The 72,089-nt window shown below is 40.2% G+C and overlaps 2 protein-coding genes across 2 annotated transcripts; both read right to left on the bottom strand.

The window, feature by feature from the left end:
- Positions 1–15,875: 15,875 nt before the first annotated feature.
- On the bottom strand, positions 15,876–16,523 carry LOC145996289 (uncharacterized). Its single transcript, XM_083132719.1, has one exon. The coding sequence runs from the start codon at positions 16,521–16,523 to the stop codon at positions 15,876–15,878; it is 648 nt and encodes a 215-aa protein (XP_082988845.1).
- A 28,862-nt stretch (positions 16,524–45,385) lies between these two features.
- LOC145996288 (protein GVQW3-like) lies at positions 45,386–45,874 on the bottom strand. The gene has a single exon (XM_083132718.1). It carries the CDS (start codon positions 45,872–45,874, stop codon positions 45,386–45,388), a length of 489 nt encoding a protein of 162 aa, XP_082988844.1.
- Between the last annotated feature and the right edge of the window lie 26,215 nt (positions 45,875–72,089).

Below are 72,089 nucleotides of genomic sequence, written 5' to 3'. Positions count from 1 at the left end.
AGAATCGCTCCTCCCTTGTGATGTAGACACAGCACACAGATAGTGGCTGTGGTAAATGGATCCGCACGGCGACAGCTTGGAGGGGGGTGGTGAGATAGATTGGTGTTGAGTGGATGGTATCTCGAACACCGATTGCAACACCACCGTGTGCACGATGACCCTCAGGAAGCTTGTCGGTGCGGTAAAGCGTGTATACGTTTAGAATCACTGATTCATTTGGACGAAAATGAGTCTCTTGGAGACATACGATGGCAGTGTCAAATTCAGATATTAAGATTTGCAGTTCCTCAAGATGAGTACGGAAACCGTTAAGGTTCCATTGGAGACAATAAGCCATAGCTGGAGGTATTATAATTACCTTTTGAGGCGTACTCTATTTCTAGGCCCTGTCACCTTGATAAATTCTTCATCCGCGGCTTCGTCCTGTATCATGTCCTCGGGTAAGGACACAGAGGGCGAAGGTGATGAAGAAGGGGGAGTGGGGGCGGGTGCTTTTAACGCCCACCTGGCAGCTTTCAGCTGCGCCTTAAGTTTCAGGGTGGTGGCTGCCACCCTGACTGGAGAGCTACTGGACGTCAGAAAGTATTCCTTCGTATGTACCTGCTTGAACTTTTTCTCTGTGGAGCGAGGAGTGGTTGCTGGTTTCCTCGAAGCAGGACGAGCTACTACGGTTAGTGTTGTTGTTTGCGTGGACACGTCGCTGGTTTGTACACCTACAATGCGGCGGGTAAGAGCAGCTGCTGCAACTGTAGCGAATGGCACAGGTAAAGTGGTGCGTATGCTTTCACGGAGACATTGTTTTGCTTCACCAGCAGAGATTTTCTCTGTGACGACCAACTCTCTGATTTTCTTCTCTTGTTGGAAAGAGGGGTAGTCACGATGCCAGACTGGGTGCTCGCCTTGGCAGTTAATGCATTTGGGACCTGAAGAACAAGGTTTGGTCCCATGATCAGGCAGACTACACTTACCACAAAGGGCGGTAGTGGCCTTGCAGGAAGGCTGAGTGTGCCCGAAGTGCTGGCATTTGAAACATCGCATCGGGTTAGGTATGTTCGGATGGACTTTGAGTCTCAAATATCCAGCCCGTACCCTATCTGGGAGAGTGGTCGTTTGGAATGTCAGTATAAGTGAAGCAGTTGGCACAAGTTCTCCGGACTTTCGCGTCTTTATTCGCTGCACTGCGGTGACATGTTGGTCTGAGTGCTTCAAGAATCTCATCCTCCTCAGCATTTAGCAGATCCCAGTGTCGAATCACACCTTTACTACTGTTAAGTTGACGACGAGGTTCAACATTAACATGTAAGTCGCCCAAAGATCGTAGCTTTAAAAGGTTGTTGGTCTGGCGATCTGTACTGGTCTTAATAAGTAGACTCCCGTTTCTCAGCTTTTTTATTTCTGGTACGTCTGAACCAGCGGCGTAGTCTAGCTGTTTCTTGATCAGAAATGGTGACAGGTCCTTTAATGTAGCAGCTCCATATTTCTTGGTTGTTGCAGATTCATCGTTACTGTCGGTCTTCTGCACAATACTAATCACAAGATAACGTGACACGTTACTTCTCTTTTCCACTAATTGAAGCGGGCTCGAAGGCCGCGCTCGTTTTGGGGGTTTCCCCCCGTTTGAGTTGTTTTTTGTACCCATATACAAAAATTATTTTAAGTGGAGGGTCTATAAATTGTCGCCTCGACATGCCTTCTATGCCGAGGAAGGCCTACCCCCAAAAATGGAGGCTACTCGAGGACCAAACCGAAATCCCCGAGGCCACGTTCGCGACTGCACCTACCCCTGCAGCCAACACTGTCCCATCAGCACGTGCAACCTACACCTTGGGATAGTTTTTTTTTTTTTTATCGAGGTTGTCTCCTCTAGCAGGACCCTTAGTTATAGGGAGGTCAAAGATATGGAGATGAATGACGTGATGGAATGGTTGAAAACGTGATATATGGAGGTGAAGAATGAGTGAAATGATGAGATGAAAATGACCTCCCTACCTTAGTTTCTTAGAGGGAAGTCAAAGATATGGAGATGAATTACGTGATGGAATGGTGAAAAACGTGAGATATGGATGTGAAGAATGGGTGAAATGGTGAGATGAAAATGGCCTCCCTACTAAGCCCCCTCGCCCCGTCAAGGCAGTCCTACATGGAGGGGGGCGTCTGCTGTAAAATGTGCGCAACGTTTGCACTAACGAACACTCATTTTGATTTTATCATTTGGACGTGCTGCTCAATCGTGTAACTTGCCATGGTGATTTGGCATCAGTGCCTGAAAAAGAAACAACAGATTAGACAGACGCCACCAAAACAACATGGCCGCCACAGGCTGCCAACATCGACCCGTCCTTATTGGAAGACCCTTTACAATTTAAAATAGTAGTTTTAAAAGCACAATGGAAGCATAATTTTTGGTATATTTGGCATTTTGTCGAACATTCTGAAGGAACATTGAAACAAATAAGGGCGCTATGCAACCCTGTAATTTGTAGAATGTTTAGGTGCAGCATGAATATTTTAGGCTGCATTGATGCATACGGTTTTTGTCGGATATCGTAGTCCGATTAATGTTGAACTTGGACAAAATGTCTCACTGCAACATTCATCAAAAATTACATGCATGGCAGTCTTGTGGAATCGATTTTTGTTGGTCTTGTTTGTGCAAAATTTGCATGCATAAACTGAGCCTCCTTATTAGTCTGCTCCATCACTGCAAATATGCTGCTGGAATTGTATTACTCTTCTGGCTCATTTAACCGTATTGAATGCACCAATGCATACGAAGTTAACGTGCGTATACAATGACATTGCACTTAGATATCAAGAAGAAACCAGCAAATCAGGACATATATGTTGAAGAATAATATCACGAAAAAGAAACAGAAACCTGTATTGGTAAATGTTATACAAATTTGACAAGTGCATACTCCCAACCTCAACACTCCCATTGCAATTCACGACCCCCTCTGTCCTGTCTGTTTAAACTTGAGAGATGGTTATTAATCTGTCACTGAGTTAAGTGAATGTCCAATGTTATGAAATAAAATACGAATAATAAATATTTTAATATAATTACTCGAATCATTTCCCTGCCAGCCCTGCTAAATTTTCACTTTTCATCTACTGATTTATACGAGGGGCATCCAGAAAGTAAGTTCCAATTAGTAGGGACCTTGATTTTTCTCAAACGCGATAACAGTGAAAAATGTCAACTGCTGCGAAGTAGTGTTTATGAATGTGCAGTGATGTCTGGACACATTTGGCACCCGATCAAAAAAGCGAAATATACACCCTGGACTGCGTTTTGCAGACAAACGAGGCCCTGGCGACTGGCACTCTGGCCAGTATAATTTTGTGTGTGTTGTCCTGTTTTTTGTCCTTGTGTGTGCTGAGTGCCCCTTTAAAGTCTCAGCTTTTAACGAAAGTCAGAACATTTTAAGCTTTTAAGATTTTACTGATGCAACGTTAGAGTTGTTCTTTATAAAGATAAGGGGCTGGACCCCGTATAATGTGACGGGTGCAAAATAGCCTAAGTGCTGATGCACCCAAAATTTTAAAATCAAATCAAATCAAAATAGCGAAATAACACAAATTTGACACAAAATGTGAATTATTGGCATTTCTCACAAATTTAAAAAATGTGCTTTATCAACGAAAAATACCTCAAAATAAAACATTCTTTGTCTTATTTTAGGCCTAAAAAATAAAATATGCCATATTTGTGCACGTGGAACATGCAATTTTTCCAAGAGAAAAGTATAATGCATGTTATACATGGAATAATTCCAAACAGTCACATTAAATCACATATTTCCCATGATTTTTTCAATTTGCATCACAGAGCAAAGTGGCGGGGTTCCAATAGATCGAGTGTGTATCGAGTATCACGGTGCTGCATCATCAGTATTTGTCGCGAGAAGTGGTGCATTTTTAGCGGAGATAGATTGCTCACCTACCGCCACAGGGAATTCGTAACATCAACATTTTTTGAGCTAGAAATAATGGAAAATACATTCCTCAAAAATTGGTTCCAACATATTAAACTATCACGAAAATACGTAGACAATGTGACCTACAATTTAAAATAATAGTTTTAAAATCACAATGGAAGTATATGTTTTGGTATATTTGGCAGAAAAATGTTCTAAAATAAAACGCGAATTTTGAGAAACTTATGAATGAAAAAGCAAATTTTTGGTGCCAAAATACAGGGTGTCCGAGATGAAACCCCTAATTTGAACTGTCGTATTCGATGCATAAAGATGGTTGATACAACAATGGATACACATAGTTATGAAGTTTTGTTTGTGCAATTACACCATTACTACATGAGCCCCATGAATGGCACGGAGGATGTCTTATCGATACTCGATTTCACACCAGGTAGCCTGTAGCATCTGTGGCGTATCTGTCTCAATAGCAGCTCTAATCCTCTCACGAAGCTGTTCCACAGTTGTCACTTTGATAGAGTACACCTTATCCCTTAACATACCCCCACAGGAAGAAATCCAGGGGAGTAATGTTAAGCGACCGGGGTACCCAGCTAATTGGACCACCTCTCCCAATCCATCTTTGTGGGAATTCTTCAGTCAATGTGTTCCGAACTTCCAAATGCTAGTGTGGAGATGCTCCATCCTGCTGGAAGAGCAGGTGTGGGTGTCAATGTCTTACCTGAGGGAGCACAAAATAACTAACATATCAAGATATGTGTAACCGGTGATAGTTGCCTCTGCAAAGAAAAAGAGGTCCAGTGACTTCATCCTTGAGTAAGCCACACCAAACGTTGACCTTCGGGCTGTCTCGTTGATACTCTATGGCCTCTCGAGGATGTTCACTACCCCAAATTCACACGTTGTGTCTGTTGACCTTACCACTGAGGTGAAATGTTGACTCATCAGAAAACATAACCTTGGCCAAAAAGTTGTTGTCTTCGGCAAACGTTGCTGTTTGGGTTTATCGTCGGGTTTCACCTCATGTAACAATTGCAATTTATATGCATAAAGCTTTAGGCACTTGAGTAGCACATCGTGGACAGTTGATTTCGGGACATCAAGCTCACGTGACGCCAGGCGAACAGATTTTTGGGGACTTCTTGCAAATGTATCTGAAATGCGCCAAACATTCTCCTCTGATGTTCTTGAAGAGCCACCACTATGCCTGTTAGCAAAAGATCCTGTCTCTAGAAATGCTGCTTTCCACGCCTTGATTCTCTTGTCATCTGGAGGGTATCTGTGATACTCTGCACGGAAACGTCGTTGAACTACAATAATGGACCCTAATTCTGCACACCACCACACAGTTTGTGCTTTTTTAGCATTCGTTGTCATTTTCCTTTTTTTTCTTGTTTTTTTTGTTTTAAGCACCTGCAATTAAAATGATCTTGCTATTACATGATTAAAATTTCCACAGCTAATCTAGGGGTGTAAGGGGTGACCTTCCACATAGTACACCCAAATGTCAACCTCACTTCCACGTTAGTACACCCTGGACTGAAGACTGACGAGGCTCTGGCGACTGGCTCCATGGCCAGTATAATTTTGTTTGTATTGTCCTGTGCTTTTGTGCTGAGTGCCCCTTTACAGCCTCAGCTTTTAACAAAAGTCAGAAGATTTTAATATTTTATGATTTTAGTTCTGCAACGTTAGAACTGTTATTTGTAACGATTAGGGGCTGGACCCCGTATAATGTGACGGGTGCAAAATAGCCTTAGTACTGACGCACCCAAAATTTTAAATTCATTTCAAATTCACAGCTAATCTACCATATACCACCTAACAAAATTGTCTTGGTTGTTTATTATGTTCAGTATAAGTGTTTCAAATTAGGGCGTTTCGTCTCGGACACGCTGTATATCGGTATCTACAGGGGTGTCCCACGAACGGCGCAACTGGGAATTGAGAGTGGCGTTACTTTGTAACCGAAACCTGTACATACATAAGTCATATACCAAATGTTAGCCTTGTCCAAGTAGATATTTTTAAACATAGAAACAACAAACGGGGTGCAGTGTTGTTCATGCAGTGTTGCCAAATGTAAGTGAAAGTGTAAATTTATTTTTCCACAAAGCATAGAAAATTGCATGTCAAACATTCGTACGGAAATTTGAACATCAATTTCCACCTTGGGTAGGTGGATTATTTCGCCATCTATAGTTCAGAGAAGAAAACCGATCGTTTTCATCCTGAAATGCCTCGTAAAGGCGTACCGGTCCAAATGGGTGTTTTAAAAAAATTCTGAGGTGCAGTGGCAACACTGTTGATGTTTGAAGGCAAAAAGTGATGGTCTATGACATGGAAATTCTGGAAACAGGAAAAAAAAGAAAATGAAAATTATGGTGAAAAAAGTGTTACTTACCTACTCCTGGCAACTATGCAATGCGCGTAACAGGCAGTGTAGCTTTACAAAAGATGTTGAAAATGACAACCATTTTCCCTGAGGCATTAGTCAAGACGTTTTATCATGTTGGAGGTAACTTTATGCAAGGTTGTTTGGTTTATATTGTTAATGGAACTTTATGCAAGGTTGATTGGTTTATATTGTTAATGGCTGTGCAAATGTTTATTTTTAGATCATCAAGTGTTCTTGGGTTATTAATGTAAACTGTTTGTTTCAAATAACACCACAGAAAAAATCTGGAGACCGATGGACCGATTATTTTTCTCCGCGAAATCGCGCACCGCACACCGATCTTTTGTGGATGAAGTGATTGTTCATGTAACAAATGGGGATTGATACTTGACCAGTGTCGAGAATTTTGAGTGTTGACATATCCATTTAAGTGGAACCATGCTTCATCCGTGAAAAAACCTTATCCAAAATATTCACACCATTGTCTCTAAACTGGATCCGCGCTTAGAAGGAACTGTACGGTAAACAAATGCACGTGCATGAATACAGTGTTGCCAACCAATAACTGCAGAATATAGCGAAAAGCGAATTCTCACAGTGTGTAGGGTTCTACATTATATTGTAGAAATGCTTTTTATGGATAATCACCATAATTACAATGTGGACATGTCATACCCTATTTGTTGCTAGTTTTCATAGAATAAAGAATACAAATTTTCCTCCTCACTTCCCTCAGAATAGAAGCCATTCTTTGAATGGCCAGTTCTTTCCGAGTGTAATCTTTGTATATCCGTAGGTTTATTAAATATATATATGTAGTATAAACATATTCACATAACTAGAGTAGCTTTGCATACGTTTTTAGAGTGTTCCAGCCTCCCCGATGGCGCAGTGGTAGCGTCATCGCCTTGTAATCAAGGGTTCCCGGGTTCGATACCCGGTTGAGGCACATAGTGGTTCGGATCCCACTTTAAACTGTAAGTCCAGTCCCGATTAGCCTTACTGTAGACTTAAAACACCAAATCAAATAAAAAAAAATCATTTTTAGAGTTTTCCAAATTTCACGCAAATTGGACAAAAATTGCAAGAGAATTTGAAAAAAAATCCAATATCGTGGATCCGCGATTTTATTTTTTATGCTATCAAAAAATGAAGTAGACCCTGTCTTGCAATGGACGTAGAGAATAGATGTGCAGAATTTCGTCTAATTTACTCAAAAATCGTAAGAGGTTTGACGAATCGAAAATTACCAACGAAATGGAACTTCAGCCACTTTATTTCTTCCATTTTTCAAAATTTTGAAAATCTATCATCATATTTACAAACAGCGACGTAGAGAACGTTCGAATAGGAACATCTGCAACAATACCACAAGGATTAATACTGCTGTTAAAGAAAATAAATAAACAAACGAAAAATAGGTCACATCCGTGTCTATTTTTGAATGAAGTCATATAAGTATTATTGCGCAAATATCTGAAAGCCATTATTGTCACCAATGCAGGACCAAAAAGTTCAAAACAGCTAATTTTAGCAAAAGAATAGGCGGATTGGCAACACTTCTCGTTGAGTCTGCTTGAACAACAGACCCTGCATTCCGCAACAAAATATAGTCCACTTTCTAACTTGCAAGAATAGAACATTCCTTCAACACAATTGTAATTATCGTACTCTAGAATTATCATTACCAATATTTAGTATGTAAATGAACTCCAGGTTGGCATAAATACACAAGAGGTGACAATTTTTACTCTGGGTACAACACGCATGCGTAAAGGCTGGGCAGGCGGGAGGGAATTTCAATTTGTGCGAGATGGATGTTCGCGTTGGCTACGTTAAACACTGCAGTGGGAAACCGTTGAAAAGCGGCGAGAAACAAATTGTATTGAATGTGTTCGCAAAGTTTTGCGAGAAATATCCAACTATGGTTATCCAGGACGTGATGAAATTGACATCTGAGTTTACTGGTGTGTCTGTTAAGAGTGTAAAATCTGGGCACAGTGAGGTTCTAAATAAGGGCATTTTAACAACACCAGGGAAAAAGCGTCAACGTCAAAAGCCTGTGTTACAAGTTCAGTGCGATGAGTTTGCGAGGATCCGTCGTAAGGAGAGGAACGAAGCGCCAACAATAAATAAAGTGTTGGTGAGTGTGAATAGTGATCCGGATCTGCCGAACCTTAAGAAAACAAGTTTCCACACACTTCTGAAAGAAATCAGCTTCGAGTTTGTGCAACGCAACAGAAAAAAATATTATTGTTGACCGAGAAGACATATTGTTGTGGCGCCGGAACTACCTGAGGAAAATACGCGAATACAGGCGGGAGGGGCGAAAGTTGTATTTCCTTGATGAAACGTGGGTGAATGAAGGTCATATTGTTTCTAAGGTGTGGGTAGATTCTGCCGTAAAATCTAAAAAACAGGCTTTCCTCTCAGGATTAACCACAGGGCTAAGAAACCTGACCGGCAAAGGCAGACGCCTTATTGTATTGCATATTGGAGAAAGAAAAGGAACGCTTCTGGGAATCAGATTACATGTGCGACACGATTGTTGACCGACTTGTTATCAATCCAGCTGATAGCAGTAGCGGCGGCACCAGCAGTGAAGGGGAGGAATCTATGGAAGGAATCGACTTTCTATCTGACTCTGCTTAGGCAAGTAAAACACTTTTATATCTTCAAATTAAATTCTTAAGTACAGAAGTTCAGCTTATCTTGTGAATAGTTATAGTTTTCCTTTTTATTTAATTTCTCGTAGCTTGTAACATTGCTTTCGCGCCAACTTTCTCTCACACGTGGTGGAAGCAGCAGAAGCTTTACGATCATCCAATCGCTGAAGCCTGGCGGAGTAATACCTTTGCCCTTCTGTTTACAGTGCAGTCCCTTCTAAGCGCGGAAAAGGTATAATAAAATTTCTAAACCACTGGCAGTATCTTACACGTGCACCTTTGTCTGCTTCCTTCAGTTCTTGCACAGCCTGTACCTTATATGCACGTAGGTGCAATTGTTTTAACGCTCGTTGAGTTGTTGTTTTTGATACACCTGACTGTGCAGCAAGTTTACGAACAGATTTCCTGGGAGATTGTAATATTCTCTGCTCCACATCCTGCAGCACACCTTGTGTCAAAACTGGTGGTTGTCTGTGGTAGGGTTTGTCATTAACTGATCCTGTTTCACGAAATCTGGAAACAAGTCGATATATCGTCGAATTTTCTGGAACACTGTTATTCGGATATTTCTTGCGAAACACAGTTTTTACACTAGCGTAGGATTTTGAACAAAAATAATGTTCCACAATGTACACCCTCTCTTCCAAAGAGTACTTCATTTCACAGAACAATTCTAATCTTCCCCTACGAACAAAGCAAAATGCACGGCTCAAACATTTCTGAGTACATAACTAACTGATTCTTTTGTTCTCGTTCGGTGGGCGCTCTTATCGCATTGCATGGTTGCCAGGAGTAGGTAAGTAACACTTTTTTCACCATAATTTTTATTTTCTTTTTTTCCTGTTTCCAGTATTCCATGTCATAGACCATCACTAAACACACCTTTTGTTGCCTTCAAACATCAACAGTGTTGCCACTGTACCTCATAATTTTTTTAAAACCCCCTTTTGGACCGGTACGCCTTTACGAGGCATTTCAGGATTGGCTATACGCGAAAACGATCGGTTTTCTTCTCTGAACTATAGATGGCGAAATAGTCCACCTACCCAAAGGTGGAAATTGACGTCTAAATTTCCGTACGAATGTTTGACATGCAATTTTCCATGCTTTGTGGAAACATAAATTTACACTTTCACTTACATTTGGCAACACTGCATGAACAACACTGCACCCTGTTTGTTGTTTCTATGTTTAAAAATATCTACTTGGACAGGGCTAACATTTGGTGTATGACTTATGTATGTACAGGTTTCGGTTACAAAGTAACGCCACTCTTAATTCCCAGTTGCGCCGTTCGTGGGACACCCTGTATTACATGAGATTGATGTAAAATTTTTGGGTGTGTTGCTATATTGCACCCTTCAGTATATACGGGGAAAAATCCCCTTACCTTAAAATTAAAAAGGGGATATGGAAAATGACTTCCAAGGTATCAAACTCTCATGAACATGCGTAGGCCATGTGACCTACAATTGAAGACAGTAGTTTAAAAATACCATGAAGGTATAATTTTAGGTATTTTCCAAAAAAATGTGCTAAAACGAAAATGTGAATTTTGGGAAGAATAACATCAATAGTGGGGTGTAAGGGGTGATTTTCCACGTACACCCAACTGTCAACCTCATTTCCACGTTAGTACATCCTGGACTGCGTTTTGCAGATGAACGAGGCTCTGACGACTGGCACTCTGGCCAGTGTAATTTTGTGTGTGTTGTCGTGTTTTTGTCTTTGGGTGTGCTGAGTGCCCCTTTACAGCCTCAGCTTTTAACGGAACTCAGAACATTTTAAGCTTTTAAGATTTTACTTACGCAACGTTCGAGTTGTTCTTTGTAAAGATAAGGAGCTGGACCCCGTATAATATGACAGGTGCAAAATAGCCTTCGTGCTGACGCACCCAAAATTTTAAAATCAAATCAAAATCAACATCAATAGTAAAACAATACAAAAGAATAACACCAAAGATAACGAAAAATCAAAGTCCCTACCTGTTAGTCATAACTAAAGAAGAATATGAGGAGTCATTTATTGCATTAGTGACTCCTAACCTAATTTTCTGCTATCGCCACTGTTGTTCTGGGAGTTGTCGTAGCATGGCATTAAATTTTGTATGCCATGGCTTGTGTGTCTCACAGCAAAGACTGGAACTATTTGCAGTACAGTGTAACTGTCAAAACCTTGTCCTTCAAGAAACCTCTTCAGCTGAACAAAAAGATGTAAGTTGGTACATGCAAAGCCGGGACTGTGGTCCAAGATCTCTCATGATGTGATGCAAAGGAGCCCACATGTTCTCAGCTGTATGGGGTCGTGCACATTGGATTGGCCTTCCATGAATTGTCTGCACCATCGCCTAACCATACTATCGCTCACGACGTCCGGCCTGTACATCTCACACAATTACTGGTGGCTATATTCCGGATTCTGAGCGTGCAACAATCTGATTACCACATGTACCTGACAGTCGGCGGGAGACTGTATGGGAGTTGTCATGGTTGCGCTGTGACTCCACCAGATTGCAGCCACTTTTTCCTGCCTACATATGTGCATCGCATACAGACGCCATTTGAACTTTTTCTGGATGCCCCTCTTGTATAAACTTTTGGAAGCTGTTTTGAATAGTGTGTTCCTGTTTTAATATTTGATTAGCTAAATCAGGCACCTGTACAATGAAGTAGATTCTCCTTCTATAAATTGCTTGCATTAAATTTTTAATACCTCCCTATATAACCTTTTCGCCAGCAATAATTGTATAACTGCGTGTAGGCAGTTTCACAGTATTTCACTTGGATATACTGTGAATGTTTGTACTGAAGGAGACATCCTATTGATAATGAAAGAAATATGACACTTTGTTTTGTACGAATCAATTGTTTCACTTATGTGCAAGAGTTAAGTTGTTTGCTTCATAGATAAAAGAGAAGTACGTACGTTGATGCATCAAAAAATAGAGGGTTCCAAACCTCAGTGGAAATATCAACATATAATAACGAGAAAGGATAAGGCATATGCAGGAATCCAGCCTAACAAATTCACTGTTGGGCCTCCCCAATGGCGCAGTGGTAGCATCGTTGCCTTGTAATCAAGGGGTCCCGGGTTCAATACCCGGTGGAGACACAAGTGGTTTGGATCCCACTTTAAACTGTAGGTCCAGTCCCGATTAGCCTTACTGTGCATAAAGTGGACTTAAAACAACATATCAACGAATCAATCAAATTCACTATTCGCTCCTTCTTGTCAATGGCTGAGATGAATGTCTCAGGATCCTCACTTGCATTAGCCTGTGCTAACTGCTCAGGTGATAAGTATCTGATGTCGTCGGGTAATTCCCCATGTAGTGTCCTGGTCCGGGTTTCTTGCTCTGGAACAGCTCTCCATGATTGCTATCGCTGTTATCCGTGGTGCTATACATTGTTCGTATGCACTGTGCGTCGTAGCTGATACACGACCGAAGTCACCTGTAGGTGTTGGGTAATCTGGTAGTACTAGTATGGTTCTAGCACCCGTGTGGTCCTTAACATTTCCAATTGATCGGAGGAATCTAGAAATGCGGCTGGCACTCGGTTTTGTTTATTCCCCAGGGCTTTCACTAGTTGTTGCACGTCATCATTTTTAATGCCGCGGTGCCTATCAATAGTGGCAATTCGGGGTGTAAGGGGTGACCTTCCACGTAGTACACCCAAATGTCAACCTCACTTCCACATTAGTACACCCTGGACTGAATAACGAGGCTCTGGCGACTGCCCCCGTGGTCAGTATAATTTTGTTTGTATTGTCCTGTTTTTTTGTCTTGTGTGTGCTGAGTGCCCCTTTGCAGCCTCAGCTTTTAACGACAGTCAGAACATTTTAATATTTTATGATTTTAGTTCTGCAACGATAGAGTTACTATTTGTAACGATAAGGGGCTGGACCCCGTATAATGTAACGGGTGCAAAATAGCCTTAGTGCTGACGCACCCACAATTTTAAATTCAAATTCAAATAGTGGCAATTCTGCCCCATAAGTGCACCATGATGTAGTGCAAGAAAAGTTCTGCTGTAACAGACTTCTTGAACTGCGAACTGCAGTCCGCAATTCTGTAATACTCCTCATGGGCTATGTCAACTAGTGCTTTGTAATTAATTCTATGCTCCTTTGTTTCGGGCCACGGGATTAAATCCCAAGTCGGAAAATCCCCAACTGCGGTCATGAAGGCAGGGTCAGTCTTCAACTCTGCTGGCTCTCCATTAAGTCGAGGAATCTCACAGACAACAATTTGATGCGCGATGAAACCCCAACGACTGGCGGTCTCTTGCCTGTCCTTCTACTGTTTGTCCTTTGGTGTGGTCTACCTCTACGTAGCCCCCCTCTCTCTTTTGAAATGCTCGAAATTGAGCTCTCAACGGCTGGTACACCTGCTTCACTCGGTGGTGAATTAGCTGGTGTAGTCATTTCGATCCTAGCGACTCACATTCTCTCATGGGGTGTAAGGGGTGCTCCTTGCACGTAGTGCACCCAATAGTCAACCTCACTTCCACATAGTACACCCTGGACTGCAGACTAACGAGGCTCTGGCGACTGGCCCCATGGCCAGTATAATTTTGTTTGTGTTGTCCTGTGTTTTGTCCTTATTTGTGCTGAGTGCTCCTTTACAGCCTCAGCTTTTAGCGAAAGTCAGAAGATTTTAATATTTTATGATTTTAGTTCTGCAACGTTAGAGTTGTTCTGTGTAACAATAAGGGGCTGGACCCCGTATAATGTGACGGGTGCAAAATAGCCTTAGTGCTGACGCACCCAAAATTTTAAATTCAAATTCAAACAAAACTTCTTTTTTCATCAATCACACTTCACTCTAATCTCATTTAATCGTAATTTGAAAAATAATCAATTATTTTATTTAAAACTGGCAGCATTTCAAAAAATCCTGTAATCCCTTCCTAGCTTGTGAATTGTAATAATTTTCAAAATTCACAATTTGCAATTTCAATGCAAATCATAGGGAAATGAAGTACATTTCTTGGAAGCTAATATGGGTACTTAATATACTACATACCTGGATCTGTATGACTTTCTTATTTCCATTTGCAAGAACATGGATTTGGTTTATAATTGTCAGGGAGAAATGTAAATTTTGTCCTGGAAAAGTCTGGGAATTTTACTTCTCGTTGTTTGTAGCCACCCTGTATTTAGTTTTTTGACTGAATCGTCCTTTGTTATTCATTCAGAACATTGCTTTCACCTGAAGAACATTTCAAATGTTATGTGACATTAGAAACATAGGCGTAGGGATGTGACGACCCCCATCACCACAGTTAATCAACCAAATCGAATTTTGCAAAGTTGACGCAACATTGTCATCAAGATCCACTGCACACTCAAATACATCCCAATCGGCATGACTAAGATGCCAGTGAGGGAGTTGCTCAGGTGAGCACTGAAGATGTTCGAAGTATCGTAAAAGAGGGAAGATCAGAATGAACGCAAATTTGCTGATGCAGATAGATGGTGACGTTCTCGGACACCTTCTGCCAACTAATGATTTGCAGAATATTTTTGTTTGTTGTCTTCTTGACACTTGGCAGGAAGAGTGGGATGAAGTAATGGGGAACAAGCTATTAAGCTCACCTTATGTGCATGACATTCCTTGTTCCCTTCCTCTCGTTGAGAAGAGATTCTCTCACTCAACTGTGTTGGATACAACTGTGTAATGTATGGTCACTTGCTTCAAGGACTGGACCCTGAAATGTGTCGTGCTTGTGACGTTATTTCAAGTATTCGGTATATTCTTGTTGAATGTACCAAATATGCTTTCCTTCAGCAGACTATTAATCTATAGAACTGTTTGTCACCCATGTTGAGGGATGACGGCTGATTTTTAACATATGTTTTTAGCTTTTTGCGAAGATCTGTATTCTTGCACTCTCTGTGAGAAAGCTTTCTGTTGATTCTTACTTTTAATGTGTTGTGTTTGTCTTGTGCAGGTCCATTACAACCTTGCACTTTTAATTTGTCCCAATGGGCTTTTTACACAATTTGTTTCAACATATTCAGTAAGGATTTTAGATAAGGGGATATTTCCCTGTGTATATTGAACGGTGCATAATGGCCTAACTTTCCGACACACCCAGAAATTTTAATTCAGTCAGTCAATTAAAAAGTTGCTTGTCCACCATCACTTCATCCTTACTGGCTTCTAACTTTTCGATCAATTTTCATTCTTCAAAAATAAACTTAGGAGATAGAGAGGGAGAAAGAAGGATAGAAAGATAGAAATAGATATTCTACCCCCCCATGGCTTACTTACAAATGTAATTAATCCATCTGGTGATACACCAGTCATGGATTTGATTGTGAAATTAGACTTATACTGTGAGTATAATTTTATTCGACACTGGAGACACTTTCATCTCCACTCTACAAGTTCTGTACAGTCAAGCACAAACTTTACTTTTGGAAATTCGTTGAAGCACAATGTCCTTAACATCTACTGAAGGCCACGGTATTGCTGTTTCGAGGCACTCTGAGAAAGCAATAATGTATCAACAAATATTATTTTAGGGGTGTAAGGGGTGACCTTCCATGTAGTACACCCAATTGTCAACCTCACTTCCACATGGGAGAGGCAACGCTTTTTCGGAAAATCTCTGAGGTGTTCTTATGCGCAATTTGAAAGCGAGTCGCACAGAAACCAAATCAGCTGGTGAGGGAGTTGCAACACGTGACTGTTGGTGCTAGTTTACAATTCTCCAGCAGCATTGCAAGTGAACAAAAATACAGTGGGTAACAATGACTCAATGCAGAATTGTACAATACAAGCTCACTAGGAAAAACAATACAATAAGCTTACCTTATGTGTTGTAAATACTGCAAATAATATCAAATGAAGAAACCAATGATTTATTCCAGGTCTTCGATGCCGTCCAGTTCGGAATCTGTATCGGACATTTTGCAAGAATCTTCTGCACTCGAGAATGAATCGTCCGCACTGCTGCTATTGTCGCCAACACTGAAAGTAAGATGCTCTATTTCTGGTTCCAGTAAACCCTCCGTCCGAATGTATTGTTCCTTAGTTTTCCTAATATTGCTGCAACATGACTTCCATTCTTCCTCACCAATCACCGAAAACACTTCCTTAGACAGTTCCCACACATCATTTAATTTGCAAGTCACATTGCGATTTGCAACACATTGTTTAGAAATGTCCCACATTTTCTCTATAGCATTTAAATCGGGATGATATGCAGGTAAGCGAAGGACAGTGTAGTCATGTTCATTCATCAGTTCATCTAAAATGTAGGATTTCATCTTCGGTTTGTGCAGTTTTATAAGGCTGTAAAGTTCAGGCTTGAACATATTGTCCGTAAATGGTATATTGTTTTTTAATAGCCACTCTTGCATTTCCTTTTTCTTGGTGTTAGACGAAGGGCATCTTTCTTTCTGAATATTGTGGTAGGATGCGTTGTCGATTACGAAAGACTGAATTTGAGGGTAAATGAATGGAATGACCATTTCTCTTATCCACCGCATGTAATTGCTGGAATTCATCTCAGAGTGCTAGTCTCCAGTTTTCTGATTTGATTTAAATATCAGAAGGGTATTAGGGATGAACCCCTTGTCGCTGCCTGCATGGAGATTAATGAGACATTGGATATTGGAGATTTCAGGCCCCACGAGACGATCGTTGCACCATGTTTTAGTGGTTGTGTGGGAACTGTGGATGTATGTTTCATTGGTATATACAATAGGATGGCCTTCCCAACGATATCTACTGATGGCCCGTAAATAAGCAATCCTTGCATTCCGAATGTCATTCCTCTCAATAAGCACACATCTATTAGTTTCCACTTTCTTCCATTTACAGTCTGCGCAGAAAGTATTGACGCCACACCAGTGAAAGCAAGAACCACAACAGATGTATACACCAAACAAACAACAAAATCAATGTTGTACTACTCACCTTGTAGTCAGTATTTTGTCGACCCTCCTTTAAGCTTCCAGCATTCTGTCAGTCGTTTTGGAACCCTCAAAGCCAGGTTTTGGAGGAGATTAACTGGCAGATTGACCCAAATGTCCCTTATGGCAGCTTCTAGCTTAAGGAGTGTAGATGTGTCCCTGTTCCTTAAACGTCGCTTCATGATAGACCACAGGTTTTCAATCGGGTTGAGGTCGGGACTTTGTCCTAACCAATCATCAAAATAAGGGACACAAGCATCTTTGAGCCATGAAACCACACTTTTGGCTGTGTGACAAGGAGCCCCATCCTGCATAAAAAAAGATGCTCCACTTTTTTCAAAGGACACTTCCAAAACATCATTTAAGAGCTCAAAATAGGAGTACTGATTCATGGTCTGGTTTTTAGGAAGAATAACTAACTCTCCTACACCACCATAACTAAAGGAACCCCAGACCATAATACTGGGAGGGTGTTTTATAGTTGGATGTGTGTACTGAGGAAGGGTGGGATCATCACCGAGAGAACGGTACACTCGCTTGGAACCACTACCAGTAACAAAGAAAGTGTCTTCATCACTCCACAACACTTCTTTCCAGTCATGAACAGTCCAGGTACTGTATTTCTTACAGAAATCACGTCTTTTCTGACGATGCTTCTCTGTAAGGCGAGGTTTCGGGCGAGATCTGTAACTGCATAGCCCTAAGTCATCATGGATCTTCTCCTGAATTGTCCGGAGGGACACATTATCAAGCAACAGAGGATTTTTTCTTTGAGTTCCCTAGCTGTTAAGAAAGGTTGGTTCCTTAGCTGCCTTTTTCATGATGTGCAGTGTTTTTCCAGACACTTTCCTAGGCCGACCAGACTTAGGTTTTGGGCAAGGCATTTTGACCCCACCTTCGTCCTTGAAGCGTTTCACCAAACGTTGCACTGTTCTCAGGTTCACGCCTGTTTGTGTCGCGATTTCTGTGCTTTTTATGCCTGCAAGGCAATCACCTGCTCAGTATCACCAGGCTTCAATATGTTGTAAGGCATCGTTTCACACACAAAATCAATTCAGAACACCAACACAACAGCCCAAAATTCACAGGAAATACCACACGCACGTGCGCACGTACAACAATGTCTCCCACTCGAAACTGAGCGAGTTGAAACTTGCAGCTACGAACAAAGGAAGATCGCAGGTGGTAGTTTACTTTTTTCATGGTGTCGTTTAGGAGATAGGTGGTCCTATGTGAAAACGCGAAAATAATTGACGTCAATGCTGTTGGCGTCAATACTTTCCGCGCAGACTGTAAACCCAAGTTTTTTGAAGATCTTCAATAAACTGGTTGCCTGCCCTTTATATCCGATGGTTTTTCCTTAATTTTGCAAGCACAGATTTTACTGTTGGGACTTGCCTGTCTACAGTGTAAAATTCATTAATTGTTCTCCGAACAACGCACATGTCTAAATCATCTCTATTTGTACACGGCCGCGGCTGATTTTTATTTCTACGGAACGTGCTGTATGATGACGATGATCTAGCACGAACTGCCGAACTTTCCTTCTTAATTGATTTTACCGTACTTAAAGATACACCTGTCGCAGCACAAACACAGTATTGCAAGATGTTTGCCACAACTTTACGCGTTTGTCCCCTGAGCGTTCTACGGTAAACTTTGGAATGAACAGGAGGCATATTTTATGTGAGGAACACACTACGAAATTGCACTTCTATACACCCAGCAGCAAGCTCAAGCCTAGCACCAGATCCTCGCACCTTGGTATCACTTTCACGAATGTTTTCTGAGCATGTCGTTCTGCGCAACCTGCTACGCTGTCACAAGGAAGAAGACCATTTTTGGGTCGCTGACTAGCGAAGCGACAGAACTCAGAGCTGTTCCGAAAATGTGTTGCCTCTATACCCTGCACTGCATTTTGCAGAAGAACGAGGCTCTGGTGACTGGCCCTATGGCCAGTGTGTGTGTGCATGTTGTCCTGTGTCTTGTCCTTATGTGTGCCGAGTGCCTCTTTAGAGCCTCAGCTTTTAACCGAAGTCAGAATATTTTAATATTATAGTTACAACACGACATTACAGTTGTGTTTATTTTAGTTCTGTTAACCTAAGTCTGAATGTTTTAGTCTTCCAACGTTACAGTTATGTTATTAGTTACATTTTAGTTCAGGTAAGGCGCTGGACCCCGTTTAAAGTGACAGGTGCTGACACACCCAAAATTTTAAATTAAAAAAAAATCTTTTAGCATTTGAACTGATCACAATACCAAACAAAACACTAACTACAGAAAATGTACAGTTTTGTTTCAGTTTAATCACAATCACACTTTCTTTTATACTCAATTTATGAATTCTCCTATCTTTACAAATTGCATCTACCATAGATAATAGCTTATATAACAAGTTGGAGTTCCAGTCACAGTGTTGAGTTTTCTGTCGCTATTGATTACCGTAACGTGTAGTTTCATCACTCTTCATTTGGACACACTTATTTTCTTTCTCAACTGTCACGCTGGTGTTAGGTAGTCCATTGGTTTCTAATGGTTTTAAATGTATAATTTTAGTTATACATTTGCAGAAAAATGTGATAAATAAAAATTCACTGACAATAAATAACAAAGAAATCAAGGTCCCTAATTATAAGCACGGTTTGTGGAAGCTTTTAAACACAGCTCATCTTATCAAGAACTCTTGAGACAGGTAGATTAAAATGCACATCAAAATCATTACAGCCACATCTCAAGGGCATGGAAACAAACAGTAGCCAAAGGATATCAGTATAATGATAGAGTGGAAAAATTCAGATGGATTTGTCTTGATTGTGAAAACTTCTGGAGAAATTGCATAAAGAGTTCATTTTTAGTTTTTAGTTTTTATTTTGTTGCTTTCCTTCTTGAGAGTAGTGTTCTCCTCGGTGTCCTATCTTCACTTGTGAAGTTCCTGCACCCTTGCTGCTGCCAGCTCCTCGTTTCTTTTTCTGTTGATATCCAGTTTCCTTCTTTGTACACATTGCCCTGTGCAGATTAAGAATGTTGGATGGAGGTGGTGATGGTGGAGCAGGAAGAGGAAAGACACTGGCATCACTGACCCCAAGGAAGAAGTTGACATAGAATGTCTGCAGGAAGAAGCCAATGTAAGACTGAAATTACAGTATGACATGCATTGAACAGTTCTGGGAACGTGCTGAAGAATTTCCAGCTTAAATTCCCTCTTCCTGAAGCTACCTCCGTATCTCATTGTGGTAAAGGTCTTCATGTTATGAAATTTGTGGTTCATCATTTCTTCTGTAACATCATCTTTGCTACAGAAGACATCCCGCATTTGCATCCATAACAAATTCTTCTTGACCATTGGGTCTCGGAAGCTATATATCCTCTTCCTGTACTCCTCCAAAAACAGTTCTGTTGATTCCTAGTTCCACGTGAACATGCCTAGGAAAAAAATAATATCGTTCTCTCGTTTTTTAAATATTTTCTGATTAGACATAGTAGGTAGTTATAAATAAAAGCGAGAGTTGTTCACTGTTCATGTGAACCAAGCCATTCAACGTTTCTTAAACTTAAAAAACAATAAGTATTTCATAACATATAAAAAACTGTTTACTTATGTTATGTGAGTATGTTCCGTTAGTGAAAGGGGTGCTCCTTCCACGTAGTACACCCAATAGTCAACCTCACTTCCACATAGTACACCCTGGATTACATACTAACGAGGCTCTGGCGACTGGCTCCATGGCCAGTATAATTTTGTTTGTGTTGTCCTGTGTTTTGTCCTTATTCGTGCTGAGTGCTCCTTTACAGCCTCAGCTTTTAACAAAAGTTAGAAGATTTTAATATTTTATGATTTTAGTTCTGCAACGTTCGAGTTGTTATGTGTAACGATAAGGGGCTGGACCCCGTATAATGTGACGGGTGCAAAATAGCCTTAATGCTGACGCACCCAAAATTTTAAAATCAAATCCGTTAGTAAAAGCAAATTTTCGGAAGTCTACTGCTCCCTTCTTCAGGCTTCTTCCTTGTCACGTATTATTGCTACATGCCACGTCAATTTACATTGAACAAGGAATAAGGTAAAAAGGTTCCAATTTGTAAAGGAATTGTTAAAAACTTGCCTCAATAAAACTTTCATACCCATTTCATTCTTTGTAAAAGCTTCCGAAAGTGTTTAAAGGTTGAAACTTAAAACTGTAAAAAAGCACTATCCTCAGTCACCAGTGTTGGTACCCAGTTTGCTTTCTTGTAGAATGCAGGAAGTTCCTCCAGGCTATTCCCCTCCTATGTAGCTTTCCACCCCTCCACCGTATTCTTACGTCATTTCCAACTCGAAATCCCGCGTGTCCTAAACTGCACGGATTACCCCCGGCGTGACATGAAATCCTATTTTGTTTTTATTACTTACCTCACACCTTTTAAACATCTTTATCCATATTTCATATAGGTTCCCATCATCTCTATTTAGTTCATTATTATTCCTTTCTTTACAAATATTAGCGCCCTCATATACATTTCTATTTATTTGTTTATTTTCTCTTTTAATGACTTCCCTTTTCTTAATTGTGTTGTTTTTCTATAATGTGTTGAGATAAACCTGTTGTTGGTATTTCCTCCCTAATATCTTTATCGTGTTCCTTCCATCTTACCTCCATGCTCCTTCCCATTTGCCCAATGTATTCTTTATCACAATCACGCCTAATCCTATATACAACATTTGCTCCCCCCTCATTTTCCTTTACCAGTTCTTCCTTCTTGTATCCTGTGAAATGTTTTCAATATTGCGTGAAGCCCTCATTCCACATTTTATGCCATATTCCTTTACTGTTTTGTCAATCTTTTCAGAAACTCCTTTAAAATACGGGATCCCCTTAAACCTATATTTCCTTTTCTCTTGCCCTTTGTCTTCCCCCTTCTTGTTCATTCCCCTTTTCTCTTTCTCGCAAATTTTGCGTTCTCCCCTTTGTATGCTCCTCATTTCATTCTCCTTATACTCATTCCTTTTTCGGGGTGTAAGGGGCGACCTTCTTCTAAGGCGCCCAAAAGTCAACCTCACTTCCACGTAGTGCACCCTGGACTAAAGACTAACGAGGCTCTGGCGACTGGCATTATGACCAGTATAATTTTGTGTGTGTTGTCCTGTTTTTTGTCCTTGTGTGTGCTGAGTGCCCGTTTACAGCCTCAGCTTTTAACAGAAGTCAGAACATTTTAAGATTTTTAGTGATACAACGTTAGAGTTGTTATTTGTAATGATAAGGGGCTGGCCCCCATATAATGTGACGGAAGCAAAATAGCCTAAGTGCTGACGCTCCCAAAATTTTAAATTCAAATTCATTCCTTTTTCCTACACCCATGATCCATTTTTCCTCTTTTATCAATTCCTCATTACGATTACATAGCCTTTTCGCCCTAATATAGAAGTTTAAAAATACATTGTTTTTTGTTCTCGCATGCTTAGATTGTTTATTTGTGTATTTATTAAAAATATTTTTTACATATAAAAGTTTGAACCATTAAAATGCATCATTGTTACTACAATTTTACAATACAGAATGAAATATAAGTCTCTGAACACTGATTTTGGAGAAGGTATTATTTGAAATATTTAACGCAAAGAAGTGAATGTGAGATAAAGGAATTGCCGACTTTTTGTTCTGTGGCATGGTCACTTGAAACAATATTGCTCATGCAGCTTTTGCTTATTGCATTAACCACAGTCTACTTTTTGTGTTTGCCAAGCACATATTTATTTATTTCAAAGAGTATTTATAGTGCAGTATACAGAAAGTTCCGAAGTGCAGCACTTTTCCACACAGACTCATAAGCAAATATCACAGACTAAAGAAGAAAATGAACATAAGATTAAAATACAAAATGTTGGACAAAGAAAAGAAAGATATAAAAATATAAATAATACCAATATAATCGAATCCCTAAGAGATATATCAAACAACAGAGAATCCAAACGAAACATGTATAACTTCAGCCATTCTTGGTAACATTATACTGATTAAATCATGTAAAAATGACTTCCTCCCATTACCCTTATGCATCACTGTCACTGCTCGATAGTTTGAAACACCATAAACCGATGTTTCTAAGCCCAATTTCATAAGAATAATGGGGCATTCTATTTTTCTATTCAAAATATTTTTGGGTTCAATGTTACTTCTCGTATCTACTAATGACCTGAGATTCAATCTGACAATATATTTTCATAGCTATAATAGAGGCGAAATAATTTAAATTGAAAATAAATAAATCTTACTGGTGTTTTCTATACACTCTATAAGAGTTGAATATTACCCTTAATGCAATTCCAGTTCCAAATAACTGGGGTGTAAGTGGTGATGCTTCCACATAGTGCCCCCATTGTCAACCTCACTTCCACATAGCACACCCTGGACTGCACTTTGCAGACTAACGAGGCTCTGGCATCTGAACCTACGGTCCTGTGTTGTATTTTTGTATGTGCCGAGTGCCTTTCTACAGCCTCGGCTTTTAACCAAGGTAAGAATATTTTAATCCTCAGAAATGTGTTTTATTTTAGTTATGATAAGAGGCTGGGCCCCATATAGTGTGACGTGCAAAATAACCTAACTGCTGACGCACCCAAAATTTTAAATTCAAATTCAGTTACAAATAACTGTTGCAAAGTCTCAATATCGGTATAACTTTTAGTTTGAATAACATTCAAGGTATGCACTTTAGATGTGACTATGAAAGTATTATATTCTTCATAATAACTCGTGCTTTTCTAACAGCTTGTAAAACATGCAAGTTGAAATTCAGTCGAGAGTCTAATATTACTCCTACATCTCTTCTATAGTCCGCTTTTTTGATTTCAAAATTCTTTGAGATATTTGGAAAAAAGCTGGTTACATTTTGGACAAACGTTAAATGTTTGGATTTAACTTTGTTCAAATTTAACCCATTAAGTGATAACCACTTATTGACAGTTAATATCTGCTTGAACATTCCTAAGGTCTTCATTAGCTATAGCTTCATTGTATAACTTTGTCATCTGCAAACATTAAATAGTTACTATACTTAATTGTTTTACCTATGGCAGAAAAAGCTGACTGTTTTGAAATGTGTATATAAATTAAACAATTAATGTAATGCAATGTTTAATAATCAAAATTGCCACAAAAATAATTGCCATTTACAGTGCTCACATTACTTTTTCTTTGTTTTGAAAATTGTCGCCCTCACGAGCATTTCATTTGAAATTGCCGCTATTTCGTTGCGAATAGCTAACTTGATATCACCAATTGTGAGGTTTTTCAATATACTCTTTTGATTTGAGGTAGCCCCAGAGGAAATAATCATACATCGTCAGATCTGGGGATCAAGGAGGTCAGGGAATATCACAACCATTTCTTGACACTACACGTCCAGGAAACATTTACCAGACCATGCCCATCAAGATTCTTTTTCAGACTTGACGCTGTCTTTCAAAAAGTTCTGACCCAAAGCAGCATCGTATTCTGACTGGGTACACGGCTGTGACGATTGAAACGTCCCGTGTCCTCCCAGCTCTACCTTAGGGGGAACTCCGGATCTCTGCATATCTTGTGTACTCAACACATATCGATACAAACTTAGTTTCTACCCATAATGCTACAACTTTTTAACAGTCGGGGCATGAGATATCATTACACTCAGGGTTCGGGTGGTAGTGCACTAAGTAAGGCTACCGAAGATTTTGCCAGAGCGGTACATAGAAAACTTCAGAAAATAACTTTAACACATCAAGTTTATTTAATAACAGTTTTAGGGGTGTAAATGGTGCTCCTTCCATGTAGTACACCCAATAGTCAACCTATAATTTTCAAAAAGTTACTAATCGCTTTCTCCTGGGAGACCCCACACGCTTCTTGTCGCACACAGCCCTGGATAGCAGAAACAAAGCTTCCAAACGTTGCCTCTCGCTTGCCTGCTTGGGGTTAGCAATCAGCATATTTGTGTTGGTGGCCATTTCGCTGAAAAATAAAATCTGGATAAGTCTCAAAGTAATTATTTTTTTAATTTTATAAATTTACTTGATATAATACAATTTCTATCAATTATTTTTTTATTTTTGTCATATAGCCCACAAAAATATTCATACACTCAATATTAGATCCGTGCCTGATGCTTGACAACTAGTTGAACTATTTACAAGAACATCCTTCTGGTTAGTGTTGTTGATATCTATAAGTGATGCCCAAGAAGCCAAAAGGGACAGTTAAAGTTCATGTCCTTATTGGCATCACATGCGGCACCGGGTAAAACAACATATAATTACTAAAAAAAAATATTTAAAAAAAAACTCTGGGATGGAAGTGAGAGGCTTTGAAATGTAAATATTATTAGAACCACTCTGAAATTACCGAGGTTGCTCAAAAAATTCATAACCCAAGGAATACAGTCATGAATTGAATATCAAGAGTATGTCAAGCCTCACTCTGTGCTGTTTATGCCACTATACAGACAATACTATGGAGGGCTGCCCAAACCACTTTTCATAGGGTCAGTGACCTAGGCGGAGTGTAAGGGGTGACCTTCCACATAGTACACCCAAATGTCAACCTCACTTCCACGTTAATGCACCCTGGACTGAAGACTAACGAGGCTCTGGCGACTGGCCCCATGGCCAGTATAATTTTGTTTGTATTGTCCTGTTCTTTTGTCCTTGTGTGTGCTGAGGCCCCTTTACAGCTTCAGCTTTTAACAGAAGTCAGAACATTTTTAATTTTTTAGTTATGCAACGTTAGAGTTGTTCTTTGTAATGATAAGGGGCTGGCCCCCGTATCATGTGACTGGAGCAAAATAGCCTAAGTGCTGACGCTCCCAAAATTTTAATTTCTAATCAAATCAAATCAGTGACCTAGGCATGTATTTAGACATAGAATATGTAAGATACCGATGTGGGAATACCGAATCTTTGACCCGATGTGGGAATATCGAATCTTTGACCTGATGTGGGAATATCGAATCTTTGATCCGATGTGGGAATATCGAGTCTTTGATCCAAAGTGGGAATACCGAATCTTTGATCCGATTATATGTGCTGTGTAGTGTTTTTGGGTTTGTCTTGTGTAGTAGTTGTAGTGCCTAGTGTGTTTGTGTTTATTTTGTGTAGTAGTTATGCTGTATAATGTGTTTCTGTTTGTCTTGTGTAGTATCGGTGGTGTGTATGTATGTGTCTTGTGTTGTAGTTGTGGTGTCTAGTATGTATGTGTAGTAGTTGTGCTGTCTAGTATGTTGGTTTTGTCTTGCGTAGTAGTTGTGCTGTCTAATTTGTTTGTGTTTGTCTTGTGTAGTAGTTGTGGTGTGTTTGTGATAATATTTTGTTGTAGTTGTGATGTGTTTGTGTGTGTCTTGTGTAGTAGTTGTGCTGTCTAATGTGTTTGTGTTCGTCTTGTGTAGTAGTTCCTCCATTCATATTGGGGGTTAGGCGTAGAGCTGACAACTCTGCACTGTAAAAACACATGTCAAGAAACAACAATATAAGGCCATGGATGTTCCCAAGGTAAAATATTCCGGAGGTAAAATAGTCCCCCGTTCGGATCTCCGGGTGGGGACTACTTTGGGAGGTCTCTGGACTAAGGATAAGATCTACGTTAGGAAGAAGGATATTAAATTAGGCACCTGGAATGTTCTGAGCCTTTACCGGCCTGGGGCATTTCAGTGTACAGTTAATGAGATAGTTAAGTATAAATTAGATGTAGTAGCTGTCCAGGAAGTTAGGTGGCCAGGAGAAGGGAATTGTAAAACTAAAAATTATACTTTTTTCTATGGTGGTACTGAAAATCATAATTTTGGAACAGGCTTTTTCATAAATAATAGAATTATATCGGCTCTTAAAACAGTAGAATTTATTAATGATAGGATATCATATGCAGTTTTACAGGGTAGGTGGTGTAAAATTATTTTAATAAACATACATGCACCAACGGAAGATAAAGATGATAATACTAAAGATGATTTTTATGCAGAGTTAGAACAGGTCTTTGATAAATTTTCTCAGTATGATATGAAAATTCTGTTAGGTGACTGTAATGCACAAATTGGCAAAGAAGAGACATTTAAACCCACGATTGGTAAAGAAAGTCTTCATGAATTAAGTAATGATAATGGTATAAGATTGATTACTTTTGCAACCTCAAAGAATTTAATTGTGAAAAGTACCACTTTTAAACATAAAGATATCCATAAATATACCTGGTCTTCTCCAGATGGTAAAACTCATAATCAGATAGATCATATTCTCATTGATAAGAGAAGGCATACTAGTATAATTGACGTTCGTACACATAGAGGTGCTGACTGTGCTAGTGACCATTATTTAGTAATTGCTAAATTAAGAGAAAGACTCTCAGTGATAAATCATAAGCAACAAAATCTAAAAGTTCTAAAATTTGATACAGGAAAGTTTACTGATGAAAGAATTAAGAAAGATTACCAAATTAAACTGTCAAATAGATTTGATGTTTTGCAGGATTTAAATGATGATGAAAATATAAATGAAACAGACGTAAATAAGAATTGGGAGCACATACGTAATGCAATAGAATCAGCAGCTAAAGAAAGTATAGGATACCATAAACCGAGAAAAAGTAAGCCATGGTTTGATAATGAATGTCATAATCTAATAGAAATAAGAAATCAGGCTAGACTTAGGTGGTTAAATAACTCTGATGATACAAATCTAAACAATTATAATAGAATAAAGCGAGAAGTTAACCGCACGTTTAGAAGTAAAAAAAGAGATTACTTGAAAAGCAAAATTAACGAAATTGAAACAAACAGCAAAAATAAAAATATCAGAGATTTATATAAAGGTGTAAATGAATTTAGAAAGGGGTGGCAACCTAAAGTAAACTTGATAAAAGATAAAGACGGTGATGTTCTAGCTGACCCAAGTGATATTCTAAATAGATGGAAGAACTACTTTAATGACCTTTTAAATGTCCATGTAGGAGATAAATCAGAAGTGAATGAAGTACACACAGCAGAACCTTTAGTTCCAGAACCCAACTTGACTGAAGTTAAAGATGTTATTAAAAGGCTAAAGAATAACAAAGCACCTGGCATTGATTTAATACCAGCTGAGTTAATTAAATATGGTGGAAATTCATTAATGTATCAAATTCATAAATTAATCTGTTTAATATGGAATAAAGAAGAAATCCCTCAACAGTGGAAAGAAGCCATAATTGTTCCTGTGTTTAAAAAAGGTGATAAAATGAACTGCAATAATTACCGTGGAATTTCTCTACTCTCAACAACATATAAAATATTATCTAACGTTCTTTTAACAAGACTAACCCCATATGCTAATGAAATTATAGGTGATTATCAATGTGGATTTAAACGTAACAGATCAACTACAGATCAAATTTTTCACATCAGACAGACACTTGAAAAAAAGTGGGAATATAATCAAAATGTCCATCAGCTATTCATTGATTTCAAAAAAGCATATGATTCAGTCAAAAGAGATAAACTATATAATATATTAGTTGAGTTTGGAATACCTAAGAAGCTTGTTAGTATGATAAAAGTATGCACCAGTGAAACAGAAAGTAAAATTCGTGTGGGTATTAATATGTCTGACAAATTTACAATTCATGATGGGTTAAAACAAGGAGATGCATTATCTCCATTGCTCTTTAATTTTGCCTTAGAATATGCTGTTAGGAAGGTAAAAGAAACTAAAGAAGGACTAAAATTAAATGGTGTGACTCAGTTGTTAGCATATGCAGATGATGTAGACTTACTGGGGGATGATGTGAATACAATTAAGAATAATGCTAAAATATTTTTCAAAACTGCTAAAGAGATAGGTTTGGAAGTTAACAAAGAGAAAACTAAATATATGCTTACAGGCCGAAACCAAGTGTTAGGTAATAATCAAAATCTAATTATTGATAACAACTCGTTTGAACCAGTTTCCAAATTCAAATACTTAGGAGTAATATTAACAAATGAAAATTATATTAAAGAGGAAATAAAAAGTAGGCTTAATTCAGGAAATGCATGTTACTTCTCTCTTCATAAACTTTTGTCTTCTCGTTTAATATCTAAGAAACTGAAAGTTAAAATATACAAAACAGTAATTTTGCCTGTAGTATTATATGCATGTGAAACTTGGTCCCTTACATTGAAAGAGGAACATAAATTGAGAGTATTTGAAAATAAGATCCTTAGGAAAATCTTTGGACCTAAAAGGGATGAGGAGACAGGTGAGTGGAGAAGGTTACATAATTTAGAACTACATAATTTGTATTCATGTCCAGATATTATTAGAATAATTAAATCAAGAAGACTTAGGTGGGCAGGCCATGTGGCACGAATGGGAGAGGAACGAGGAGTTTACAGGATTCTTGTTGGGAAACCTGATGGTAAGAGACCTGTAGGAAGGCCAAGACGAAGATGGAGGGACAACGTTGAGATGGACCTAAGGGAAATCGGTAGGGATGGAAAAGAGTATATAGAACTTGCTCAAAATAGGGAAACATGGAAGGCCTGTGTTGCTGCAGCCATGAACCTTCGGGTTTAAGAAGGCTAGAGAGTTAGTTAGTTATATGTAAGATACATCAAAGGCATGTTTCTAGCTGTGTGGAGGATGACACAAGTTCGTACATCAAAAAGTGTTTGAATGCTGATAACAGGACACTTATGGTGTTTTAAAAAAATCCCCAAAAAGGACTTGAGATCATTGCATATCGGATGTGGAGAAACTTGCAATGGCGAGACATGCTGGATCTCATCTAATTTTGGAGTATGAACCGTGGAAGAACGTTCAATAGGGACAGGAGGATTTTGGGAGATAGTATCTGAAGATTTACTATATGGACGAAAACAAGCCAATGTTGATGGCAAATCAAGGCTAAATGTACTTGTTTCCAATACCGTAGTCATGATGAAGGAGTCAACTAAGGTACACGAAAGGCTAGAAACTGGCAAGTCAAACAGCTGAAGAAGCAGCGGCATGAAAAAGGAGAAAAAACTATGTGGCAAGCAATCGGGACTGTAAAACGTCTATCATGCTCGCTACCATCTTTTTGTAACGGCAGCTCGGTCCCAATGGTAAATACCGTTCTTTTTTTTTATTGCAACAAGGTGCATTACAATGTCTATGCTACAATAGCAATTTCTAACGGAGATGGTATTTTTCTCCTTGTATCGGCTCAGTGAATGCTTTCACTACAATATATTGTTAGGAGCTGGTAAAACAAGGTCCGTAGAAAAGATATTCAAAGATATAAGCCGTTTAACGACTTATGTAGTCGCCAATATTAACACAAGCATTCACTCACTCTTTCCACACGATTTATATACATGTGGTTAGACGACCACAAAAGGCAGGACAAGCTATACGATAAAGTAGAAAAGCAGCGATACTCAAAATACAGGATTGGGTACTAGAAATTATCCACGGTTTTCTGAAGTCAACATCGTGGCCTAAACTCTCGGTAGTTAAAAGGGAGGAAGGAGGTTGTGTGAGATTTATTCGTAGTCTACTTTAAAGATAAGCATTCAACCTGATTCCTCTGACTGGCTAATGTTGATGTGAGGTGGTCGTTCGTTTTCTGATGCTTAAAAGCAAGATTTTTTTTGTTGCTTCCAAAAACATTTTTTGTTTTAATGCAACGACCATGTCACAATCCACCACAACTGGTAGTTACAGGCTCATCGCTGCAACTGGGGTGTAAGCGGTGCTCCTTCCATGTAGTACACGCTGGACTGCAGACTAGCGAGGCTCTGGCGACTGGCCCCATGGCCAGTATAATTTTGATTGTGTTGTCCTTATTTGTGTTGAGTGCTCCTTTACAGCCTCAGCTTTTAACGAAAGTCAGAATGTTTTATGATTTTTAGTTATGCAATGTTAGAGTTGTTATGTGTAACGATAACGGGCTGGACCCCGTATAATATGACAGGTACATAATAGCCTTAGTGCTGACGCACCCAAAATTTTAAATTCAAATAAAAATAATAAAAACTAAGCAGCTCCATTCATGGGATGTTTGTGCCCACATGGCGTATGGGTAACCAGGGCAAGAGAACATTTTTTTTTCGGATGTCATATTTGAAGTGAAACACGTAAAGTAAAGATATGACAATGGTATTACATGAAAAGTACAAGTTTCTAGTATCATAGGAATGCCACATTTATGAACTTAGGCAAACTACAAGTATGCCACAGGGAATATTTCCAAACTCTGCAAAAATTCACTCTTGCTCCGGTGGGTGGGGTAAGAATAAACAGGGCATGGGGCAAGAAGGAACACACAATTAAACATTAGACATTTAATGGAATACAAAACTATTACATCATAAGATCTCAAATATTGTAGTTGGAAGATATGTGAAAGAAAATGTTATGCAGAAAGTAGCTATGAATCACAAATGGACACAAACAAAATCACTTGTAGTAGTCGCACACATACAGAGACTATGCAGGATCAAAGTTTGAGCACTGCTAGTGAGACCATTGCTGGCAAATGGCACAGCGTACCACATTTCACCTTCGGGAGTTTCAGGAAACAATTCACCACAAAACTGGCAAGGTGCATTGTGACTGGTGTTGGAAGCTTGAGGTGTTGTTTCGTCCACTTGCACAGAAGATGTCTCATCAGATCCATGAAACGAAGGGGGTGACCTTCCACGTAGTACACCCAAATGTCAGCCTCACTTCCACATTAGTAATTTTGTTTGTATTGTCCTGTTGTCCTTATGTGTGCTGAGTGCCCGTTTACGGCCTCAGCTTTTAACAGAAGTCAGAATATTTTAAGCTTTTTAATTATGCAACGTTAGAGTTGTTCTTTGTAATGATAAGGGGTTGTCCCCCGTATAATGTGACGGGAGCAAAATAGCCAAAGTGCTGACGCTCCCACAATTTTAAATTCAAATTCTATTTAGACTGGTTGTTTCTGCAGCACGTAATGTTAGCTGAGGATGGCGACGCCTGAAACACATCTCCCAATCCTCCTCGCCAGTTTTGTTGTTTCATTCAAGGGGTGGGTGATGTTTTTCATAACTTCATAATCATAAGCCAGTTTGCGAAATTTGTGTGTGGAAAACCCGTAAAAGAGCTTCACCATTGCAATGGCATGCTCAACCAGCTCTACCTCCTGGTCTTGTGTAAACACAGGTCTGAACCGACCTAAACTTTGCACACTATCTTGATTCAGTCGAATTCTTTTCACTATTGTTGATATCGGTACATGATATTTATCTGCTGCTTTCGGGGTGTAAGGGGTGCTGCTTCCACGTAGTGCACCCAAAAGTCAACCTCACTTCCACGTAGTGCACCCTGGACAAGAGACTAACGAGGCTCTGGCGACTGGCACTATGGCCAGTATAATTTTGTGTGTGTTGTCCTGTTTTATGTCCTTGTGTGTGCTGAGTGCGCGTTTACAGCCTCAGCTTTTAACAGAAGTCAGAACATTTTAAGGTTTTAAAGTTTTTAGTTATGCAACGTTTGAGTTGTATTTTGTAATGGTAAGGGGCTGGACCCCATATAATGTGACGGGAGCAAATTAGCCTAAGTGCTGACGCTCCCAAAATTTTAAATTGAAATTGAATATCTGCTGCTTTCCTCTAAGTCAGTGGTTTCCAACTTCAAAAGGTCCGAGGGCCAAAATTATATCCAGCAGTTGATTGGCGGGCCGCATTTTTTGGGAGGGGGTGTTGTTAAAAATTACAAGAATTGTAAGTACTGAACTGAAAATGTAGTACTTTCGAGACCTAAATTTCTAAAATGAGGCAATAAAATCGATGGAATCACAAATGAAAATTGTATAATTACAATTTATTTCACAAAAACCCCAATACATATGGATGAATTGAAAGAAATGAATAACACACCATACAAATAAGAATCCTTCATAGTAAGTGTTCAATGTGAAAATTGTGGTCGATGTGCTTCTTTTATTAAAGTTGGAATGTCCACTTTAATTTCTATATTTGAAAGTCTCAGAAGGTGAAGCAGTGAAGAATCTGCCAGTCGGCTTCTGTAGCGGTTCTTGATGAACTTCATTGAAGAAAAAACACTTTCACACGTGTATGTGCTGCCGAACATCGATGTCATTTTTTGTCCAAAACTACGAAGGTTTGCAAAGCGTTCCCTTGAAAGGTATTTGAAAATCTCTGGCCCCTTTTCTTGCCTAGTTTGAAGGAACACATCGCCTGGCAAATTACACAATTCAAGTTGGAGAGAAGCTATTTTCATTTTCAATCTTACGTTTTTTGGAGATATTGCTCATTTCGATATTTGCACAAACTTGAACAATCAGTCGCAGTACAATCCGAGTTGGAACATTGGAAATGTCTTCGTACTTCGTGCGTAGTAAAACATATCTCTATAGCGCCGCTCTGCAGTTTGTTTCTAAACACAAAGAGTGAATGAAGCATTCGCGAAGCTGTGGAGTTCATTCCGCATAGCGAAGGGGTGGAATGCATGGTGTGAAGAGAAAGTTACGTCACTTTAGATTCTTCTGATGATCATTATTGACTGCCAAATCAATTCTACCTGTGATATTGTCTTTCTTCACAGAGCTTTCGTTCCTTCAGTAAAAATAGAACGTATTTCAATACAAATAAATAAAATTAATGTTTTTTACAAACTGGCTTCGCGGGCCGCAAAAAAGGCAACGGGGGCCGCATGCGGCCCGCGGGCCGCCAGTTGGAAACCCCTGCTCTAAGTCATCTCCTTCGATTTCACTGCTGTAATCGCTGCCTCCATACTGTCTTCTCCGTAGGCACCTCTGGTTGTCTTTCTCTTGTAGTTTCACACCATATTTGTGAATTCCTGAAAGAATGTACAAGAAATGAGAATCGGTATTGTTTTATGGATCGGCGTAACCAGAACATTGTGAAAGTGGTTCAACTGCTGAAAAGTCATTGACATTATAGAATTTCGATTCACGATAGGAAATTAGAATTTGAATACTTTTATTACCATGTTTGCAGGGTAATGCAGTTTCCCGACCCCCCATAGCCCTGCCTCTTGGGTTCGTCCATGGTTCTACGACAATAAAAATATCGCTTTTCTATACGCTGTTTCAAGTGTTTACTATGTAAGCATGTCAAGATTACATCTCTCGAGGAGGGGCAAGAGTGAACATTCCTTCTTACCCCGGAATTGTCGTCCTTTAGAATCGTGGATGCCAGCTCTTGGCTAGACACGTATTTTTTTTCTACACCATGTCCAAATAATACTTAGGAATGATGCCTTTCGCACGAACATTTTCAACCATCCACTTAGGGGTGTAAGGGGTGATCTTCCACGTAGTACACCCAAATGTCAACCTCACTTCCACATTAGTGCACCCTGGACTGAAGACTAACGAGGCTCTGGCGACTGGCCCCATGGCCAGTATAATTTTGTTTGTATTGTCCTGTTCTTTTGTCCTTATGTGTGCTGAGTGCCAGTTTACAGCCTCAGCTTTTAACAGAAGTCAGAACATTTAAATTTTTTTTAGTTATGCAACGTTAGAGTTGTTATTTGTAATGGTAAGGGGCTGGCCCCCGTATAATGTGACGGGAGCAAAATATCGTAAGTGCTGACGCTCCCAGAATTTTAAATTCAAATCAAATCAAACAACCATCCACTTGTCGTATATACTACACTATCAAATGTAACACATACCTGTAAAAACTTTGCTCGGGTGGGAGTTTTCAACATTATGCCACTTTCCTCGGCATCACAGTTCAGGCCGAACGTTCTGCTGCTGTTAACACTCGGTAGTCATGTTGACTTCCCGGTTTACGCTATTAATTTGTTTTGAGGTCTTGCAAAATCTACAGAAATGCCATTTTTACTCTTGCCCTGGTTACCCATAATATATTCAGAACTTTTTATCCATTCGCTGTTTACGCGTTTCAGATCTTCATCAGCAAGAATATGGTGTCCCGCAAGTCAGCGTACTCAGTATGGCTCTTTGCCATAGCAATGAACAGTGTTGTGGCAAACATTCATTCACCTGTACAGGGTCTCCTCTATATGGACGACCTCACAATCTTTTGTCGCTCACGGAATCTCGTGTCAGCTCCAACTGACCATTAACCGTTCTGTTGAATGGGCCTCCCAAAGTGGTTTCGGCTTTTCATCCGAGAAGTACTTATGTGTTTATTTTTGTCGTCCACGTACCTGCCATCTTGACCCTGACATGAATCAGGTTCGATTTCTTGGCCTCATTTTCGACAGGAAATTAAACTGGCAACCTCACCATCGCTAATAAAGTTATCTTGTCTCCGTGTTCTCAAACTTTTACGCCCGTACATCTTGGGGTGCTGATTGGACGTGCCTGTACCGAGGTCAAAGCTGGATTATGGATACGTTGTGTATTTGTCCACCCTCCCATCTCTGCATCTCATCCTAGACACAGTGCATCATGATGGTATTCGTGTGTTTTCCGGTGCTTTCCGTACCTCAGTTGTCGCTGCTTCTATGAAAACTGCGCTAGCGGTGTAAGGGGTACCTTCCACATAGGGGTCCAAAAGTCAACCTCACTTCCACATAGTACACCCTGGACTATAGACTAACCAGGCTCGTCCTGTTTTTTGTCCTTGTGTGTGCTGAGTGGTCGTTTAGAGCCTCAGCTTTTAACAGAAGTCAGAAGATTTTAAGATTTTTAGTTGTGCAACGTTAGAGTTGTCATTTGTAATGATAAGGGGCTGGCCCCTGTATAATGTGATGGGTGCAAAATAGCCTAAGTGCTGATGCACCCAAAATTTTAATTTCAAATTCAAAAGACTGCGCTAATCGTCAATTAGTTCCTTCATCTTCTCTCGATACCCTCGCATCCGTCATATGACACCGTTTTGGTCAAGAGAAGGCTTGCTCTGTACAGCGAACACCCTCGTGCTACTAGAGGATTTAGTGTTCGTGCAGACGAGTTCTTGTCAGTACTAGGTGTAGATTGTGATGTGCCTAGCGTCTCCCCACTCTTACCGCCTCTCCCAACTTGGGAGTTTCCTGCACCTTTGATGGACTTGTCTCTAAGTGCCCTCCCAAAGGCAGAAAACCAACTGAAGAATACCTGCAGAGGTTTTTAGAGCTTTGATCTCAGTTCCCAAATTTTAACGTGTTTTACACGGATGGGTCCAAATCAGTGGAATCAGTTGGATGCGCCTTTGTTGTGAACTCCCAAAGCTACAGTTTCGTTCTACACAGCCTGTTCCATTTACATGGCAGAACTGAATAGTCCTAACAACATTGGATTTTACTGATATTCACGCCGTGAGGAAGGTCATTTTATGCACAGATTCCACCGATTCCTGCATCGTATATGTCGACGGGTTGTGTCCTTGTGTCTTCCAGTGCTGATGTCCACTTCTGCTGGACATCAAGGTGAACGAAGCAGCAGATGCTGCCGCCAAGTCTGCTGATGCAGAGGGTGACGTTCTCTTGAATCTTCTGCCAGCTAGGGATTTACAGAATGTGTTTTGTGGATGTGTTCTTGACACTTTTGGCTGGAAGAGTAGGATGCGGGGACGGGGAACAAGTTTTATGCTATGAAGTCCAACATAGGTACGTGGCTTTCCTTGTCTCGTCCCTCTAGTCAAGAAGTTATACTTACTCAACTGCATATTGTACACTGCCATCTAACACATAGCCACTTGTTGCAAGGGCTGTCGTATTTGTAACGTTGCCTTAAGTATTCCTCACATTCTTGTTCAACGTATTGACTATGCTTTCCTCCAGGCGAATTTTAATCTCCCGAAATGTTCGTCATTCCTGTCAGGTGATGACGAAATAATTTTATCAAATGCTTTTAGAAAAAAAAATGCATGCAGACCTTGATTTAAAAAATTTGGGTGTGTCAGCACTTTGGCTATTTTGCACCCATCACATTATACAGGGTCCAGCCCCTTGCCGTTACAAATAAATACCCTAATGTTGCATATCTAAAATATTCTGACTTTTGTTAAAAGCTGAGGTTGTAAAGGGGCACTCAGCGCACACAATGACAAAACTCAGGACAACACACAGAATTATACTGGCCACAGGTCCAGTCGCCAGAGCCTAATTTGTCTGCAAAATGCAGTCCAGGGTGTACTCCGTCGGCAGGCCATGATGTAATCGCAGTTAAAGATATGGAACTTGGGCCGAAAATTGGCATCCAGAAATGAGAAGTTGAATTGCTCCACGAGAACACTACATAGTAGGAGCCAGATAAGTTCACCCTTCATCACTGTCCAAATTGATAATCTCATTGGACATATTCAACTCCCATATCACAAAAAGACAGCACAAAAAAAAAAAACGGTCGGCATTCGAAAGATTTGTAAAAATTACAACATCCTCAAGGAAAGAGGTGAAAAATGAAAGAAAGAAAATTATGGTGGACGAATTTGGCACGAAACCTGCTTGAAAACCTGCATGCACGATTATCAATCTTTGGCCTTTAGAGATTGGTGCTTTCAAACCTTGTAGATAACCGTCACTCCAAGAGCTTGTTTTTGTGTGCGAGCTGTGCATATATGTTTCGTCAGTGTAAACAATAGGCCTGCCTTCGTTTCGGTATCATTTTACGTTCCTTATGTATTGCATTCGCAAAAACCTTATGTCATTCTCCTCCATTAATATTCTGCGCATGTCTTCTGTTTTTTTCCATCGAACTATCTTGCTTAGTGTAGTTACACCACCTTGAAACTGTATATCTTCATATAATTTCCAGCGTTGGTCTCTCGGCATTGGTTGTATGAAAATTGTGAATCTTTCTCCTTATCACACACTTATCAAAATCATCCAATTGACACTTTTTGGTCCCCAGGGTTGTAAATGATTCAACTTCTCCACTTTCAACCGTTCTCGCTTGTTGAAGCACACTCCGCACCGACCTTTCGGACACACCCGTTGCTTTCGCCACTTTCAGTTGAATTTCTTTTATATTGCAAGAAGCACCTGTTTCATTTCTCATGAATTTATAGACGTTATAAATAACTTCCCTTGTTTGACTATGTAATGTTTTGGCACTTCCTAATTTAGACTCACGTGGGGCCATTGTTACGCTCTACAGCACATACACAAGTCACGTAGAGCTGATATTTTAACAGAACGCCACAAGCCGCCACAATTCCACAATAACACTAACTTGCTCTTGCTGTGCGTTCACCGCGGGACGATACATACTGCTCGAGCCGATGTTGAAGACTGTGCCCTGCAACAAGCGTATTATCAAGCAGAGCAGCCTCGCGATGAGGATTGGTTCACACAGGCGAAATTGCGTTCTCTACGCATCGGTGATCGTGGCAAGCTTTTATTGTGAGGTGTAAGGGGTGCTCCTTCCACTTAGTGTACGCAATAGTCAACCTCACTTCCACGTAGTACACCCTGGACTGCAGACTAACGAGGCTCTGGCGACTGGCCCCATAATTTTATTCGTGTTGTCCTTATTTGTGCTGAGTGCTCCTTTACAGCCTCAGCTTTTAACGCAAGTCAGAAGATTTTAATATTTTATGATTTTAGTTATGCAACGGTAGAGTTTGTTATTTGTAACCATAAGGGGCTGGACCCCGTATAATGTGACGGGTGCAAAATATCCTTCATGCTGACGCACCCAACATTTTAAATTCAAATTCAAAAGCTTTTCTTGTGACTACTCTACTCATAACTTTGTTACAGTATATAATGTTCAAGCACTGGAAAAAATAAAAATTTCAGAAATATTAGAAACTGAAATCTTTGAAACGAACGCGTAGCGAAACTCCCACACAAACATAATCTAAAATTTTGCCACACGGTAGTGAACTCTGAAGTTATAAACAGTCAGTTGTCTGGAAGACAAAAATCTTGAAAATAGGCAGTGCATGTTGCTGATGTCAGAATCTTTTCCAATGGAAGCTGTACAATTTCAGTAGGAATGGGTTTGTTCTATACAGAAGATTACCAGTGAGTTGGAATGAATGAATTTTTACATTTTGCACCTTTCAATATATTCGGGGAAATATCTCCTTATCTAAAATTCTGGCTTAGTCCTTAACTGGTAACGTGTTTTTTGTAGCACATATGGTAAGGTGGGGTGTTTCACACCCCACTTTAGCTTCCCCCTCCCGATCACTATGATGTAAAACCTAATTAAACTATTTTTTTATGTTTGTTAGTCTCCATGGAAGATATGTAAGTGGAAGAGATCGCAGAGGAAAAATAATTGATACCAACTACATAAATGATGCAATAACGTTATATTATCCTGAAATTCTAGCTGTTCACCATAGTATACTCAAATTAAATGTTTCAGTGCATTTTCTGAAATTCAAATGAACACAGCAATGAACAAAACCAAGCACTTTGAAAACCCAGCAAACATAATGATTTCTGCAAGTCTTGAACTTCAACAATTCTTACATACAGTTTTGGAGCACTCTATGCAGATGGGAGGGGGGAGGGTGTAAGGGGTAGGACACCCAACTGTCAACCTCACTTCCATGTAGTACACCCTGGACTGCATTTTGCACACGAACGAGGCTCTGGCGACTGGCACTCTGGCCAGTATAATTTTGTGTGTTCTGTCCTGTTCTGTCCTTGTGTGTGCTGAGTGCCCCTTTACGGCCTCAGCTTTTAACGGAACTCAGAAGATTTTAAGCTTTTATGATTTTACTTATGCAACGTTAGAGTTGTTCTTAGTAATGTTAAGGGGCTGGTCCCCGTATAATGTGATGGGTGCAAAATAGCCTAAGTGCTGACGCACCCAAAATTTTAAAATAAAAAAATCTATGCAGATGGGCTTTTCACATACAGTACGCACTGTTTTAGTCTTCTTGTCCTTTGCTCTGGTTCATAAGTAGCATCTCTTTTGTGTGCCTAGTGGCTGCGCGTTTGCTGTTGTTGGAATTTCCTTGTTCACGACTCTTGCTATAGTAAGCTTCAGCTCTCGTGGGAGATTGGCTGAGGCCAGCCTTCTATCGAGGTGAGTTCAACCAACTCTCTGGCTAATGCTTTGATGTAATCCATTGTTGTCAACTTTGGCCCTTAGGCACCATAAAGCAGCTCCATTCTTGGGGCGTCCGTGGCCATATGGCTTACTTTATTCAAAACTTTTTATCAGATCGTTTTTTCCGAGTACGTTTTGGGAACTCATTTTCAGATCTTCACGAACAAGAGAACGGTGTCCCGCAGGGCAGCGTACTTAGTGTGACTGTTTGCCATTTACCCCCCTTTTTTAGTTTTCAGTCAGAATTTTAGATAAGGGGCTAAATCCCATATACATAGAAGGGTGCAAAATGGCCTTAAGTGCCGACGCACCCATAAAATTTAAATCAATCAATCAATCCATAAAGTCGACTCCTCCCATATGCATATTATATAGCTGTATTGCAAAAAGTCTTGGTATTTCAATGTTACTATTTGTTGCTTTGCTCCTACGTTTGGCAGAATCTTGTGGCTCTATGCCAGCAAATGAAGAAACAACACCAACAATATTTCTGTCATTCAACTTGATTACTGTTATGTTTTCCCTAGACGTAGCTACCACATTGATCCCCTACTCATCTTTTTCATTTCCTTGTCTCACAAAAGCTTTGCTTCAGCTCCTTGAAGTATCTTTGACCTGTATGTACCAATCGCATATATGCCTTGCTTTTCTAACTCCTAGACTAATGGCACCGACCTAAAGAGATGGTCAACATATTCCTTGTGATTTCGCCCTGTTATGTCATGACACACTGGGAACGACGTCCCCTGTAACGCCAAAGTCACTAGAATTTTCTCTTCCTGCTACAGAACCTTGATAGACTTCAAAGCAATATACATATCCGGACACTCCTGCTCTTGCCCACACTTTGAATCCCCACTTTGGAGTTTTTGATTTTATATATTGCTTCAATGATGACCGTCCCTTGAATGGAATCATCTCATCCACAGAACGAGATTCTTCTGGAGTCCCACTCTTGCGGAAAGTTTCATGTAATTTGTCAATTACAGGTCTGATTTTTGTATTGTCTCCGGATACTTCATTATTATCTGAAAAATGCAGAAATCTTATTTCTTCGAATCTGTTGATTGACATGTGATCAGCTTCCATAGATAAACGAAGTCCTGAGTCTCAAGGCCAGTGCTGTCTAATTCCGGGTATATGATATTAGTTCTACAACGTTAGAGTTGTTATGTGTAACGATAAGGGGCTGGACCCCGTATAATGTGACGGGTGCAAAATAGCCTTAGTGCTGACGCACCCAAAATTTTAAAATCAAATTCAAAATATACATATTTTAGTTATTTTTACATATTATTCCATATTCTCAATGAGGTGTAAGGGGCGGCGTTATTCTAAGGCGCCCAAAAGTCAACCTCACTTCCACTTAGTACACCCTGGACTGCATTTTGTGCAGATGAACTAGAGACTGGCGACTGGCACTATAGTATAATTTTGTGTGTGTTGTCTTTCATTTTGTCCTTGTTTGTACTGAGTGCCCCATTACAGCCTCAGTTTTTAACCAGTCACAATGGTTTAATGTTGTAGCTAACGACATTAAGTTATATTAATTATGGCACAATTGTGTTCTTGGGGTGTAAGGGGTGACCTCCCACGTAGTACACCCAAATGTCAACCTCACTTCCACGTTAGTGCACCCTGGACTGAAGACTAACGAGGCTCTGGCGACTGGCTCCCATGGCCAGTATAATTTTTTTGTGTTGTCCTTATTTGTGCTGAATACTCCTTTACAGCCTCAGCTTTTAACGAATGTCAGAAGATTTTAATATTTTATGATTTTAGTTATGCAACGTTAGAGTTGTTATTTGTAACGATAAGGGGCTGGACCCTGTATAATGTTTCGGGTGCAAAATAGCCTTAGTGCTGACGCACCCAAAATTTTTAAATTCAAATCAAATCAAAGAATTTGCTTCTGGTTCCTTGTCGATACAGTAACGGTAATAGTTACAATGCCAGGGCTATTTTATGTAGCTCGTGTAGTCTTTTAAGTTATTGAGAATTCATTAAAATAGCCAAAATATTGTTCCTAAAGGAAATAGTTCACATATAACCATAATTTGTCTGTGGTAGTGGGCCTTCAAATATGCTTCGTGAAGTGAAAGACGCAGTGAAATTGAAACTAATGTGAACATAGTCATCATCTCTATGTTAAAATGCAATTCAGTCTATCTTATCAATACATAACAATATATGAAAATGAATAGATAGTTATGGGCTGAAACTACCAACATGAATTTCACATATTCGAGCAAATCACACTCGAGCATGGGGGATTCGATAGAGCCTAACCGAACGAAAGCAGTCCAATGCAGTACTCTAGTATTGACACCTTGCACTACATTGGCTCCCTATACATACATCTGGTAACTTATTTTTCATCTTCCCACTCTGAATGTTAGATGGTTTTGGTGAAGCATGAATAAATTGATTCTGATCGCATGAAAAATTATTGATTACTTAAAGTTAGATATTAAAAAATATTTCTATTAAGAATACAATAAAAATATCATAAAAGCTATTTTACTTACGTATTTGTGAGTCTACTGTTTAAGTTAGCTACGTTTCGGGGAAGCGACTGCCGCCTTCTTCAGGCGTTCTTTAAGGATGCAATACTGCCATGCCTAGTCGTTATAAGGTGGTTATAATTAAAGTGACGGTGTTCAGAGTGGTATAGCACGGGCTGTAATGAGAGTAGCAGTCTGAAACTTCGTAGATATGCTAATGAAGCAATGCGCTCGCGAATTATGCAAAAAAAAAAAAAGTTCCAATTCTCGCCACCAGGGTAAAAAATGGCGCTGTAAGCAGTCAAAACGTGGTATAGTTACAGGAAATAGGCAGGAAAGATCAAACACACGAGAACAATGATTCTGGCATGTTTATTAGGAACTATGGTTACAAGAACTGTTCAATATGGCCTCCCAATTCAGCAACATGCTGCATTCGTAACACGGCATGATCGACAGTTGCTCGCAGCATGTCTGGTGAAATCTGAGCGACATGTCGTTGTACGCTAGCTTTCAGATCAGGCAGAGACCGGACATGTCCCTGATAGACACGATCTTTTAAATATCCCCACAGCCAGAAGTCACATGGATTAAGGTCGGGGGATCTGGAAGGCCAATCATCTGGAAACTGCCTAGAGATGATGCGGTCATTAGTGAAGGTTTCTCGCAGCAAATCTTTCACGTGGCGAGCGACATGTGGTGTTGCCCCATCTTGCATGAAAATGGTGGTGTGTTCACAGTTCCGTTCTTGCTGTTTTGAGTTTGAGTTGCTGTTTTAAGTCCACTTTATGCACAGTAAGGCTAATCGGGACTGGACCTACAGTTTAAAGTGGGATCCGAACCACTTGTGCCTCCACCGGGTATCGAACCCGGGACCCCTCGATTACAAGGCAATGACGCTACCACTGCGCCATTGGGGAGGCCTGTTCCGTTCTTGCAAAGCTGGAATCAAGTGTTGCACAAGGAGGTCCCTATAACGTGCAGATGTCACTGTACACCTAACAGGCCCTCGAGGTGTCATCTCCTCAAAGGAAAACGGACCAAGAATGAAGGAGCTAGTGAACCCACACCAAGCAGTCACGTAAACTGAGTGCAATGCTTGTTCCTGCACAACATGTGGACGAGTGGAACCCCATATGCGACAGTTCTGAGTATTCACTGTACCGACCAGAGTAAAATGCGCCTCGTCAGTCCACAGAATATTCCCCGGCCACATGTCATCCACTTCCATGCGTGCCAAAAACCGATGGGCAAACTCACGGCGTTGTGGAATATCTTGGGGTTTCAATTGGTGCACAATTTGAATCTTGTAGGGATACCAGTGTAAAATGCACCGCAATACCTTGCGAACTGTTGACCAGGGGAGTGACAATTCACGTGCCACAGCTCTAGCACTGGTTGCAGAAGTTGAGGCATGTGCTGCACGGTCAGCTACAGCTACAGCAACTTCGTCCACAACTTCCACGGGGATGGGCTGCCTTCCTCTCCCTGGTGCAACACCCAATTCACCTGTTTCCTCGAATTTCTTCATCATCTTCTTGGGGTGTAAGGGGCGGTCTTCTTCTAGGGCGCCCAAAAGTCAACCTCACTTCCACGTAGTGCACCCTGGACTAAAGACTAACGAGGCTCTGGCGACTGGCATTATGACCAGTATAATTTTGTGTGTGTTGTCCTGTTTATTGTCCTTGTGTGTGCTGAGTGCCCGTTTACAGCCTCAGCTTTTAACAGAAGTCAGAACATTTTAATATTTTTAGTTATGCATCATATTGGGTATCAGCAATGGTTGTTCTCCTTTTGAGAGGTGTGTTCATGGTGGTGGGTGTGGCCTCAGGAAGATTGCGAGAAGTGAAGGGGGATGGTACAATGGGATTTTGCTGGACTAAACCAGAGGGCATTGGAAAATTGAATGCCAGGGTGGGCCCCAAGTTTACAGATTTATGCATGTCGAACAACTCCATGAAGGTTTCGAAGTACTCCCATGACACCCTTTCCCTCCCACTCTTCTTTGAATTGTCCAGAGCAGATACAAATGTCAGTTTCATGTTACGAAACTTGCGCTCCGCTGCCTCCCACGTTATGGTGTAGCCATGATCCACCACAGCCTGGGCCACACCACTCTACAATAACTTCTGTTTGGCATCTCTAAACTGCTCTGATCGCTTCCCATACTCGTCCAGGAGCAGCAGAATGCAATTCCTGGTCCACACAATGTTTTCTGTTGCTGCAGAAGCAAATAATCTAAATCAACAGAAAAATCAATTATAAATACCTCTGTTTCTGCATTGTACAATTATCATTATCCATTGAATAAGCAATATTTCTTGTTGCTCTCACAGTATTATAAATTCACAGAAGTATGAGGGGCATTCAAATGAAACCCGGTCACTAGTGTAATTAGTGTATTAAGTGAAAGATGTAGTTATACACATTACATGTACTCAAAAATGTAGATACACACAGTACACATACTCAAAAATAATCTCCAAAACTGTTTGCACATTTATCCTATTGCGACACACGCCGATCGATACCATGCTTGAAGAAGCTAGTAGGCTGCTCTCGGATCCAGGCCTGGACCCATTCACACACTTCGTCGTCCGATGCGAATCGATGTCCGCGAATAGCTTGTTTGAGAGGTCCAAAAACATGGAAATCACACGGGGAAAGGTCTGGACTCTACGGTGGATGTTCCAGCGTTTCCCACCGAAACTGCTGCACTGTCGTCTTCACCGGGTTGGCCGTGTGTGGGCCGGCATTATCATGCAGGAGGATAACGCTATTGGACAACATGCCTGGGCGTTTCGACTTGATGGCTCGTCGAAAGTTCTGTAACGTGGCTTTATAACGCTGGGCATTGATGGTGGTTCCCCGTTCTAGGAACTCGACAAGCAGTGGGCCCTTGTGGTAAAAAAAAGGACATCATGACCTTACCAGAACTGGTGTGCACGGCCTTTGCTTTCTTTGGAGGTGGTGAATTCGAATGTTTCCACTGCTTGCTCTGACGCTTGCTTTCCGGGTCAAAATGGTGACATCATGTTTCGTCACCTGTGACAATACGCGACAAAAAGCCGTATTCCTCCTCATGATAACGTTGCAGATGACTCAAAGACAGGCGCATTCGATTTTTCAGCTGTTCGGCGGTCAGGTGGTGGGGAGCCCACTGCGCACAAATTTTGCGAAAGTTTAGGTGTTGATGCATGATGCTGTGGGCGGTGCCCACCCTAATACCCAGTAACCGATGGATATCGTCTACGGTGATTCTGCGGTTGTCCAAGACTAAAGCATTCACTTCCGCAATCATTTCCGGTGTGATGACACGATGAGCCTGTTCAGGACGAGCATCGTCTTCCAGTGACTTGCGCCCCTCAAGGTATCGTTTTCGCCATTCCACAACACTTGAGCGACTCAGACTGTACTCACCGTACACAGCCTTCATCCGTCGATACATTTCACGGCCTCCAACTCCTTCCGCCGCCAAAAAACGAATCACTCCTCGTTGTTCCTGCTTACTCGCCTGCATGTTCTGTACTGGACGATAGCTTGTGTGACCACCTTCTCTTCGACATGATACCACACTGGCGCTATGCAACGTCAAATGGTGCGCATGCCTCAGTCTCTCGACCAATAGCTGGTGCTACCATACCCGCAGTTACGTGGTGCCACCGTACATGTACGGCACATTTAGACGCACTGACCGGGTTTCATTTGAATGTCCCTGATAAACATATTGCAAGGTGCTGCGTGAGATTAGAATGCGGGGCTCCCATCCATTCTGTAAATTTGAAATCTTAACCCATGAAGTCCCAGAGAACTTTTTTTGCTTGGATTTTAATTTATTTTCGTAATATACTTCTGAAGATGGAATATGAGCTACCTAATCGAAATTTTTTGTTTGCCATGCGTTATTCCCTAGGGAGTAGGTGATCTCATATGAGATCACTGGGACTTCGGGGTTTAAAGTTAAACATGAGAAATAGAAAATGTAACACAATATATATATATATTGACATTTTATTTTTATACATAATATACAGTGTGTGGGATGTGTGTGCGCACGTGTAGGGGTGTGTGCGTGCGTTCGTGCGTGTGTGTGAGTATGCGCGCGCGCGCATGCGCGCTGTTACAAAAGGACAACTTAGATTAATTTTATTTTATGCATTTTAGAATTTTATTGTTTTTATTTTATTCAAATTAGTAGCACATTTGTGGTACTAATAATTGGAATAGTAACAAAAGAATATTATAATGTTATTTTTCATACCTCATCTACCCAATATTTGATGTAATTTGAAGTCTTAAAATAATACAAGTCATACAATACAGTATATCTATGACAAAGTAAATTAACACATTAGATTCATTTTAGAAATAATATCGAAGAAATTTTCCAGCTTCACTGAAACGTCTACAACTTGGTATGATATGGCACATTGCATTCCACGCATAGGGTAACATTACACTTCATGCAATAAGTACGAGGTCGTCCAGAACAACCTTGCCTCTGGCATCGTCGTTGTTGATCTCTTCTCGTCAGCAAATGGTCCTTCTTGTCGAAGCGTATTTCTGCTAGAGAAACCAGCCTGGAAGTGACTCTTGATGACAGAGCGATTGGGCGGTGTTGCTTTATAAGAGCCAATGTCACTTACCTGCGAAATTCCAAAAGCGAAATTTCTTGTTAACAGTTCTATATATAAGCCAGCTGTTTACCACTGCCATATCCAGAGCTCTAATCACGAGAGGCCAGTACCATTTTTTTCCCTCGAACACTTACTTCATGTTTTGCACACAACCAGTCATGGAGGTCCACCCCTCCCATTCCCTTGTTGTAACTCCGGATTAGTTTTGGCTGGCGCACAGTAATCCTTTGCTTCTCTTTCCTGGAATATCGAACTACATTACCAAGTGGTTCTACTGTATCAAAGTTTGTGGCAACAGTAACTGGACTGTTGTCATTCCACCTGACGGGGTGTAAGGGGTGCTTCTTCCACGTAGTGCACCCAATAGTCAACCTCACTTCCACGTAGTACACCCTGGACTGCAGACTAACGAGGCTCTGGCGACTGGCCCCATGGCCAGTATAATTTTGTTTGTGTTGTCCTGTGTTTTGTCCTTATTTGTGCTGAGTGTTCTTTGCAGCCTCGGCTTTTAACGAAAGTCAGAACATTTTAATATTTTAACATTTTATGATTTTAATTAAGCAACGTTAGAGTTGTTATGTGAAACGGTAAGGGGCTGGACCCCGTATAGTGTGACGGGTGCAAAGTAGCCTTAGTGCTGACGCACCCAAAATTTTAACATCAAAATCAAAATCAAATCATTCCACCTGACAACCAAAATGTCATTGTTCTTGTCGAAACGATAATCAAAATCCCCACGTTTCATCTTCTTCATATCCTTAACATTTGTAATTGGGCACTTGTGCATCTGTTGCTCCCTAACTGTACCACTTGCTCGGAATCCTATTTCTTTTAACTCGTTCAGAAGTGGAAATGTTGTAAAGAAATTATCAAAATAGACTTCATACCCTTCTGGTTCATCAATGGTAGTAAGCAAGAGTGACTCCACAACACTTGGTCCAAGAGGAGTTTTATCATAATTGTCTCTTCGTCCTTGGTAAAGTTCAAAGTTATAGCAGTACCCATTTGAACCACATATTGCCCACAATTTGTATCCAAAACGCACAGGTTTTCCTTTTATAAATTGCTTCAGCGTGTTGTGCCCAAAATATTTTACAATCATTTCGTCTATGGACAATTTAGCCTGAAAGACACCGAACTGCATGAAATTTCGGTTCAGTATGTCTTGCAGGGGACGTATTTTAAAAGATTTGTCAGTCTGTCATCATTTCCTTTATTTGTCTCTTCACTTAGTTTGCTGTTATCATTGAAGTGCACAACAGATTTCAATTTCTGAAAACGATTACGAGTCATGCTTTCCCTAATCAACGGAATGCCTAAGTCTTCTTTCTCACTCCAATAATGTTTCAAGTTTGGGAGCTTATGGTAGCCTGTAAATAACAAAATGCCAAAGAAGACCTTCATTTCTTCTACACTACACTCAAAACCGGTATCATTTTTAAACGTTGTTGCATATTTGACAGTCTCACGTACGATATGATCAAACAAGTCAGGAGAAAAAAAAAGTTCAAACATTTCTACAGGAGACAAATTCTTACACTGAGATTCTAATGCAGCCTCCTTCTGTGATGCAATATCAGATTTACGTGGCAAATCATTATAATTGGGGCTGCACTTCCTCCACTTCGCACAGGTTATTGTGTCAACGCATTTCCTCTTCTTCACTTGCACTGCGTCATTTTCAACAGTTGAGCCATCTAGGTATAATGATTGAACTGGATCCCCTAAAACTGCATTAGAACCATCTTCATTGACTTCCTCTTCTTCATTGCACGTACCAGCATGATCTCTGTTAACAATGGGTATAACACACTTCTAGTGGCCCTGGCACCTCACTGACATTAGCTGCACCAATCTCATCATCGTCACCTTCATCTTCATCAGTAAGACAATCTACTTTGTCCGGCGGAAGAACGACAACTTCGGTATCACTAACTGATTCGTTTTCACTAAGATCACTTAGGATAGCCCTTATTTCGTCAATTGTACATGCTTGTATGTGCGAAAAACACGACATTGTTCTTCGAACAATCACCAACAATAAATGCAACAGCTGGCTGTGTACATAAACGCAGCAGTACGTGTTGCTAATCGTTCGACGAAAACAACTGCGGAGTATGATAAACCAAACATCATTGTTGCCAGTTCCGAAATGTCGAAGTCCCAGTGATCTCATATGAGATCACCGTTTTCTTGGCAAGGAAATATCTAGGATGTTTTTAATATAGATTGACCAAAATTTCTTTATATATACTTCAAACTACTGATGATAAAATAAAAGCGGAAATACGTCAGTATACCACATTAACAATGAATAACAAAAATTCTCGGTAACCCTTCTGTGAAACTTAATAGAATGAAATTTTTGAACACTAAAAATCATTGTCTTAGTAGAAACTAGTAAATTATATTTACATTATACACAATTCATGGACCTTTGAAAAAGATATGAAAGAGCATTTATAAAAAATTATTGCAAAATATTTACTAAAATGTCAGTTTTGTTAGGTGATCTCATATGAGATCACTGGGACCTGATGGGTTAATGTGAATCCAAGGATACGTCAGCAAATTACTTTCAAATAATAATAATTATAAATTACTGATAAATTATATTTAATAATACACAACGGAGAAATTTACACTTGGCAAGGTATATTCTTGCAATACACAGCTAGAAGTTTCTTTAACCAAAGTAGTGCTAATACTTAAGTTTTAAAGATATTCTTCAAGAACTAGACGTAATTGAAATATCCTTATACCGGGTGAGTTTTTTAGCTTGTCACAACGAAATATCTCGAAAAGTACGCACCTGATCAAAAAAAAGTTCTGAATGAAATTTGTTCGTCACGAAGGGGCTCATCCAATGATGCCAAACTCCACCCCACCTCACCTCCTGGGTGTGGGGCGAGGGGCAACTTAAAAATCTGAAATGGAAACCCCCATTTTGTATTGCAGATTTGAATTCTCCAGACAAAAATACATAGGTTTTGTCTTAAACGTGTTTGTGGATTTGTGATAGATGGCGATGTAATCACAAAAATGAAATATTGCGGAAATGGTTAAAAATGCACTTTCAATCGCAAGATGACGTGAGGCATGTTGAATTTTTATAAGAAACTGCATTTAGCATAACGGGTGCTTTTTTAAGGCGAGTCCCCTCGCCTCTCACCATCGGGGTGCTTGTTTTAATAATCATTTTACAATAAGTGCTCGAAAATATTACCACCCACTTCGAAACACTTATTAATCCGCACTTGGAATGATTGGACGCAACTGAGAAGCGTGCCCGGTGTAATCTTTCGACATGCATTGGTGATTCGCTCAATCATGTTCTCACGCGTTTTTGCCAGTTCATTATAAACTTCACTCTTCACGTAGCCCCACAAACAAAAGTCAGGCGAAACAATATCTGGCGATCTTTCAGGCCAAGACACTGGACCACCTCTTCCAATCCACCGACGGTTGTACACTCGATCTAATACTTCCTGTGCTGCAACGGAATAATGTGCTGGACAACAGTCATGTTGAAACCACATTGTTTGTCGCACTTCTAAGGTAAGGTCTGCAAGCAATACTGGAAGTTCGTTCTGCAAGAAGTTTCGATATTTCTCACCATTTAAGTTCCCATCTATAAAATATGGACCAATAAGTTTATCGTCAATTATTCCACACCAAACATTTACATTCCAAGGGCGCTGATGTTCAACTTGGCGTAACCAATGCGGGATTTCAACACTCCAATAATGCATGTTGTGTCGATTAATCTTACCCGGGTTTGTTAAAGTCGACTCGTCAAAAAACTCGAGTAGAGAAATTGGTGTCTCCTTGTATTTGTTGAAGCGCACATTGACAGAATGTCACTCGGTTCTGAAAATCATCGGCATGAAGTTCTTGATGCAACGAAACATGAAACGGAAGATATTTTCTACGCTTCAGTATTTGGCACACAGTAGTTTTCGAAATTCCCGATTCACGACTTATTTGACGAGTACTAACGTGTGGGTTATGAGCCACTGCAGCGAATACCGCAATTTCGTTATTTTCTCCAGCAATTGTTATTCGGTGATTCCTTTTTTTTTGGGGGGGGGGGGTTGTACAGTTCCCTCGGTGGAGAACTGTTGAACAACTCTGCGAAAAGAAGCGTGCGATCGCACCCGGTCTGGATAACGTTGAGCATAAAAAAAATCACAGCATCATTGATATTCCTGCCACTTTCTCCAGAAATGTACACCATTTCAATTTTGTCTTGCACCGTTATACCCTGCATTATACATATCCTCAAGGAAAGAGGTGAAAAATGTAAGAAAGAAAATTCCGGTGGACGAATTTAGTGTATGTGATGTGGTGAATGCTCAATATTTCATGTGATCTTATCCCTCAGCCTGAAGAATATAATGGAGTTGTTTCAAATGTTTAAAAGCAAAAGTTCACGAAAGTAAAAATAAACCATTAAAGGCACATTTTCGAAATGTATAAGTATTAATAAGAAATATTACCAACAGCGTTTTATAAATTCTTAGGCGCTCCTCATGTACATTTACATTTTGCAACATGATAATTAAGCTCCATGTAGGAGTGCCTTGACGGGGCGAGGGGCTTAGTAGGGAGGCCATTTTCATCTCATCATTTCATACATCCTTCATATCCATCTCTGACATTTTCACAATTCCATCTCATCATTCATCTCCATTCCGTTGACTTCCCTATAACTAAGGGTCCTGCTAGAGGAGACAACCTCGATAAAAAAAAAAAACTATCCCAAGGTGTTAGTTACACGTGCCGATGGGACAGTGTTGGGGATTTCGGTTTGGTCCTCGAGTAGCCTTCATTTTTGGGGGTAGGCCTTCCTCAGCATAGAGGGCATGTCGAGGTGACAATTTATGACCCTCCACAATAAATCATTTTTGTATATGGGTACAAAAAACAACCCAAACGGGGGAAATCCCCAAAACGAGCGCGGCCTTCGAGCCCGCTTCATTTGGTGGAAAAGACAAGTAACGTGCCCCCCTCCATGTAGGACTGCGGGGTGTAAGGGGTGATTTTCCACGTAGTACACCCAACTGTCAACCTCACTTCCACGTTAGTACACCCTGGACTGCGTTTTGCAGACGAACGAGGCTCTGGCGACTGGCACTCTGGCCAGTATAATTTTGTGTGTGTTGTCCTGTTTTTTGTCCTTGTGTGTGCTGAGGGCCCTTTACAGCCTCAGCTTTTAACGGAAGTCAGAACATTTTAAGCTTTTAAGATTTTACTTATGCAACGTTAGAGTTGTTCTTTGTAAAGATAAGGGGCTGGACCCCGTATAATGTGACGGGTGCGAAATAGCCTAAGTGCTGACGCACCCAAAATTTTAAAATCAAATCAAATCAAACCATGTAGAACTGCCTTGACGGGGCGAGGGGGCTTAGTAGGGAGGCCATTTTCATCTCATCATTTCACACATTCTTCACATCCATATCTCACGTTTTCACCATTCCATCACGTTATTCATCTCCATATCTTTGACCTCCCTATAACTAAGGTAGGGAGGCCATTTTCATCTCATCATTTCACTCATTCTTCACATCCATTTCTCATGTTTTCACCATTCGATCACGTCATTCATCTCCACATCTTTGACCTCCCTATAACTAAGGGTCCTGCTATAGGAGACAAGGGGTGTAAGGGTTGACCTTCCACATAGTACACCCAAATGTCAACCTCACTTCCACGTTATTGCAACCTGGACTGAAGACTAACGGGGCTCTGGCGACTGGCCCCATGGCCAGTATAATTTTGTTTGTATTGTTCTGTTCTTTGGTCCTTATGTGTGCTGAGTGCCCGTTTACAGCCTCAGCTTTTAACAGAAGTCAGAACATTTTAATTGTTTTTAGTATTGCAAGGTTAGAGTTGTCATTTGTAATGGTAATGGGCTGGCCTCCGCATAATGTGACGGGAGAAAAATAGACTAAGTACTGACGGTTCCAGAATTTTAAATTCAAATTCAAATACAGGAGACAACCTCGATAAAAAAAACCTATCCCAAAATGTGAGTTGCACGTGCCAATGGGACAGTGTTGACTGCAGGGGTAGGTGCAGTCGCGAACGTGGCCTCGGGGATTTCGGTTTGGTCCTCGGGTAGCCTCAATTTTTGGGGGTAGGCCTTCCTCGGCATAGAGAGCATGTCGAGGCGACAATTTATGAACCCTCCACTTAAAAATCTTAGTTTATGATAACTAAATCACCTTTTAACGGTCTGAAACTTTCAAAGCGTCGGAGGCCGACGAGTTTATTGGAAAAGACAAGGAACGTCACGTCAGTACCGCGGTACCTTGTAATAAGCATTGTGGAAATGAAAGATACTACCGATGAATGTACAAGCACGAAGAGAAATGGAGCAAAAACATTAAAGGAACTGTCACCATTCCTTATAAAGAAGCAAGTGGACTATGCCACCGGAAGTGATGTCCCTGACATCAAAAAACTGCGCAACGGAAGCCTTCTCATCCAGACCAGTATAGATCGCCAGACTTGCCACGTCCCTCGCGTAAACACCTACCAGCTTAGCACAGGGGAGAGACAATGATATACCTCTGGGCACAGATCAGGGTTTCTAACGCTACAAATATATGGAAAGAAACAACAGATTTAACCCACTACTGAGGGTACAATTCGTACTATATTCTTGATTAATTATGTACAAATATTAAATAACTTTTGAAGTCTTTTCATACAGTAATTTTCTTCTTTTTTTATTAATTCTAACCAATCTTCTTCGGGCTTCTTCTTCTTATAATCAATATGGCATCTTCTTCTTATGGCCTCTTCTTCTTATAATCAGTATGGCATCTTCTTCTTATAATTAATATGGCGTCTTCTTCTTATAGCCTCTTCTTCTTATAATCAATATGTCATCTTTTTATAATTAATATGTCCTCTTCTTCTTATAATCGCTAATATTCCTTCTATATATTTACATCTTTATTCCTCATCCTTTCGTTACTCTTTATTTACATCTTTTGTTTCGTTCCTTGATTTTTCTAAGGAACTTTTTATATCCTTGCTATCTGGATTATTCTTTGTCCGTGGATCATTAAATGAGCTTCCCTTTATATCTTTGTATACACTCCCTGGAACGGTATGTATATCTATGTGCTGCAACTTATATCCACGTTCTTGTTTAGAAACGTCGTGCAAAAGACCCTGTGTATCATAATTGATAATTGGAGGTTGTATTATTTCTCCTCCTTCCCTTACTCGTCTTGCCAGAATAGATTCTCTTTTTTTTCTACCTCCTCTCTTTCCTCGTTTCTTTGGCATCCCTTTATACCAATTGACGTAAATATCGATCTTCCAAATAAACAAAGAGAAAGGGGTTAGTTAAAGATCGCCGCCTGGCCGGCGCTAACCTTAACTTGTAATCGCTTATGTCATTACTGAATGATAATTCCCTTTTTCTCCTTATTTATATCCTGTTATTATTTTAAACTTATTTATTTATTTCCTTATAATTAGTATTAATATGTACAATCGTTATTTCATCACATCTGCTCTTTCCGTTGTCTCTATTTTACAATCGTATAAGGGGTGTAAGGGGTACCTTCTACGTAGGCGCCCAAAAGTCAACCTCACTTCCACGTAGTGCACCCTGGACTAAAGACTAACGAGGCTCTGGCGACTGGCACTATGGCCAGTATAATTTTGTGTGTGTTCTGTTTTTTGTCTTTGTGTGTGCTGAGTGCCCGTTTACAGCCTCAGCTTTTAACAGAAGTCAGAACATTTTAAGATTTTTATTTATGCAACGTTAGAGTTGTTATATGTCATGGTAAGGGGCAGGGCCCCGTATAATGTGACGGGAGCAAAATAGCCTAAGTGCTGACGCTCCCAAAATTTTAAATTTAAATTCAAAATTCAAACAATCGTATAAGTTCTCCTGGGTGGTACATCTCTTACCCACTTTCCAAACTTATTTATGCAGCATCTTTTATAACCGTTGTTCCTCTTGCATGCTGCCATCTATGGTCCTTTATTTCAAAGAAAAGCAACGCAGTTTGTGTACGTGACACAAAATTCCCCTCCTCTGGGTAAAATTTTTCCTTCTCAGAAGATTCGTATGCAAGGAAAAATTTTCTTCAACATCCATTCTTACTATTCACTTCTCATATGTACTTTTCAACATTTGTTTAACGTCTTCGTACAATTATATCTTTTTACATTATCTAAATTTTCTCTTCTTACTCCTTTGTCACCATATCTTGTATAACTATAGTGTTCCTAAACGTTTCTAATACCATATACGGACCTTCATACTTGAAAAACTGTTTTTTCATTGTGCGGTCAATGGCGTTACTTATTGGGTGTGTTTTACAATAAAGTATATCACCCCTCTTTACTTCTATCTTCTTTCCTTTCGCTTCCACTTTTGACGTCCTCTTCTTTCTTTTGTTATACAGGTCATTGAAAAATTCTTTCCTTGTTCCTCTTTCCATAACCTTCTTTGGCCATTCTAAATAATCGAAAATCATCGGCTCTGCTTCATATCCCAAGAAAATCTCTATCGGGCTCATATTCGCCTCAGCTGATATAGATTTATTTAATAACATAACTATCCTGTTAATTACTGCACACCACCTTGTATGATGATCATGACAGTACATTCTGAGTAACCTCACAATCTCTCCATTGTAACGCTCAATTAGATTGGAACTTGGATGATATCTTGTTACATTAATCAATTTTATCCCTTTGAAATATGTATACTCCTTGAAATACTCTGAAGTAAATTGAGTCCCGTTGTCTGTCAACATTTTCTTTGGACTACCATATTACGGTCCGCTCTAACGGGGTTGCCCAAGCCTGACTATTCTGTGAGGTTACTTATCTCTTCTAAATTGTCACTCCCACTTATCACATCCAAGATTCCAACAGCCTAACTTTCTCGCGATCAGTTCCCTCTCACGTCATAGAATAACCGTACGGTCGCGCCGGCGACGATTGACTGGTCTCAACAAGTCAATCCCTGCTAGTAAGAAATAGTACAACTATGTCTCTAGTTTACATTGATTTAAGATGAAATAAGAGAAATTCAAAAATTAGTCAATCTGTTGAAAACCGCCCTGTATTAAGCAGATGCACAAAGCAGTTACTGAAAATCCCTTAATTAGTGTCCTCGCTCTTTCCGTGCATCATGCCCGATAAGTCTGAAAGATCAATTCGTGGTAAGACGTGAATACGTCAATTCACTGTCACTCTTTTGATTTACGAATTTGAACAAGTTCAGTATCAAGCTTGAAAAATATCAATAATGTCAAACAAACACTCGGACATCTCTCTCACCTGAAAGAAATTTCATGGTTAGTAAATATTCAAAGATGGAGAACTAGACATCATGCATGAGCACCTTGGTGAATTATAACTCACTCGTACATTTAATTATTTATTCAATTTAGTGACGAATCCAAATTTACATCAAATGTTGCAATTAGTTTGAGTGATAATCCTTTGGTACCAAATAAACAATTTATGTTTATTAATTCTTGATTTACCAACAATGACGTTAACTTTAATGTTTAGAATACTCGAGGTACCTCTTTTTCAAAAACTAAACTGAAGTTAAGATTAAACGTCAAAATAAATTTTCATGTTCTGACAAACCAGCTGGTGCACCTAGTAAATCTAAATAATACATGCACGAACTAAATATTACCAAAATGACCTCATATTATGTCAAAGCAGGTTTCGATATATCCAAAGTCAATTGTACTTTCTAGTAGCTATTCATATCTGATCTTTGTCTCGACCGTCGCTGCACTTGAACGAACGAATGGCCTTACCTCATGGGCGAGCTCTCATCTTTCTCATTTCACAGTCCACGCAGCTGTTACTCACAGCTAATTATAACCACAATCCATCTGCATCCCCATTTAGGTGATCACGAATACACTTTCGTTCTGGTTTTCCGTCCATAACCGTGCAAAACTTGTCAATTCTATTGCGCCGTGTTCTTGTCATCCACCAGCTTTTCCCTCCATGCTTTTGGTGCGTTCATTGTTTTTTCCACGCCAGACGCAGTTTCCGAACACTTCATAACCAAACTCCATCACACTTTCACACGCAAATCACTTCAACGTCCACTTGTTTCTAACTACTACAGGTGCGTGTGTTAAGGTACAATTATCAATTACTTATATTCCCACTTTAGAATTTTATTTTAGAATACTCCCTCGAGACGTAGATATTTTGATGTCTCTTTTCCATCACTTCCGCCTCCGAGTTTCCGAACACTACCGTTTCTTTATGATTAGTGAAAATGTCCCTCATCGAGAGATAATTAGATTAAAAGTTTTTACGTAATTCTGAAAATAAATATTTGATGGCTGTTAAGTTCCCAATGAATAAACTGAAAGTTCTACAAAAAAATTAATAATATTTACTACTAATTCAACTAGTATTTCCTCCCTTTTTTAGATTAATACGAAGAGCGACCTCTAGCGGTTAAATTTGTAACCCTAGTTTCCAGATCAAGTTATCCCCGTAAGCAGCTGCCCTCTCTCGTGAATTTCTCCGAGTTTCGTGTGCGTTCACACCATGGACTAGCAATTTCTATAGGTTAGGTCAGTTCTCCAACCATCAGAATATTACTGTAGCTGGCTTACGTTTTATCAACAAGGGAATTATGACTCCAAACCGTCATAACCATAATGTTTGATAAATCCTTCATCCAAGTTCTTGACTATCTCTTTGGTTGTGGCTTTCTTTAAAGGATAGCACATGATAAACTTGCTACATATGTCCACACACGTCAATATGTACAAAAATCCCTTAGACCTAGGTAATGGTCCTGTTAGATCTATCGAAACCATGTCTAATGGCCATTTAGCGATAATATGTAATTCTTCTTTCTTAAATTTTATCTTTAAAGGTTTAGTTTGTATGCAAATTGTACAATTTCTAACATGGTTAACAACGTCACTCTTCATAGTCTTCCATACGTAAAATCTTCTAGCTAATCTCAGCGTTTTGTCAACTCCAAAGTGGCCAGATCCTTCATGCACGATCTCGAGTACTCTTCTTATCAAAGTTCGTGGTACACTAATCCTTACTTGGTTCGGATTCTCATAACTAACTTGGAAAACGATGCCATTTATAACTTTGTATCTGTTCTTTATCTTAGACATCCTTGTTTTCTTGTTTCCTTCCTCTCCTTCCAACACCTTGATAATCTCCCTTAGTTCCTCATCTTCCTCTTTTCCAACTCGCTATTCCTCTTCTTTAATACCATTTACTTCTTCCTCAGCGATAGCGTTGACTTCTAGCCTAATCACTTCCTCTGGTTCCTGATTTCCCTTTAAAGGTGCTCTACTTAGAGTATCTGCAACATGGTTTTCCTTTCCTTTTATATCTATAACATCAAAACTGTACTGTTGCAGTAATATTGCCCATCTCGTAAGCCTTGCATTCCACTGTCTTGCAGAATTTAACCAAACTAGACTCTTATGATCACATACCACCTTGAATCTTCTGCCTTTCAGATATGCAGAAAACTTTTCTATTCCAAATATTATCGCCAAACAGGGGTGTAAGGGGTGACCTTCCACGTAGTACACCCAAATGTCAACCTCACTTCCACGTTAGTACACCCTGGACTGAAGACTAACGAGGCTCTGGCGACTGGTTTCATGGCCAGTATAATTTTGTTTGTATTGTCCTGTTCTTTTGTCGTTATGTGTGCTGAGTGCCCCTTTACAGCCTCAGCTTTTAACGAAAGTCAGAACATTTTAATATTTTATGATTTTAGTTCTGCAACGTTAGAGTTGTTATTTGTAACGATAAGGGGCTGGACCCCGTAGAATGTGACGGGTGCAAAATGGCCTTAGTGCTGACGCACCCAAAACTTTAATTTCAATTTCAAAAATTATCGCCAAACACTCTAGCTCACTTATAGTATATGCTCTTTCAAAGTTCTTCAAGCTTCTGCTAGCATATTGTATTACATTATCTTCATTGGATTCGTTTTTCTGAAATAGGTATGCTCCCAATCCAATGTTTGATGCATCTGTGCCTAAAAAGAAAATTTTCCCGAAATCAGGTTGCCTTATGGCTGGTGCTTGTATAAGGTCTTGCTTAAGTCTTTGGAAAGCCTCCTCTTCGTTTTCCTCTCATTTCCATTTTATATGTTTTCTTAGAAGTTCGTATAATAACTTGGCTTTGCTTGCGAAATTGTGTATAAATTTTGATCGCCAATTACATACTCGCAGGAATCTTTGAAGTTGTTTCCTTGTGTTTGGTCTTGGAAACTTGCTTATAGCGTCATTTTTGTCTGAGCACATCTTTATTTCACCTCCAGATACCACATGACCTAGGAAACGTATTTCCTTCCTTGCAAAAGAGCATTTTTCCAATGTGACAGTTAATCCTGCTTCTGCCAATTTACTTAATACCCAATCTATTTTTTATATGTGTGTCTCCCAATCTTTTGTATGTATACACATATCATCCACATATATAGCAAGCCATTCTCTTGTTTCTATACTAAATATTCTATTTAGAGCCGTCATAAAAGCTGATACTGACGAATTTAAACCATATGGAAGCCTTCTAAATTGAAATAACCTTGATCCGTACCGAAACGCTGTATATTTTCTAGACTCTTCTTCTATTTCTACCTGAAAGTATCCCAAAGTCATATCAAATGATGTGAAGTATATGCTGCCTGAAAAAGTGTGTAGTAATTCATTTATTCTTTCTACTTGATTTCTGGGAAGTAGCACGTGTTTATTTAGCTCTCTTAAATCCAGTACGGGCCTCACACCTCCGTCCGGTTTGTCTACCACGTGCATTGGGCTTACGTGTACGCTATTGGAGTTCTCTATTATCCCCCAACTTAACCATTTCTTCAATTCCTTTTCTACAGCTTCTCTCTTTGCAAAGGGTATAGGATATTGCTTTGACACTATTGGACTCGCTGTGTCTACCTCAATCCTATAGGTGTATACATCCGTCACTCCTGGGCGTTGCCTAAATATTCCCCTATGTCTCAACAAAATATATCTTAAATCTTCTTTTTCATTTTCTGAGATCCAATGACACTCATCCACTTTAGCTTGTATTTCTTCTTTTGATGCAATGTATTTATGGTCCTCTCTTTAGACCTCCTTTTCATATTCACCTTTTACATTTTCATTTTTAATTATATCATCGTAGTCTTTCTTCTTACACACTGCATGATGTTTCTGATATACAAGACTTTGCTTCCTAATGCCTATTTCGCTCTTGGAACCTTTTATTTCATCCTCCATAGGGATATCTACTTTCATGTTCTCCATTGATTCTAGATTTAGCTGTTTTTCTTTTATGTGTATGTGGCCATTGTAATTTTCTAAGAAAGGTACTCCTAGGATTATATCACACCTCAAACCCTTTATCACCAGAAATTTTACTTCAAAATTAGCTCCTCTGATGCTCATCATGATGCGTACCGTGCCCTGAATTTTGTATTCTTCATTTCCCGCAGCCATAACTAATCTGACTTTGTCCTTTTCAGAAGCGTCTAATTTTGCTTGTGGGTATTTCTCTTAAATTCTTTGCCAACATTTATAGCTCATTACCTCGACAACACTCCCACAATCGATCAAGCATTTAGCCTTAATTTCTATTATTTCTGCTTCCACATACAATGATCTTCCAGGTTTTAAGTTTTCAAAATTCGGCTCTCAAATTAAAAATAACTTCAGAATTCCTTGTTCATTTATCTTATGTTCTCCCTTCATATATTCATCATTTTCCTTTGCTCTCACACCTGGGAGTTGCTGCGAGAGCTCTACAAGTTTAGCCTCTCGACCGATTCCACATTCCTCGAATCCTCATTTATCTGCTGCCACCCAGCATTTCCTACTTCGTTCTGCACCTGGCTTCTGACTAATTCCACTGCTTCTCTTCGCTCTTCATTTAACTCAGTATTTCCCCTCTCGGTCCTCTCGTTGTAATTGTTTCCTCTAGGTTGCCTTTCTTCTATCTCCATCCTTCTTTCTGAGTTTCTTCGATTCACATTTTGCCAATAATCATTTCTTCCCCTATATCCGCGGTTTCCTCTCCACGGTCCTGTATTCCTTCTATCATAATTTCTTTGCTCTTCCTGAACTTAATTTCGCCTTCTGCCATTTCCGTTATCTTCTAAGAATCCTCTTCCTCTGCCTCTATATGCATTTCTGACTTCTATATTCCTAATCCCGAATTCTTGTTTCCAAAATTTCTGCTCTGGACGTTGTTCCTCTTCAGGATGATGCCTCTTAGGATAATATCTACCTTCCTTTTCCGTATCCCATGACCTTTGAGTCTTTTTCAGCATGTCATCTGTTCTGAGGTAGTCTATCAAGTCTTCAACCTTCCTTATCTTTACTACAGCCACCGCTCTTTGTGTCCATATTGTTAGCGTTTGTATCACTTGTCTAACCAACTCTTCCTCGTTCCATTTTTTTCATTCAAATTTCGGAAGCTCCTTAATGTTTCCCATGTGTGTGCTTCCAAACTCTCAACCTTGGACCAATCTATATATTTTATTTTCAATGTCTCCAATTGCCTTTCCCTAATTTCCTCACTACAATAATATTCAAAAAATATTTTACAAAAATCTTCGAATGTTCCAAACTTGTGCTGATTTAACTGATACCAGCCTGCCGCAGACTTTTCTAAACATCCTTCGATTAAGTCCAGTATCATATTTCCTGGTATCCTCATTAGCTTCACGTTAGTTGTTAGTTCCTTCAGGAATTTCCGTGGACACTTGTCAGATATATTTCCATTAAACTTTGGCAAGTGTTGTAATTCATTAGGCTTAGGGATTCTTGTCTTATATCTTCCCTCTTCCAAATTACTTTCGTTTACTTTGTCCAACCATCTTCCATTGTCGCTCCCTTCTTCACTACTTTTCCATTTCCTTTTCTTCCTCTGATGATTCCTTTTATGCTTTATTTCCTCCTCTGTAGTCGATTCGTCGCTACTACATTCCTTTTCTATTCTCCTCTTTTCATACTCTTCTTTTCCATCATTTCCTTCTCGATTGAAACCTATCGGCTTATCTTGTATTCTCATATCCTGTATTTTAGGGATTATTCCTCTCCATTGTACTTTATTCTCTTTCTTTCCTTTGTCGATCTTACTTTCGAGGGTTTGCATCTTCTTATTACTTTCCTCTAATTCTTCCCTAACTTCTTGTCGCTCTCTAATTATCATTTCTCTAAATTTTAAAGTTTCTTTTACTATTGTTTCTTCTATCGCAATCTTCATTTCTTCTACTCTGTTTTCTACTTCATCTATTTTGGAAATGTTAATATTTATCTGTTTCTTATTTGCCAAAATTTTGTTTTCTAAACTGGTACTCCTCTGCTGGCATTCTTCATTCACTCTTGAAACTTCCTTTTCGATCTTTCTATTAGTTTCTTCATGTCTTTCATGAGCCATCCTTATCATTTCTTCTATCTTTCTCTCAAATGCTTTCCTGTTTTTGTCACATACTTCTGCCATATCTTCTATTTTTCGATTATTTTCTTCCAACCTTTCTTTAACTTCTTTGCTGTTCTCTTCCAACCTTCTGCTGTTGTGCTCTTGACTTTCTTTTATTTCCATCATCATTTTCATCAACATCTCCATCGTATTTTGTTCTTCTTTCATTCCTTCCTTTTCCTTTAACTTTACTGGGGTGTAAGGGGTGATCTTCCACGTAGTACACCCAAATGTCAACCTCACTTCCACGTAGTACACCCTGGACTAAAGACTAACGAGGCTCTGGCGACTGGCACTATGGCCAGTATAATTTTGTGTGTGTTGTCCTGTCTTTTGTCCTTGTGTGTGCTGAGTGCCCGTATTGCCTCAGCTTTTAATAGAAGTCAGAACATTTTAAGATTTTTAGTAATGCAACGTTAGAGTTGTTATTTGTAAAGGTAAGGGGCTGGTCCCCGTATAATTTGACGGGAGTAAAATAGCCTAAGTGCTGACGCTCCCAAAATTTTAAATTCAATTCAATTCAATTCCTTTAACTTTACTGTCCTGCATTCCTTGCATTCGTATCCTTCTCCCCTTTCACATATCTTCTCATATTTTTCTTTCCGGATTCCTTCACATAACCAGTGTGGGGTGTAAGGGGTACCTTCCACGTAGGCGCCCAAAAGTCAACCTCACTTCCACGTAGTGCACCCTGGACTAAAGACTAACGAGGCTCTGGCGACTGGCACTATGGCCAGTATAATTTTGTGTGTGTTGTCCTTGTGTGTGCTGAGTGCCCGTTTACAGCCTCAGCTTTTAATAGAAGTCAGAACATTTTAAGAGTTTTATATATGCAACGTTAGAGTTGTTATTTGTAATGGTAAGGGGCTGGTCCCCGTATAATGTGACGGGAGCAAAATAGCCTAAGTGCTGACGCTCCCAAAATTTTAAATTCAAATTCTAGTCAACATAACCAGTGTTTCATTTCTTCACATATCTTACACTGTATTATTTCTTCCTTATTTCCTTCTTTGCCACAACATATATATTTTCCTTCTTCCATTTTTGCTTTAGTTATCTTTCCGAATTCTTATTTTTCGCGTTATTTCAACCTCTGGTCTGTATCGAGCCCCTCACGTTGGTCGCCATTAATCAGTGCCACGTCCCTCGCATAAACACCTACCAGCTTAGCACAGGGCAGAGACAATGAGATACCTCTGGGCACAGATCAGGGTTACTAACGCTACAAATATATGGAAAGAAATAACAGATTTAACCCACTACTGAGGGTACAATTCGTACTATATTCTTGATTAATTATGTACAAATATTAAATAACTTTTGAAGTCTTTTCATACAGTAATTTTCTTCTATTTTTATTTTTTTATTAATTCTAACCAATCTTCTTCGGGCTTCTTCTTCTTATAATCAATATGGCATCTTCTTCTTATGGCTTCTTCTTCTTATAATCAGTATGGCATCTTCTTCTTATAGCCTCTTCTTCTTATAATCAATATGTCATCTTCTTCTTATAATTAATATGGCCTCTTCTTCTTATAATCGCTAATATTCCTTGTTCTATATATTTACATCTTTATTCTTCATCCTTTCGTTACTCTTTATTTACATCTTTTGTTTCGTTCTTTGATTTTTCTAAGGAACATTTTATATCCTTGCTATCTGGATTATTCTTTGTCCGTGGATCATTAAATGAGCTTCCCTTTATATCTTTGTATACACTCCCTGGAACGGTATGTATATCTATGTGCTGCAACTTATATCCACGTTCTTGTTTAGAAACGTCGTGCAAAAGACCCAGTGGATCATAGTTGATAATTGGAGGTTGTATTATTTCTCCTCCTTCCCTTACTCGTCTTGGGGTGTAAGGGGTGACCTTCCACGTAGTACACCCAAATGTCAACCCCACTTCCACGTTAGTGCACCCTGGACTGAAGACTAACGAGGCTCTGGCGACTGGCCCCATGGCCAGTATAATTTTGTTCGTATTGTCCTGTTCTTTTGTCCTTATGTGTGCTGAGTGCCCTTTTACAGCCTCAGCTTTTAACAGAAGTCAGAACATTTTAAGATTTTTAATTATGCAACGTTAGAGTTGTTCTTTGTAATGATAAGGGGCTGGCCCCCGTATAATGTGACGGGAGCAAAATAGCCTAAGTGCTGACGCTCCCACAATTTCAAAATCAAAATCAAATCCTGGGTGGTGCCATCTCTTACCCTCTTTCCAAACTTATTTATGCAGCATCTTTTATAACCGTTGTTCCTCTTGCATGCTGCCATCTATGGTACTTTATTTCAAAGAAAAGCAACGCAGTTTGTGTACGCGACAGACTAACCTCCTCCTTAAGCTTACGACCTTGGGCGACTTTCCTGTTCAGGTAGAACCTCACCGTCAACTGAACAGTTGTAAAGGTGTTATACGCCACTGGGATCTTTTGAACTGCACAAGAAGAAATCCTTGAAGAGCTCTCCGATCAACATGTAAAAGCAGTGCAGCGAATCAACGCGAAAAATTCCGGAGAACTTTTAGCGACAGCTTCGCTGCTTCTCACCTTTAAAACGACCACTCTCACGGATGAGGTACGGGCTGGTTATTACAACCTCCATGTCCGGCCGTACATCCCGAACCCGATGCGGTGTTTCAAATGCCAACACTTTGGGCACACTCTGCCTTCTTGCAAGGCCACTACTGCCATTTGTGGCAAATGTAGCGAGCCCGACCATGGGACAGAGCCATGCTCATCTGGTCCCTCATGCGTCAACTGCAAAGGCAAGCACCCAGTCTGGCATCGTGACTGCCCCTCTTTCCAAGAGGAAAAGAAGATCCGAAAGTTGGTCGTGACAGAGAAAATCTCTGCCGGTGAAGCGAAAAGACGTCTCCGTGAAAGTGTACGCACTCCTTTCTTTACCTGTGCCATTCGCTATAGCTGCTTCAAATTCTCTTGACCGTCGCAGTATTGGCGTCCAAACCAGCGACGTGTCCACCCAGACAACAACGATTCCCGGAGCAGCTCACCCCGCTCCGAAGAAACCAGCAACCACTACTCGCTCCGCAGAGAAGAAATTCAAGAAGTCTATAATAAAGAATTTTTTCTGAAGTTATCGGACGGTTTTTTCCGCGTATGTGTTGGGAACTCTTTTTCGGATCTTCACGAACTAGAGAACGGTGTCCCGCAGAGCAGCGTACTTAGTGTGACTCTGTTTTCCATAGCAGTGAACAGTCTTATGGCAAGCATTGTTGCCCCTGTACATGGTCTTCTGTATGTAGACGACCTCACGATCTTTTGTCGCTCACGGAATCTCGCGTCAGCTTCTCGTCAACTCCAACTGACGATAAACCGTTTGGTTGAGTGGTCCTCCCAAACAGGTTTCACCTTCTCATCCGATAAATCCGTGTGTGTTCACTTTTGTCGTAAACGTACATGTCATTTCGATCCTGACCTGTACATGGGGAAAACTCCCCTGTGCTTCGTGAATGAGGTTCGCTTCCTGGGCCTCATTTTCGATAAGAAATTAACATGGCTACCTCACCTTCGCCAGTTAAAGTTCTCTTGTCTTCGAGTTCTTAACCTTCTACGTGTTTTATCTTATACTTCCTGGGGTGCTGACAGGACGGTACTTCTTCGCCTGTACCGTGCACTCATCAGGTCGAAGCTTGATTATGAATGTGTTGTGTATTCTTCTGCCCTCCCATCTAGACTTCGGATCCTAGACACCGTCTACCATGCTGGTATACGTGTGTACTCTGGTACCTTTCGGACCAGTCCAGTCGCCGGTTTGTACGTAGAGGCATCTGAGTCGTCGCTGTCTCTGCGAAGTCAAGGGCTGGTATTGAACTACTTCCTCCATCTTCGGTCGATGGCTTCACATCCTTCATTTCACACCATCTCAGACAAGGGTAGGCTGGCAAGGTATCGGCTCCACCCTAGTGTCACTAGACCATTTGGTGTTCGTTTCAGATCATCCGTTCTAATAATTAGTATTTTCCAACAAATTTGCATGTAAAAAAATATTTCTTCCTCCGTCGTCGATTTTTCAACTTCAATATAAGTACTGAGGGTTCATTCCTTTTCCTCGACATCGGAGTTCAATAAGAGGCCATGGCCTTACCAAACATCCTAGGCAAATAAATGTTAAAAATAACTTCCAATCTAGATATGCAGGAAAATATTGCAGAATTTGAGTTTCCAGTTTTAAAAAAATCCACTGATTACAGAATGTATACACTTGCACAGGAACGCACACGAAGTAAAACATTTGCTACTTTGAAGGACTTGTCACCGTTCCTTATCAAGAAACAGCTAGACTACGCCGCTGGTTTCAGATGTTCCAGAAATAAAGAAGCTGAGAAACGGGAGTCTACTTATCCAGACCAGCACAGATCGCCAGACCAACAACCTTTTAAAGCTAAGATCTTTGGTCGACTTCCCTGTTAATGTTGAACCCCATCGTCAACTTAAGAGTAGTAAAGTTGTGATTCGCCCCTGGGATCTGCTTAATGCTGAGGAGGAAAAGATTCTTGAAGCACTCTCAGACCAACATGTCACCGCAGTGCAGCGAATAAAGACGCGAAATTCCGGATAACTTGTTCCAACTGCTTCACTTATATTGACGTTTCAAACGACCACTCTCCCAGATATGTACGGGCTTGTATATTTGAGACTGAAATTCCAGCACTTTGGCACATTCAGCCTTCCTGCAAGGCCACTACGGCCCTTTGTGGTAAGTGTAGTAAGCCTGATCATGGGACGGAACCTTGTTCTTCTGGTCCCAAATGCATTAATTGTCAAGGCAAGCACCCAGTCTGGCATCGTGACTGCCCCTCAGAGAGTTGGTCGTCACAGAGAAAATCTCCGCTGGTGAAGCAAAACAACGTCTCGGTGAAAGTATACGCACAACTTTACCTGTGCCATTCGCTACAGTTGCTGCAGCTGCTCTTACCCGCCGCAGCGTGGGTGTACAGTCAGCGACGTGTCCACTCAAACAACAACGCTTCACTAGTGGCTCGCCCTGCTTCGAGGAAACCAGCAACCACGCCTCGCTCCACAGAGAAGATCAAGCAGGTACATACAAAGGAATATTTTCTCAAATCCAGTAGCTCTCCAGTCAGGGCGGCATCGACCACCCTGAAACTTAAAGCGCAGCTGAAAGCTGCCCGGCGAGCGCGAGAAGCGCCCGCCCCCTCTCCCCTTTCTTCATCCCCTTCGCCCTCTGTGTTCTTACCCGAGGACATGATACAGGGCGAATCCGCGGATGAAGAATTTATCAAGGTGACAGGGCCTAGAAATAGAGTACGCCTTAAAAGGTAACTATCATACCTCCAGCTATGGCGTATTGTCTCCAATGGAACCTTAACGGTTTCCGTACACATCTCGAGGAACTGCAAATCCTATACCTGCCGCAAAATTAGTTTGGTATTGAGAGCAGAAGGAACACGAGTCACGGAGTTGCCATATCATGCGGTACGGTACGGTACGCAGTGCGGCCGTCTGACGCTGTGTCGAGGAAAACGTGTTATGAAAAGGAACAACAATGATGAAATGTGTTATTGTTTTCTCTCTTCACTTCCATCTCCCTTACAACATAAACGAATTAACGAAACGAGCATTGTTTCCAGGTTACCTTTTCAATGCATTCTGAAAATACTGAATATATACACTTGCAATAACGATTTCTTTTCGAAGTCGCCGTTAAATTCTGCCTATCTTTCAATTAGACCGCAACTGAAGTGAACAAAGTCCAGTTGGTGGGGCGTCTGACTTTCACGCGGGAGACCCGCGGTGGATTGTAGAACTTTTTCAAATATCCCGAGCGGCTTCGGGGTCGACTCAGCCCAAGTGAGTAAGTACCTGTGGCAAACGTGGGGTAAAGGCGGTTGGTGAACCATATCACCTCGATAATATGGCCTAGGTCGAGAATGTGTGGAGCCCTATCCCCATATGCCTTTATACTTTATTTTGCATCCATTGAGATTTTTTGTATGAGAATCCCAGAGATTTTATGACTGTCCTTAAAGATGTTTCCCCTGCTTGAAAAAAGTCTCGAATCTTTAAAAAAAAACCGCGCAGTTTCCCAACAGTGGGATGATTTTTCATTCTACTATAATAAGAGTAAATATGGCGACGAATAGCGTCTTGCTGAAATGTATCTAAACTTGTAACGCGTTTACTGATATTCCTCTTCTTTCCTGGGGTTTCCAGTTTTGAAGCCTCGCCTTGATTTATTTATTTATTTATACCACATATTTTTCTTTCCTTCTGGTATTCTTAAACACGCCGACAGCAGCAGCAGTCCTGTGCAGAACTTAATTTACAGAAATGATTGGACCCCCATTGTTTTTCTCTTGCTGAAATTATTTGCGCTCAGAACAAAACATCTCCTGCGTTCAGCCTTCGAGAAGAATTCCTTTTTCTTTTAGTGCATGGCCTCTTTAGTACATTGTCATCTCGAGTATTGCCTCCTGTGCTTGACATTCTTCACACAAGCACACGACACACTCAAGCAGAACACAGAAAATTACTAAGAGTAACCCACTAAAACAACACGCTATATACAACAAGGAATACTCTAAATTCAATAAACACTAAACAAACGGACCCGTTAAAATATCACAGTAACGCAACGCAACAACACGTCCTCCCAACAACATGAAAACTGATCGCAGGAAGAATCGCCCGATAAGCGGCAACACCGAGATAAACGTTTTCTGTTGCTAGGTAACCAGGGCTTGGGTGAAGCACTGGGAAGATTTAGATTGGCTCGCATGCCAGCAACCCACCTTCCCGCAGTCACGTAGACCCGCTTTCTCCACGTGCTTCCCAAGCGTCAATACCAAACTAATTTTGCGGCAGGTATAATATCTGAATTTGACCCTGTCATCATATGTCTCCAAGGGAAACATTTTCGTCTTAATGAATCAGTGATTCTGAACGGATACACGCTTTACCGCACCGACAATCTTCCTGAGGGTCGTCGTGCACACGGTGGTGTTGCAATCGGTGTTCGAGATAACATCCACTCAATGCCAATCTTTCTCACCACCCCCCTCCAAGCTGTCGCCGTGCGGGTCCATCTACCACAGCCAATATCTGTGTGCTGTGTCTACATCACAAGGGAGGAGCGATTCTCTCTTGAGGACCTCCTTTCTATATTCGAACAACTTCCGTCTCCTGTAGTTCTTTTGGGCGATTTTAATTCCTACCATCGTTTGTGGTGTTCCGTTCGTACAGAGCCCCGGGGTCAAATTGTAGATGAATTCCGTGAGGCATCAGGTTTAACGTTGCTGAATGATGGGACTCCCACATATTTCAGTCCTCCCTCAGGCACACACTCTGCGTTGGACTTGTCCTTCTGCAGTCCCAGCCTTGCTCCTACCACATCTTGGAGTGTTCACCCTGATTTCTGTGAGGTGTACTAAGCATTCTGGACTCGGCATCCTCCATGACAAATTGAGAGAGCGGCAGTTGTCTATCCCCTTTGTTGTTCAAAGGGATTGGGTTTTCTCTCTTAGCCTTTGGGTCAAAATCCGTCCGCAAGGCAGCGGGGTTTGTTGTCAGTATTTCCTCCTCTAGCCTCTGAATTTAAATTTTAAAGTTTAGGTGCGTCAGCACTTAGGCTATTTTGCTACCTTCACATTATACTGGAGCCAGACCCTTATCATTACAAATAACAACTCTAACGTTGGATAACTTAACATAACGGGCACTCAGCGCACACAAGGACAAAAGAAGGACAACACAAAAAATTATACTGCCCATAGTGCCAGTCGCCAGAGCCTCGTTTTCTTCATTCCAGGGTGTACTAAGTGGAAGTGAGGTTGACTTTTGGGCGCCTATGTAGGAGGTACCCCTTACCCCCCTGCCTTTGGTCCGGGATGATGATGTACATCACTAACTCGCATATCTGCGAGCCGTTCCACTACCCGCCACCGGTGGACCCGCGCTGTACCCTGTGGCAGATTTGTCAAGGGAACCTTCATGCGGGGGTCAACGAGTGTCATCCCTCTCCCCGTAGTACCTGGGTGCAAGGATGAACGAGTTTCATCTCTACCCTCGTAGTGCGAGGCACTTGGCTCTTCCACAGGGCCTCGTAACCTCGTCTTTCCTAAACAATAAATTTGGTATGTTAGTTACAGGATATCTATACAGATAAATATGAGGTCCATTGTGCACGGGACTGTTCAGGGTTGCACCTCTACGGATGTTTCACCTTTGTTCCTTTGTCTAACGAAGCACAGGGGAAATTTTGATCCATAATAAATTTTGTTCAAACAAACCAAGGTGAGTTTGAGACAGGTTATTTGCATTATAAAATATTATTATATCCATAAAATACAATTAAAGTTATTTTAATGCCAGTAACTTCATTTGGCATACGTCTGAAAGATCCATTAAAATATTAAAATAATACAATATTGAAGTTACCTCAAACTGCTGATGATATATAAACTTCAGCATTTGTCAAATTCATTTTGAATCCAAATGACCATTAAGAATTCTAATACTCGTTCTAATAGCAATTAAGCTAATGGTATTCATTAATTTATAAGAGTAAATTCCTAACTTCTTTAGAGAAGTTACCGTTCCAGAAGGTAGAGCTCCTCTTTACCGTTACAGAAGGTAGAACTCCTCTTGAACGCACAATGATGGGTGTATGCACTATTGTTTTAACATTAAATTGATCTAGAAGTACAGGATTTAACCTAGAGTATTTTCTAACTTTTTCATGGTGGGCTTCTTAAAGTGACTGCCCACTTTCTAGTCTTACTGTGATGTCTGTTACATAGGCGGTATCTCCTTTAATAGATACTAGATCTGGTTTCAGAATTTCATTGTTATTAAATGTTTGCTCTTTAGCTATTGTCATATCATGTAGATTGTTTTAAATTAGATCAGTAATTTCATCGTGTCTTTTCACTCTCAACCCTTTATTAGCTGGGCTTTGACCAAGGACGTGTCCCATGGTTTCAGGTGAAGCCTGACAAGTAGTATGAAAGTATATACTATAAACTCGAGAAAGTATGAACCCCCCTCAGGCAGATTTGGCTACACTTAAAACAAGCTCAACATGCCGATATGAGCTTTTTGCTCAAGTGTGGAACCCTGTCTAATCCAAGATTTTTGTAAAAATGCCCTCGGGAATTTCCCGTGAAAGTATGACCCCCCTCAGATTGATTTGCCTACACTTATAAAAGACACTTCTGTGAGATTGTTGTCCATAAATTTGTTAAAAATATGCCCCTCTTGATATTTTTTTGGCTACACTTAAAACTAGGCCAAACGTATTAACACTCACACACACCCACCCACATACACCCACACCCACCCACATACACCCACACACATATTGATCTTGACCTTGAGATGACCTTGACCACACCTACACCCACATACACACCCACACCCACCCACATACACAACCACCCACATACACACCCACACCCACCCACACATATTTACTTCCGGCCCACTTGTGGCCTATTTCTGGTTTATTTATATTGCATTATGTTTTGCAACAAATTACCTAATATTATGCAAAAAATTATTAGACGTGTTGTTTTCTGATTGGTTTGTTATGACATAATGTGATGATGTGTTATATTCTGATTGGCTTATTGTTTCA

The sequence above is a fragment of the Lepisma saccharinum genome, chromosome 12, assembly GCF_977018435.1.
Source record: "Lepisma saccharinum chromosome 12, izLepSacc3.1, whole genome shotgun sequence".
Classification (NCBI taxonomy): domain Eukaryota; kingdom Metazoa; phylum Arthropoda; class Insecta; order Zygentoma; family Lepismatidae; genus Lepisma; species Lepisma saccharinum.
Note: the sequence above shows the minus strand (reverse complement) of the source record. Positions and strands in the feature narration are given on the sequence as shown.

Coding starts and splice junctions, on each gene's coding strand:
- LOC145996289 (XM_083132719.1), bottom strand. CDS start 16,523: ATGAATTCCAGCAATTACATGCGGTGGATAAGAGAAATGGTCATTCCA.
- LOC145996288 (XM_083132718.1), bottom strand. CDS start 45,874: ATGCAGGCGAGTAAGCAGGAACAACGAGGAGTGATTCGTTTTTTGGCG.